A 65,061-nucleotide genomic window follows, 5' to 3' on the forward strand; every position below is an offset into this window, starting at 1 on the left:
ATTTCAATCTTAAAGAACACGTTTCAAATTCCTCATGAGCTCAGTTCAGCTGTTGTGTCCCGTTTTGTAAACAAAAACATGGTTAAAAATGTTGATATCCTGGATGGTCAGTCCTTGCATCCATAAGCTCTGTCTGAATGAGTGGCTACATTTTTTTTTTCAGGCCCGTCCCTCAGCTGGGATTCTAGTTTAAGAGACAAATGAGTGACCGTAACTGTGTCAGGATGAGCGATCTACCACCTCATGGCTGTTGGTCCCATACTGAACCTTTTGCATTTCCTTAACACAGTGAAAAGTACAAAGGGGAGAATTCCATTTACATCAATGACTGAAGTGAACATTTAACTTTAGTGGAAGTTGGGATTCTACACTGAACAAAAATGCAAACGGAACCATGTGAAGTGTTGGTTTCGTGAGCTGAAATAAAAGATTCCAGAAATGTTTCATACGCACGAAAAGCTTATTTCTCTAAAATTGTGAACAAATGTTCACATGCCTGTTTGTGAGCATTTTTCCTTTGCCAAGATAATCCATCGACGTGACAGGTGTGGAATATCAAGAAGCTGATTAAACAGCATGATCATTACATAGGTGTACCTTGTGCTGGGGACAAAATCCCACTCTAAAATGTGCAGTTTTGTCACAACCCAATGCTACAGATGTTTTTAGGGAGCATACAATTCACATACTGACTGCAGGGATGTCAACCAGCGAATGTTTCCCTCCCATAAGCCAACTCCAATGTTGTTTTAGAGAATTTGACAGTAAGTCCAACCGGCCTAACATATGGCAGACCAGGTGTAACCACGCCAGCCCAGGACCTCCACATCTGGCTTCTTTACCTGCGGGATTATCTGAGACCAGCCACCCGGACAGCTGATGAAACTGTGGGTTTGCACAACTGAAGAATTTCTGTACAAACTGTCAGAAGCCGTCCCAGGGCAGCTCACCTACATGCTCGTCATCACCAGGGTATTGACCTGACTGCAGTTTGGTGTCGTAACCGACTTCAGTGGGAAATGCTCACCTTCGATGGCCACTGGCACGCTGGAGAAGTGCTCTTCACGGATGAATCCCAGTTTCAACTGTACCAGGCAGATGGCAGACGGCGTTTATGGCTCCGTGTGGGCAAGTGGTATGATGATGTCAACGTTGTGAACACTGTGGCGGTGGGGTTATGGTATGAGCAGGCATTAGCTACAGACAACGAACACAATTGCATTTTATCAAGGCAATTTTAATGCGGAGATACCATGACCAGATCTTGAGGCCCATTGTCGTTCCATTCATCAGCCGTCATCACGTCATGTTTCAGCACGCCTCCATGTCACAAGGATCTGTACACACTTCCTGGAAGCTCAAAATGTCCTAGTTCTTCCATGGCCTGCATACTCAGACATGTTGAGCATGTTTGGGATGCTCCGGACCGACGTAGTGTTCAGTTCCTGCCAATATCCAGCAACATTGCACAGCCATTGAGGAGTGGGACAACATTCCACAGGCAACAGCCTGATCAACTCGATGTGAAGGAGAGATGTCACGCTGCACGAGGCAAATGGTGGTCACACCAGATACTGACTGGTTTTCTGATCCCTGCTCCTTCCTTTTTTTAAAGGTATCTGTGACCATCAGATGCATATCTGTATTCCCAGTCATGTGAAATCCAAAGATTAGAGCCAAATTAATTTTTCAATTGACTGATTTCCTAATATGAACTGTAACTCAGTAAAATCTTTTACATTGTTGCATGTTGCCTTTATCTTTTTTGTTCAGCCTTAGAGCTGAATCATTTCAGCTAGTATTAGAATTGGTTCTTTAGGTAAGAAAGAGTTTATCAAATGGTTGTGTGTGTTTGGTTCCATTGGGGTCACATCTTGAGACTGGAAAATACTAGCTTATGTTGGTTGATATGGTGCGGCTGGGTCACACAATAACAGTCTTAAGCAACTTTTGACATTCGTATGCGATGAATACAATCTTCTAGTGTGTTGTACATAACTACTGTAGCCAAGCACCTCCCAGCAAGGTATCGCCACCATGTAAACCCTGTTCTCTACTTCTACCTAGACCATGGGTCCATCAGTGACCTTTTACAGACTGGAGGTCATCAGGTTGGAGCTTCTGGACCAGCATGCCCCCTGATGTAACTAATCTGGGGGGAAGAGGATGAGAACGGTGTCGTCAGTACATGGACATGCCAGAATGGACAAAAGAGTTGATGTTGACGGATATTTTTTTATTGCAGAAACTACCATGGCATAGCCCCAAGGAATATCCAGACCATTGGTTGGTTATGTCTACTGTGCACGTGTCCACCACCCTTGGGTCCTAACTCTTCTGCAGTGGAATTTTTTATTACTTTTTTTTATTTAACCTTTATTTAACCAGGTAGGCCAGATCACCTTTATTTAACCAGGTAGGCCAGATCACCTTTATTTAACCAGGTAGGCCAGATCACCTTTATTTAACCAGGTAGGCCAGTTGAGAATGTTCTCATTTACAACTGCGACCTGGCCAAGATAAAGCAAAGCAGTGCGAATGAAACAACAACACAAGGTTACCCATGGAATAAACAAGCGTACAGTCAATAACACAATAGGAAAAAATAAGTATATATTAGAGGTTGACCGATTATGAGTTTTCAACACCGATACCGATTATTGGAGGACCAAAAAAGCCGATACCGATTATTGGAGGACCAAAAAAGCCGATACCGATTAATCGGCTGATTTATTTTAAAAAATGTATTTATTTGTAATAATGACAATTACAACAATACTGAATGAACACTTATTTTAACTTAATATAATACATTAATACAATCAATTTAGCCTCAATAAATAATGCAACGTTCAATTTGGTTTAAATAATGCAAAAACAAAGTGTTGGAGAAGAAAATAAAAGTGCAATATGTGCTATGTAAGAAAGCTAATGTTTCAGTTCCTTGCTCAGAACATGAGAACATATGAAAGCTGGTGGTTCCTTTTAACATGAGTCTTCAATATTCCCAGGTAAGACGTTTTAGGTTGTAGTTATTATAGGAATTATAGGACTATTTCCCTCTATACCATTTGTATTTCATTAACCTTTGACTATTGGACGTTCTTATAGGCACTTTAGTATTGCCAGTGTAACAGTATAGCTTCCGTCCCTCTCCTCGCTCCTCCCTGGGCTCGAACCAGCAACACAACGACAACAGCCACCATCGAAGCAGCATAACCCATGCAGAGCAAGGGGAACAACTACGAGAAGGCTCAGAGCGAGTGACGTTTGAAACGCTATTAGCGCGCGCTAACTAGCCAGCCATTTCACTTCGGTTACACCAGCCTCATCTCAGGAGTTGATAGGCTTGAAGTCATAAACAGTGCAATGCTTGACGCACAACGAAGAGCTGCTGGCAAAACGTCTGAAAGTGCTGTTTGAATGAATGTTTAGCGTCTGCTTCTGCCTACCACCGCTCAGTCAGATTATATGCAACGCAGGACAATCGGTCAACCTCTAGTGTGGAGCCTAGCAACACATTGATGGTGGGGTGTTGCAGGTTAGTATACAGACTGTGTGGAGCCTAGCAACACGTTGATGGTGGGGTGTTGGAGGTTAGTATACAGACTGTGTGGAGCCTAGCAACACGTTGATGGTGGGGTGTTGCAGGTTAGTATACAGACTGTGTGGAGCCTAGCAACACGTTGATGGTGGGGTGTTGCAGGTTAGTATACAGACTGTGTGGAACCTAGCAACACGTTGATGGTGGGGTGTTGCAGGTTAGTATACAGACTGTGTGGAGCCTAGCAACACGTTGATGGTGGGGTGTTGCAGGTTAGTATACAGACTGTGTGGAGCCTAGCAACACGTTGATGGTGGGGTGTTGCAGGTTAGTATACAGACTGTGTGGAGCCTAGCAACACGTTGATGGTGGGGTGTTGCAGGTTATTATACAGACTGTGTGGAGCCTAGCAACACGTTGATGGTGGGGTGTTGCAGGTTAGTATCCAGACTGTGTGGAGCCTAGCAACACGTTGATGGTGGGGTGTTGCAGGTTAGTATACAGACTGTGTGGAGCCTAGCAACACGTTGATGGTGGGGTGTTGCAGGTTAGTATACAGACTGTGTGGAGCCTAGCAACACGTTGATGGTGGGGTGTTGCAGGTTAGTATACAGACTGTGTGGAGCCTAGCAACACGTTGATGGTGGGGTGTTGCAGGTTAGTATACAGACTGTGTGGAGCCTAGCAACACGTTGATGGTGGGGTGTTGCAGGTTAGTATACAGACTGTGTGGAGCCTAGCAACACGTTGATGGTGGGGTGTTGCAGGTTAGTATACAGACTGTGTGGAGCCTAGCAACACGTTGATGGTGGGGTGTTGCAGGTTAGTATACAGACTGTGTGGAGCCTAGCAACACGTTGATGGTGGGGTGTTGCAGGTTAGTATACAGACTGTGTGGAGCCTAGCAACACATTGATGGTGGGGTGTTGCAGGTTAGTATATATTGCATCTGAAAGGATCCCAGACCTTGTGTCTCAGATATATCCAGATGGTGACTGTAAACTTCCTAGATTGAAAAGTAATTTAAAGTAATACAATAAACCAGTATGGTCAGATGTTGATCTTTATGCGGAAGCTGAGTTCACAAACACACACGAGCAATCTCTCTCTCTCTCTCTCTCTCTCTCTCTCAGCTCTCTCCTTGTTCCTGCGTACCATATGGACTGTACCACCTGGACAAACAGATGGGATGTTGGTAAAACAGAATCCTGATAGTTCTGTAGCCTATTCAAAGAAAGTCACACCCAACAATTCAATGGGTAAACTTGTAGTACCTTTTTTTAACCAGATACATGTGTAGCCTATGACTGCAGCGTAGAGAGGGAGGGTTTAACTTGTGTAGCCTATGACAGCAGCGTAGAGAGGGAGGGTTTAACTTGTGTAGCCTATGACAGCAGCGTAGAGAGGGAGGGTTTAACTTGTGTAGCCTATGACAGCAGCGTAGAGAGGGAGGGTTTAACTTGTGTAGCCTATGACAGCAGTGTAGAGAGGGAGGGTTTAACTTGTGTAGCCTATGACAGCAGTGTAGAGAGGGAGGGTTTAACTTGTGTAGCCTATGACAGCAGCATAGAGAGGCAGGGGGAGGGTTTAACTTGTGTAGCCTATGACAGCAGCGTAGAGAGGCAGGGGGAGGGTTTAATTTGTGTAGCCTATGACAGCAGCGTAGAGAGGCAGAGTGGGTTTTTCTTCTTGACCAGTCTCTGGTCTCATACCTTTATAGAATGGGTCAGCTGTTGTGTGACACCTTTATAGAATGGGTCAGCTGCTGTGTGACACCTTTATGGAATGGGTCAGCTGTTGTGTGACACCTTTATAGAATGGGTCAGCTGCTGTGTGACACCTTTATGGAATGGGTCAGCTGTTGTGTGACACCTTTATAGAATGGGTCAGCTGCTGTGTGACACCTTTATAGAATGGTCCAGCTGTTGTGTGACACCTTTATAGAATGGGTCAGCTGTTGTGTGACACCTTTATAGAATGGGTCAGCTGTTGTGTGACACCTTTATAGAATGGGTCAGCTGCTGTGTGACACCTTTATAGAATGGGTCAGCTGCTGTCTGACACCTTTATAGAATGGGTCAGCTGTTGTGTGACACCTTTATAGAATGGGTCAGCTGCTGTGTGACACCTTTATAGAATGGGTCAGCTGCTGTGTGACACCTTTATAGAATGGGTCAGCTGCTGTGTGACACCTTTATAGAATGGGTCAGCTGCTGTCTGACACCTTTATAGAATGGTTCAGCTGCTGTCTGACACCTTTATAGAATGGGTCAGCTGCTGTGTGACACCTTTATAGAATGGGTCAGCTGTTGTGTGACACCTTTATAGAATGGGTCAGCTGCTGTGTGACACCTTTATAGAATGGGTCAGCTGTTGTGTGACACCTTTATAGAATGGGTCAGCTGCTGTGTGACGCCTTTATAGAATGGGTCAGCTGCTGTGTGACACCTTTATAGAATGGGTCAGCTGCTGTGTGACACCTTTATAGAATGGGTCAGCTGTTGTGTGACACCTTTATAGAATGTGTCAGCTGCTGTGTGACACCTTTATAGAATGGGTCAGCTGCTGTGTGACACCTTTATAGAATGGGTCAGCTGCTGTGTGACACCTTTATAGAATGGGTCAGCTGCTGTGTGACTAGCCTACAGTGAGAGTAGTAGCCTGACAATTACAGATGATCATAAACAGACAAATATTTCATCATGACCTTGAAACGAGGACCAGCATAGAATACTCTCGCGCATAGGTTAGTGTTAACGCTTTGACTTTGCAAACAGTTTCTGCACCCTCAATAACCTTCTAATTTCCCCACAAAACAAAATACAACACATTTACAGTATGTATGTCAACATTTTTTAAATAACTGACCTTGTGAATTCCTATGAGAAACCAGACGATATTGCAATAGAAAGACACGGCTTCTCATGTTCTAGTGTTCTGCTCAGTGTGGCCAATTTAGCGACATTAGGTGATGACGTCATTTAGCGACTTCTAGTGACTTTTAGGACAGCCAATAGCTACTTTCCTTACTGAGGAGTTGGCAACACTGGCTTTGCTCTCTAAAACTAGCTGAGTTGTGGCCAGGCAAAACGCGACAGGAAAAAAAGCAGCGTGCCTACTAGTTCATTTGTTTTGTGTAGTGCTGCCCCCTCAAGTCTTTTCCAAGAACAAGAGGTGCACAGGCCTCTGAAACACCATGTCAGGTGACACGTTCATTCATTGATTCTTTAGGCTAATTATTAATGTCTTGGGGAACGCCTGTACATGAACCGTTTGTGAACGCTAAAAAAACGCAGAAAAACTGCTTAATAACCTTTAGCCTCCCACTCAGTAGCCACACTGGCAATGTTTTTTTTAAACACTTTTAATTGAGCTAATTTTGTATCAGTATGCTAATAGGCCTAGCCTGGTACAGTAACCACCTCCCCGTACAGCATTGAACAGGTGTAAAGCTCACATCCAATCCATAAAAAGAGGGCTGGTGACGTAGGGGCTAATCCCCACAGGCTCCAGAAGGGAGGAGTTGTACCCGTTCAGCTCGGAGGTCAGCGAGCGTTCTGGAGGAACAACGACAGATATGCGCCCTTTCAGTTGTCAGACACGCTGTGCGAGGTGAAACTATTTTACTAACTTTTATTTACTAAAAACGATCCCCCCCAAAATCCTCAAAGTGGTGAGTTAGTGTTGGTTTTCGTTTTTTTCCGGTGCATGACGCGCTGTTCTAATTTAGTATTGAGTCAGACTATTCTGACAGTCGCTAGACTGTACCTGTACATTATCTGCCAGGTGTTTGTTTAGGATTTCTGAGTCAGTTTCAACTGTATATTTGTCATTTATCGTTTGCCCTCTCTATACACTAAATATATTGATTATAAATACATCGTTTATTCTAAATGTTTGATGGGCTTTGAATGGAGAGGCTACAGTATTTCTGCGGAAGGGACATTCGGAAGTAAGGGGTATTTCCCTCCTGTGGAACATATTCCGTCACTTGTCGCTTGGCAGGTGACTCTGCACAGCCCCGGTGACAGTGGCAACCTGGGATATGTTTATACAGTTTAAGCGTCATAGCCTATTTGGGACTGCCTTGCCCTTTCAATAACTGTAAGTAGTGTTTTCATAAACTATTTATACCCCTTTACTTATTCCACATTTGTTGTGTTACAGCCTGAATTCAAAATGGATTAAATCATTATTTTTTCTCACCCATCTACACACGATACTCCATAATGACAAAGTGAAAACATGTTTTTAGACATTTTAGTAAATGTATTGATAATTAAATATGGAAAAACTCCATTTACATAAGTAACACACCCCCTGTGGTTCTGGATAACTCTCTGAGAGCTTTGCACACCTGGATTGTACAAAAAAAAATCACATTGGTTGTTTTTCATTGCCAGACAGCTATTTTCAAGTCTTGCCATAGATTTTCAAGCCGATTTAAATCATAACTAGGCCAATGTTATTTCGGTAAGTAACTCCAATGTATATTTGTCCTTGTGTTTTAGGTTATTGTCCTGCTAAATGATGAATGTGTCTCCCAGCGTCTGGTGGAAAGCAGACTGAACCAAGTTTTCTGCTGGGATTTTTCTTGCGCTATATTCTGTTTTATTTTTATCAACAAACAAACAACCTCCCTAGTCCTTGCCGCTGACAGGCATGATGCAGCCACCACCATGCTTGAAATATGAATTGGTACTCAGTGGTGTGTTGAATAACATAACGCTTTGTATTCAAGGCATAAAGTTCATTTCTTTGCAATTTTTTTTTGCAGTTTAACTTTTTTAGTTCCTTATTGTAAACAGGATGCATGTTTTGGAATATGTGTATTCTGTACAGGCTTCCTTCTTTTCACTCTGTCATTTAGGTTAGTATTGTGGAGTAACTACAATGTTGTTGATCCATCCTCAGTTTTCTCCTATCACAGCCATTAATCGAAATCTCATTTTATTGGTCACATACACGTGATTTGCAGATGTTATTGCGGGTGTAGCTAAATGCTTGTGCTTCTAGCTCTGACAGAGCAGTAAAATCTAACAAGTAATATCTAACAAATTACCCAATATATACCCAATACACACAAATCTAAGTAGGAATGAATCAAGATGTCAGAGCGTAATGGACTAAGATACAGAAAAATAGTATAGGAAACCGTATATACATATGAGATGAGTAATGCAAGATATGTTTGCATTATTAAGTGAATGAGATACTATAGAATAGTATAGGAAACCGTATATACATATGAGATGAGTAATGCAAGATATGTTTGCATTATTAAGTGAATGAGATACTATAGAATAGTATAGGAAACCGTATATACATATGAGACTGAATTGGTACACTCACACAGACAGCATCGTGAAGAAGGCACAGCAGCGCCTCTTCAACCTCAGGAGGCTGAAGAAATTTGGCTTGTCACCAAAAGCACTCACAAACTTCTACAGATGCACAATCGAGAGCATCCTGGCGGGCTGTATCACCGCCTGGTACGGCAACTGCTCCACCCTCAACCGTAAGGCTCTCCAGAGGGTAGTGAGGTCTGCACAACGCATCACCGGGGGCAAACTACCTGCCCTCCAGGACACCTACAGCACCCAATGTTACAGGAAGGCCATAAAGATCATCAAGGACAACAACCACCCGAGCCACTGCCTGTTCACCCCGCTATCATCCAGAAGGCGAGGTCAGTACAGGTGCATCAAACCTGGGACCGAGAGACTGAAAAACAGCTTCTATCTCAAGGCCATCAGACTGTTAAACAGCCATCACTAACATTGAGTGGCTGCTGCCAACACACTGACACTGACACTGACTCAACTCCAGCCACTTCAATAATGGGAATTGATGGGAAATGATGTAAATATATCACTAGCCACTTTAAACAATGCTACCTTATATAATGTTACTTACCCTACATTATTAATCTCATATGCATACGTATATACTGTACTCTATATCATTGACTGCATCCTTATGTAATACATGTATCACTAGCCACTTTAACTATGCCACTTTGTTTACATACTCATCTCATATGTATATACTGTACTCGATACCATCTACTGTATCTTGCCTATGCTGCTCTGTACCATCACTCATTCATATATCCTTATGTACATATTCTTTATCCCCTTACACTGTGTATAAGACAGTCATTTTGGAATTGTTAGTTAGATTACTTGTTGGTTATTACTGCATTGTCGGAACTAGAAGCACAAGCATTTCGCTACACTCGCATTAACATCTGCTAACCATGTGTATGTGACAAATAAATAAAAAAATATTTTGATTTTTGATTTGAGATGAGTAACGAAAGATATGTTTGCATTATTAAGTGAATGATATACTATAGAATAGTATAGGAAACCGTATACAGTGGGGCAAAAAAGTATTTAGTCAGCCACCAATTGTGCAAGTTCTCCAACTTAAAAAGATGAGGCCTGTAATTTTCATCATTAGGTACACTCCAACTAAGACAGACAAAATGAGAAGAAAAAAATCCAGAAAATCACATTGTAGGATTTTACATTTATTTATTTGAAAATTATGGTGGAAAATAAGTATTTGGTCACCTACAAACAAGCAAGATTTCTGGCTCTCACAGACCTGTAACTTCTTCTTTACGAGGCTCCTCTGTCCTCCAATCGTTACCTGTATTAATGGCACCTGTTTTAACTTGTTTTCAGTATAAAAGACACCTGTCCACAACCTCAAACAGTCACACTCCAAACTCCACTATGGCCAAGACCAAAGAGCTGTCAAAGGACACCAGAAACAAAATTGTAGACCTGCACCCGGCTGGGAAGACTGAATCTGCAATAGGTAAGCAGCTTGGTTTGAAGAAATCAACTGTGGGATCAATTATTAGGAAATGGAAGACATACAAGACCACTGATAATCTCCCTCGATCTGGGGCTCCACGCAAGATCTCACCCCGTGGGGTCAAAATGATCACAAGAACGGTGGGCAAAAATCCCAGAACCACACGGGGGGGGGGATCTAGTGAATGACCTGCAGAGAGCTGGGACCAAAGTAACAAAGCCTACCATCAGTAACACACTACGCCACCAGGGACTCAAATCCTGCAGTGCCAGACGTGTCCCCCTGCTTAAGCAAGTACATGTCCAGGCCCGTCTGAAGTTTGCTAGAGAGCATTTGGATGATCCAGAAGAACGATTGGGAGAATGTCATATGGTCAGATGAAACCAAAATATAACTTTTTGGTAAAAAATTATTGAGATAAACTTTTGTTATTGACCAAATACTTATTTTCCACCATAATTTGAAAATAAATTCATTAAAAATCCTACAATGTGATTTTCTGGATTTTTGGGGCAAAAAAGTTTTTAGTCAGCCACCAATTGTGCACGTTCTCCCACTTAAAAAGATGAGAGAGGCCTGTAATTTCCATCATAGGTACACTTCAACTATGACAGACAAAATTAGATATATCGTATATACAGTATCTTATGCATTCTAAATTACCGCCTATTTGGAAAAGGAAAATGCAATAAATATTTACTCTGAGCTGCGCTTCGGTAGGTTGGTGGTAGATGGAAGGCCATGTTGCCAAACCGAGTCCTTTATCCTTTTAAGAAAGTCTCTGGTGGTCAATTGCATACGTTGTAGTAACGTAGTTGTGTGATAGACGGGATATTCTGTCTGTTCCTTCCTAACCCTCGTTTGTAGCTGCTGTTGCTAACTCAATGGCTAGGAGGTATCACTTCTGTAGTGAATAAGAGTTCAAAGTTCATACCATTCGCAACCAAAGCTCACGCTGAAGTTGGCTTCGTTCTGTAGGACCGTCGTCCTCACATCCTTTGAACAGGAGGTTATATTGTCGTCAAGGCTTTATATAGGAAGGGAGAAGAGGGCGTGTTTGAAAAGTTTTATAGCCCATGTCCCTTCACAGGGGCGGCCACTGATTGAGCAGAGCCCGAACCTTATGAAACCCCAAATCTCACATTTTAGAAGCTAAAATCACATTTCATCCCATCACGAATGATTTCATATTCAAACATTTCAATTGAACAACAATTCCATGTGAATCCGATAACTCTGATGTGTAGACTTTCCACTGCAGAGTTTGTCATCTTATCATTGATGAGAATGTCTCAGATGACAACCGAACTGACATATTCATTAAGTACTACTGCATATGTTCCTTTAGTCGGATTACCAGAATATAGTTCATTTCCCCCCCACCTTCTGATGTTCCCAGAATCCCTATGTTAACCAAGGGGGTTTGCAAATGTAACATCAGTAGGGTAGAGAGAGGAAAAAGGGGGGAAGAGGTATTTATGACTGTCATAAACCTATCCCCAGGCCAACTTCATGACACCTGTATATACATTTGAAGTCGGAAGTTTACATACACCTTAGCCAAATACATTTAAACTCAGTTTTTTCACAATTCCTGACATTTAATCAGAGTAAAAATTCCCTGTTTTAGGTTAGTTAGAATCCCCACTTTATTTTAAGATTGTGAAATGTCAGAATAATAGCAGAGAGAATGACTTAGTTTTGCTTTAATTTGTTTCATCACATTCCCAGTGGGTCAGAAATGTACATACACACAATTAGTATTTGGTAGCATTGCCTTTAAATTGTTTGACTTGGGTCAAAGGTTTCAGGTAGCCTTACACAAGCTTCCCACAATACATTTGGTGAATTTTGGCCCATTCCTCCTGACAGAGCTGGTGTAACTGAGTCAGGTTTGTAGGCCTCCTTGCTTGCACACGCTTTTTCAGTTCTGCCCACAAATTTTCTATGTGACTGAAGTCAGGGCATTGTGATGGCCATTTCAATACCTTGACTTTGTTGTCCTTAAGCCACTTTGCCATAACTTTGGATGTATGCTTGGGGTCATTGTCCATTTGGAAGACCCATTTGTGACCAAGCTTTAACTTCCTGACTTCAATATATCCTCATAATTTTCAACATCATGTTGCCATCTATTTTGTGAAGTGCACCAGTCCCTCTGGCAGCAAAGCACCCCCACAACATGATGCTGCCACCCCCGTGCTTCACGGTTGGGATGGTGTTCTTCGGCTTTCAAGCATCCCCCTTTTTACTCCGAACATAATGATGGTCATTATGGCCAAACAGTTCTGTTTTTGTTTCATCAGACCAGAGGACATTTCTTCAAAAAGTACGATCTTTGTCCCCATGTGCAGTTGAAAATGGTAGTCTGGCTTTTTTATGGCTGTTTTGGAGCAGTGGCTTCTTCCTTGCTGAGCGGCCTTTAAGGTCATGTCGATATAGGACTTGTTTTACTGTGGATATAGATACTTTTGTACCTGTTTCCTCCAGCACCTTCACAAGGTCCTTTGCTGTTGTTCTGGGATTGATTTGCACTTTTCGCACTAAAGTATGTTCATCTCTAGAAGACAGAACCCATCTCCTTCCTGAGTGGTATGACGGCTGTGTGGTTCCATGGTGTTTATACTTGCGTACTATTGTTTGTACAGATGAACGTGGTACCTTCAGGCGTTTGGAAATTGCTCCCAAGGATGAACCAGAGTTGTGGAGGTCTACAATTATTTTTTCTGAGGTCTTGGCTGATTTCTTTAGATTTTCCCATGATGTCAAGCAAAGAGGCACTGAGTTTATATAGCTCCACATTGATCTGGTACTGATACTCCTTGTATATAGCTCCACATTGATCTGGTACTGGTACACCCTGTATATAGCTCCACATTGATCTGGTACTGGTACACCCTGTATATAGCTCCACATTGATCTGGTACTGGTACACCCTGTATATAGCTCCACATTGATCTGGTACTGGTACACCCTGTATATAGCTCCACTTTGATCTGGTACTGGTACTCCCTGTATATAACTCCACATTGATCTGGTACTGATACTCCCTGTATATAGTTCCATATCGATCTGGTATTCCCTGTATATAGCTCCACAGTGATCTGGTACTCCCTGTATATAGCTCCACAGTGATCTGGTACTCCCTGTATATAGCTCCACAGTGATCTGGTACTGGTACTCCCTGTATATAGCTCCACATTGATCTGGTACTGGTACTCCCTGTATATAGCTCCACATTGATCTGGTACTGATACTCCCTGTATATAGTTCCATATCGATCTGATACTCCCTGTATATAGCTCCACAGTGATCTGGTACTCCCTGTATATAGTTCCATATCGATCTGGTATTCCCTGTATATAGCTCCACAGTGATCTGGTACTCCCTGTATATAGCTCCACAGTGATCTGGTACTCCCTGTATATAGCTCCACAGTGATCTGGTACTGGTACTCCCTGTATATAGCTCCACAGTGATCTGGTACTCCCTGTATATAGCTCTACATTGATCTGGTACTGATACTCCCTGTATATAGCTCCACAGTGATCTGGTACTCCCTGTATATAGCTCCACAGTGATCTGGTACTCCCTGTATATAGCTCCACAGTGATCTGGTACTCCCTGTATATAGCTCCACAGTGATCTGGTACTGGTACTCCCTGTATATAGCTCCACAGTGATCTGGTACTCCCTGTATATAGCTCTACATTGATCTGGTACTGATACTCCCTGTATATAGCTCCACAGTGATCTGGTACTCCCTGTATATAGCTCCACAGTGATCTGGTACTCCCTGTATATAGCTCCACAGTGATCTGGTACTGGTACTCCCTGTATATAGCTCTACATTGATCTGGTGCTGGTACTTCCTGTATATAGCTCCACATTGATCTGGTGCTGGTACTCCCTGTATATAGCTCCACAGTGATCTGGTACTCCCTGTATATAGCTCCACATTGATCTGGTACTCCCTGTATATAGCTCCACATTGATCTGGTACTCCCTGTATATAGCTCCACATTGATCTGGTACTCCCTGTATATAGTTCCATATCGATCTGGTATTCCCTGTATATAGCTCCACATTGATCTGGTACTGATACTCCCTGTATATAGCTCCACAGTGATCTGGTATTCCCTGTATATAGCTCCACAGTGATCTGGTATTCCCTGTATATAGTTCCATATCGATCTGGTACTCCCTGTATATAGCTCCACAGTGATCTGGTATTCCCTGTATATAGCTCCACAGTGATCTGGTACTCCCTGTATATAGCTCCACAGTGATCTGGTACTCCCTGTATATAGCTCCACAGTGATCTGGTACTCCCTGTATATAGCTCCACAGTGATCTGGTATTCCCTGTATATAGCTCCACAGTGATCTGGTACTCCCTGTATATAGCTCCACAGTGATCTGGTATTCCCTGTATATAGCTCCACTTTGATCTGGTGCAAATAAAATTTGATTTGATCTTTATCTTTGTAGTGACTGGGTGTATTGATACACCATCCAAAGTGTAATTAATAACTTCACCATGCACAAAGCCATATTCAATGTTTTGATTTATTTCGACCCATCTACCAATAGGTGCCCATCTTTGTGAGGCATTGGAAAAACCTCCCTGGTCTTTGTGGTTGAATCTGTGTTGTAAATTCACTGCTCAACAGAGGGCCCTTGCAGATACATGTGTTGGGTACAGAGATGAGGTAGTCATTCAAAAACCATGTTACACTATTATAGAGTCCATGCAACTTATTATGTGACTTGTTCAGCATATTTAGGCCATAACAAATGGGTTCAATACTTATTGATTCAAAGACATTTCAGATTTACATGTTTAATACATTTTTTAAAAGTTTCTAAAAACATAATTCTGCTTTGACATGTTGGGGTATATTGTGTAGTCCAGTGACACACAGGCTCAAATTGATCCATTTTCATTTCAGGCTGTAACACAACAAGATGTGGAAAACAATCAAGGGGTGTGAATACTTTCTGAATGCCCTGTATACGTCTCCCTACATTTAGAAAGGTATAACGTTTTAATAGCAAAACTTCTAATCCTATGTTCTTTATATATCCTAGTCTCTGTCCTACTGTCAGACCAACGATGCCTCAAGTCCCTGATATATCAATGGCTTTGCTGCCATTCATTAACAACTATACACATCTGCAGTGCAAGGTTCAGAAGGAAACACATTTAAGTTCATTCATTTCTATATTGTGTATTCTGTATGGCTTTGCTGGCCAACGAATGGCTTTGCTGGCGTCGTTTAACAGTCGACAACAATAGATGTCCTCAGAGAAAGCTTGTCCAGCTGTGGTCCTCTGAAGTCAACAATAGCAGGAAGATGAAACCAGAGATCCCTTGGCCCCATTGGCTTAGTTCTAATGAATATCACATTGGACATCCAGCTGAACAAAGCAAGGAAACACACTCTCTAAACAGCACTAGCACGTCTCTTGAGTTCTCTTGGCAGCAAAACAGTATTACTAAATGAAAGAGGTTGGGTATAGGGGAGTAATGATTACATCTCCTCAGTTTACATGTAATCCGATTACAAAAACACTGTCACTGTAATCAGAATCAAAATAAAGAAAAACCTTTGAATGAGTAGGTGTGTCCAAGCTGGTACTATATACAGTACTATACAGTTGAAGTCAGAAGTTTACATACACTTAGGTTGGAGTCATTAAAACTTGTTTTTCAACCACTCCACAAATTTCTTGTTCACAAACTATAGTTTTGGTATGTCGGTTAGGACATCTACTTTGTGCATGACACAAGTAATATTTCCAACAATTGTTTACAGACAGATTATTTCACATATAATTCACTCTATCACAATTCCAGTGGGTCAGAAGTTTACATACACTATGTTGACTGTGCCTTTTAAACAGCTTGGAAAATTCCAGAAAATTATGTCATGGGTTTAGAAGCTTCTGATAGGCTAATTGACATCATTTGAGTCAATTGGAGGTGTACCTGTGGATGTATTTCAAGGCCTACCTTCAAACTCAGTGCCTCTTTGCTTGACATCATGGGAAAATCAAAAGAAATCAGCCAAGACCTCAGCTAAAAAACAAGTCTGGTTCATCCTTGGGAGGAATTTCCAAGTGCCTGAAGGTACCACGTTCATCTGTACAAACAATAGTACGCAAGTATAAACACCATGGGACCACGCAGCCGTCACACCGCTCAGGAAGGAGACGCGTTCTGTCTCCTAGAGATGAACGTACTTTGGTGCGAAAAGTGCAAATCAATCCCAGAACAGCAGCAAAGGACCTTGCTGGAGGAAACATGTATAAAAGTATCTATATCCACAGTAAAACGAGTCCTATATCGACATAACCTGAAAGGCCGCTCCGCAAGGAAGAAGCAACTGCTCCAAAACCGCCATAAAAAAGCCAGACTACGGTTTGCAACTGCACATGGGGACAAAGATCGTAGTTTTTGGAGAAATGTCCTCTGGTCCGATGAAACAAAACTAGAACTGTTTGGCCATAATGACCATTGTTATGTTTGAAGGAAAAAGGGGGAGGCTTGCAAGCTGAAGAACACCATCCCAGCCGTGAAGCACGGGGGTGGTAGCATCATGTTGTGTGGGTGCTTTGCTGCAGGAGGGGACTGGTGCACGTCACAAAATAGATGGCAACATGAGGAAGGAAAATGATGTGGATATATTGAAGCAACATCTCAAGACATCAGTCAGGAAGGTAAAGCTTGGTCGGAAATGGGTCTTCCAAATGGACAATAACCCCAAGCATACTTCCAAAGTTGTGGCAAAATGGCTTAAGGACAACAAAGTCAAGGTATTGAAATGGCCATCACAAAGCCCTGACCTCAATCTTATAGAAAGTCTGTTGGCAGAACTGAAAAGGCGTGTGTAAGTGGAACAGTATAACTTTAGACCGTCCCCTCGCCGGGCTCAAATCAGGGACCATCTGCACACATTATCAACAGTCACCCTCGAAGCAACGTTACCCATAGCTCCACAAAAGCCGCGGCTCTTGCAGAGCAAGGGGAACCACTACTTCAAGGTCTCAGAGCGAGTGACGATTTGAAACGCTATTTAGCGTGAACACCACTAACTAGCTAGCCATTTCACATCGGTTACACAAGGAGGCCTACAAACCTGACTCGGTTTCACCAGCTCTGTCAGGAGGAATGGGCCAAAATTCACCCAACTTATTGTGGAAGGCTACCAAATACTAATTGAGTGTATGTAAACTTCTGACCCACTGGGAATGTGATGAAACAAATAAAAGCTGAAATAAATAATTCTCTCTACAATTATTCTGACATTTCACAATCTCTCACAAGTAAAGTGGGGATCCTAACTGACCTAAGACAGAATTTCTACTAGGATTAAATGTCAGTAATTCTGAAAAACTGAGTTTAAATGTATTTGGCTAAGGTGTATGTAAACTTCTGACTTCAACTGTGTACAGTACCAGTCAACAGTTTGGACACACCTACTCATTCCAGGGTTTTCACCCAACTACCTGAATGAAGGTTTGAAAGATAAATATTGGAACCCAGCGTTCTGCCCTATATTTTTCTCTCCTCTCTGCATGTCCTCTCCTAACCCATCTCGCCCTTTTAGATGCGTTTCCTGCTCCTCTTCAGTCGCCAGGGCAAGCTCCGTCTCCAGAAGTGGTTCACGCCCATCCCCGAGCGAGAGAAGAAGAAGATCACCAGGGACATGACCACCATGGTGTTGGCACGGAAACCACGCTCCTGCAACTTCCTGCACTGGAAAGACCTAAAGATTGTCTACAAGAGGTGAGGAGGGGAGGAAAGGGAGGAAGGACCTGAAAATCGTCTACAAGAAGTGGGGAGGGGAGGAAGTGAAGAGGAGAACTATATTTGCTTACTGTTTATCTCAGGTTGCATGTCAAAATCTAAGTATTCAAGTGGTTTCCTCTTCTTCATATTAAATTACCTCAGCCCTATTACCCCCCACCACCACTCTCTGACTGTAATGTTGTATTGCCCTGTTACCCCCCACCACCACTCTCTAACTGTAATGTTGTATTGCCCTGTTACCCCCCACCACCACTCTCTAACTGTAATGTTGTATTGCCCTATTACCCCCTTACCCCCCCCACTCTCTAACTGTAATGTTGTATTGCCCTATTACCCCCTTCCCCCACTCTCTAACTGTAATGTTGTATTGCCCTATTACCCCCTTCCCCCCACTCTCTAACTGTAATGTTGTATTGCCCTGTTACCCCCCCACCACCACTCTCTAACTGTAATGTTGTATTGCCCTGTTACCCCCCCCCCCACCACCACTCACTCTCTGACTGTAATGTTGTATTGCCCTGTTACCCCCCCCCCCCACCACCACTCTCTAACTGTAATGTTGTATTGTCCTGTTACCCCCCCACCACCACTCTCTAACTGTAATGTTGTATTGCCCTGTTACCCCCCACCACCACTCTCTGACTGTAATGTTGTATTGCCCTGTTACCCCCCACCACCACTCTCTGACTGTAATGTTGTATTGCCCTGTTACCCCCCCACCACCACTCTCTGACTGTAATGTTGTATTGCCCTGTTACCCCCCACCACCACTCTCTAACTGTAATGTTGTATTGCCCTGTTACCCCCCACCACCACCACTCTCTAACTGTAATGTTGTATTGCCCTGTTACCCCCTTCCCCCCACTCTCTAACTGTAATGTTGTATTGCCCTGTAATTATTGCCCTATTACCCCCCCCCCCACTCTCTAACTGTAATGTTGTATTGCCCTATTACCCCCCCCACCACCACTCTCTAACTGTAATGTTGTATTGCCCTATTACCCCCTTCCCCCCACTCTCTAACTGTAATGTTGTATTGCCCTGTTACCCCCACCACCACTCTCTAACTGTAATGTTGTATTGCCCTGTTACCCCCCCCCACTCTCTAACTGTAATGTTGTATTGCCCTGTTACCCCCCCACCACCACTCTCTAACTGTAATGTTGTATTGCCCTGTTATTGCCCTGTTACCCCCCCCCCCACTCTCTAACCCCCCACTCTCTAACTGTAATGCTGTATTGCCCTGTTACCCCCCCACTCTCTAACCCCCCACCACCACTCTCTAACTGTAATGTTGTATTGCCCTGTTACTGTAATGCTGTATTGCCCCCACTCTCTAACTGTAATGTTGTATTGCCCTGTTACCCCCACCACTCCCCCCACCACCACTCTCTAACTGTAATGTTGTATTGCCCTGTTACCCCCCCACCCCCCACCCCCCACTCTCTAACTGTAATGTTGTTTGCCCTGTTACCCCCCCCCCCCCCACTCTCTAACTGTAATGTTGTATTGCCCTATTACCCCCCCCCCACCACCACTCTCTAACTGTAATGTTGTATTGCCCTGTTACCCCCCCCCCCCCCACTCTCTAACTGTAATGTTGTATTGCCCTGTTACCCCCCCCCCCCACTCTCTAACTGTAATGTTGTATTGCCCTATTACCCCCCACCACCACTCTCTAACTGTAATGTTGTATTGCCCTGTTACCCCCCACCACCACTCTCTAACTGTAATGTTGTATTGCCCTGTTACCCCCACCACCACTCTCTGACTGTAATGCTGTATTGCCCTGTTACCCCCCACCACTCCTAACTGTAATGTTGTATTGCCCCCCCCCCACCACCACTCTCTAACTGTAATGTTGTATTGCCCTGTTACTCTCTAACTGTAATGTTGTATTGCCCCCCCCACCACCACTCTCTGACTGTAATGCTGTATTGCCCTGTTACCCCCCACCACCACTCTCTAACTGTAATGTTGTATTGCCCTGTTACCCCCCCCCCCACCACCACTCTCTGACTGTAATGCTGTATTGCCCTGTTACCCCCCCCCCCACCACCACTCTCTGACTGTAATGCTGTATTGCCCTGTTACCCCCCCCCCCCACTCTCTGACTGTAATGTTGTATTGCCCTATTACCCCCCCCCCCCACCACCACTCTCTAACTGTAATGCTGTATTGCCCTGTTACCCCCCACCACCACTCTCTGACTGTAATGCTGTATTGCCCTGTTACCCCCCCCCACCACCACTCTCTAACTGTAATGTTGTATTGCCCTGTTACCCCCCCACCACCACTCTCTGACTGTAATGTTGTATTGCCCTGTTACCCCCCTCCACTCTCTGACTGTAATGTTGTATTGCCCTGTTACCCCCCCACCACCACTCTCTGACTGTAATGTTGTATTGCCCTATTACCCCCCCCCCCCACCACCACTCTCTGACTGTAATGTTGTATTGCCCTATTACCCCCCCACCCCCCCCACCACCACTCTCTAACTGTAATGCTGTATTGCCCTATTACCCCCCCCCCCACTCCCCCCACCACCACTCTCTGACTGTAATGTTGTATTGCCCTGTTACCCCCCCACCACCACTCTCTAACTGTAATGCTGTATTGCCCTGTTACCCCCCACCACCACTCTCTAACTGTAATGCTGTATTGCCCCCCCCCCACCACCACTCTCTAACTGTAATGCTGTATTGCCCTGTTACCCCCCCCCCCACTCCCCCCACCACCACTCTCTAACTGTAATGTTGTATTGTCCTGTTATTGCCCTGTTACCCCCCCCCCCCCCCACTCTCTGACTGTAATGTTGTATTGCCCTGTTACCCCCCCCACCACCACTCTCTAACTGTAATGTTGTATTGCCCTGTTACCCCCCCCCCTCCACTCTCTGACTGTAATGTTGTATTGCCCTGTTACCCCCCCCCACCACCACTCTCTAACTGTAATGTTGTATTGCCCTGTTACCCACCACCACTCTAACTGTAATGTTGTATTGCCCTGTTACCCCCACCACCACTCTCTGACTGTAATGTTGTATTGCCCCCCCCACCACCACTCTCTGACTGTAATGTTGTATTGCCCTGTTACCCCCCCCCCCACTCTCTACTGTAATGTTGTATTGCCCTGTTACCCCCACCACTCCCTGTAATGTTGTACCCCCCCCCCACCACCACTCTCTAACTGTAATGTTGTATTGCCCTGTTACCCCCCCCCACCACTCTCTGACTGTAATGTTGTATTGCCCTGTTACCCCCCCCCCCCCCACCACTCTCTGACTGTAATGTTGTATTGCCCTGTTACCCCCCACCCCACCACTCTCTGACTGTAATGTTGTATTGCCCTGTTACCCCCCCCCACACCACTACCCCCCACCACCACTCTCTGACTGTAATGTTGTATTGCCCTGTTACCCCCCCCCCCCACCACTCTCTGACTGTAATGTTGTATTGCCCTGTTACCCCCCCCCCCCCACCACTCTCTGACTGTAATGTTGTATTGCCCTGTTACCCCCCCCCCCCCCCCCCACCACTCTCTGACTGCCCTGTTACCCCCCCCCCCACTCTCTAACTGTAATGTTGTATTGCCCTGTTACCCCCCCACCACCACTCTCTAACTGTAATGTTGTATTGCCCTAATGTTTATTGCCCCCCCCACCACCACCACTCTCTGACTGTAATGTTGTATTGCCCTGTTACCCCCCCCCACCACCACTCTCTAACTGTAATGTTGTATTGCCCTGTTACCCCCCCCCCCCCACCACTCCACCACCACTCTCTGACTGTAATGTTGTATTGCCCTGTTACCCCCCCCCCCCCACCACTCTCTAACTGTAATGTTGTATTGTCCTGTTACATCCCCCCACCACTCTCTGACTGTAATGTTGTATTGCCCTGTTACCCCCCCACCACCACTCTCTAACTGTAATGTTGTATTGTCCTGTTACCCCCCCCACCACTCTCTGACTGTAATGTTGTATTGCCCTGTTATTGCCCCCCCACCACCACTCTCTGACTGTAATGCTGTATTGTCCTGTTACCCCCCACTACTCTCTCATTGTAGGTATGCCAGTCTGTATTTCTGCTGTGGTCTGGATGCTGAGGAGAATGAACTTCTGGCCTTGGAGATGCTGCATCGCTATGTGGAGCTGTTGGACAAGTACTTTGGCAACGTACGTGAGGGACGACCTTTCTTCTCTTTCATCCAGCACTGTCTTTATTTCACTCCATCTCTCATTCTCTCTCAATATGTCTTTCTTTCTTTCTCTCACATATTTCCTTCCCTTTTCTTTCATCCAGCACTGTCTTTATTTCACTCCATCTCTCATTCTCTCTCACTATGTCTTTCTGTCTTTCTCTCACATATTTCCTTTCTTCTCTTTCAGCCTATTTCTTCCCAAACTTAGACTGAAACTGCACTGCCTGTGTAGTAGATATGATTTAACACAGTAAAATGATTCCTGCTAGACTGGACAGTACCTCGTGAACATTGGGTGATTTCCTCTTCCTTTACCCATGCAGGTGTGTGAGCTGGACATCATCTTTAACTTTGAAAAGGCCTGCTTCATCCTGGATGAGTTTCTATTAGGGGGAGAGGTGCAGGAGACTTCCAAACTAGTGGTGGCCCGCTCCGTCGAGGCCTCGGACATGCTACAGGAGGTGAGAGAAACGCCACGCTCAGGATAGAACCTGCCCAGTAGGGACTGATCTAGGATCAGAATTCTGTCTCCGATCTGATCTAGGATCAGAATTCTGTCTCCGATCTGATCTAGGATCAGAATTCTGTCTCCGATCTGATCTAGGATCAGAATTCTGTCTCCGATCTGATCTAGGATCAGTAATTCTGTCTCCGATCTGATCTAGGATCAGAATTTCTGTCTCCGATCTGATCTAGGATCAGAATTCTGTCTCCGATCTGATCTAGGATCAGAATTCTGTCTCCGATCTGATCTAGGATCAGAATTCTGTCTCCGATCTGATCTAGGATCAGTATTTCTGCCTCCGATCTTAGCTGAGACTATGTTGCGGTCTGATATTTATCTTGTATTTACATATGTAATTACATAATAATTAGCTATAATTAACCTCTTGTTTATTGGAGATTGAACACACGCATAGCTATACCATTTTGTAACAGTAGTTACCAATTTGAATGAATTATTTATAGTAGATACTCTAAAGTAGCCATTTTACCCTATAATTCCTTAGTAATACAAGGTGAAAGTGGACTGTTGAAAAAGTGTTACTGTTTCAGCATGGGTTGATAATGTGTAGTGCAGCAGCTAACTGACTTCCTGGTGAGCTCTCCTGTCAATCTCCGCTAACAGGCTTCCCTTCATGAACCATATTAACTGGTGCCAATACTCATGGGTCTATTCTCTCTCTCCTCTCTCCTCTCCTCTCTTCTCTGCTCTCTTCTTTTCTCTCTCCTCTCCTCTCTTCTCTCCTCTCCTCTCTTCTCTCCTCTCTTCTTTTCTCTCTCCTCTCTCTTCTTTTCTCTCTCCTCTCTTCTTTTCTCTCTCCTCTCTCTTCTTTTTTCTCTCCTCTCTCTTCTTTTCTCTCTCCTCTCTCTTCTTTTCTCTCTCCTCTCTCTTCTTTTCTCTCCTCTTTTCTCTCTCCTCTTTTCTCTCTCCTCTCTTCTTTTCTCTCTCCTCTCTCCTCTCTTCTTTTCTCTCTCCCCTCTCTTCTTTTCTCTCTCCTCTTTTCTCTCTCCTCTTTTCTCTCTCCTCTCTCCTCTCTTCTCTCTCCTCTCTCTTCTTTTCTCTCTCCTCTCTCTTCTTTTCTCTCTCCTCTCTCTTCTTTTCTCTCTCCTCTCCCATCTTTTCTCTCTCCTCCCATCTTTTCTCTCTCCTCTCTCCTCTCTTCTCTCTCCTCTCTCTTCTTTTCTCTCTCCTCTCTCTTCTTTTCTCTCTCCTCTCTCTTCTTTTCTCTCTCCTCTGTCTTCTTTTCTCTCCTCTCTTCTTTTCTCTCTCCTCTCTCTTCTTTTCTCTCTCTCTCTTCTTTTCTCTCCTCTCTTCTTTCTCTCTCTCTCTCTCTCTTTCTCTCGCTCTTCTTTTCTCTCTTCTTTTTCTCTCTCTCTCTCTTCTTTTCTCTCTCCTCTCTCTTCTTTTTCTCTCCTCTCTCTTCTTTTCTCTCTCCTCTCTTCTTTTCTCTCTCCCATCTTTTTCTCTCTCTTCTTTCTCTCTCTCTCTCTCTTCTTTTTCTCTTTCTCTCTTCTTTTCTCTCTCCTCTCCCATCTTTTCTCTCTCCTCTCTCTTCTTTTCTCTCTCCTCTCTCATCTTTTCTATCTCCTCTCTCTTCTTTTCTCTCTCCTCTCTCTTCTTTTCTCTCTCCTCTCTCTTCTTTTCTCTCCTCTCTCTTCTTTTCTCTCTCCTCTCTCTTCTTTTCTCTCTCCTCTCTTCTTTTCTCTCTCCTCTCTCTTCTTTTCTCTCTCCTCTCTCTTCTTTTCTCTCTCCTCTCCCATCTTTTCTCTCTCCTCTCTCTTCTTTTCTCTCTCCTCTCTCATCTTTTCTCTCTCCTCTCTCTTCTTTTCTCTCTCCTCTCTCTTCTTTTCTCTCCTCTCTCTTCTTTTCTCTCTCCTCTCTCTTCTTTTCTCTCTCCTCTCCCATCTTTTCTCTCTCCTCTCTCTTCTTTTCTCTCTCCTCTCTCTTCTTTTCTCTCTCCTCTCTCTTCTTTTCTCTCTCCTCTCTTCTTTTCTCTCTCCTCTCTCTTCTTTTCTCTCCTCTCTCTTCTTTTCTCTCTCCTCTCTCTTCTTTTCTCTCTCCTCTCTTCTTTTGTCTCTCCTCTCTCTTCTTTTCTCTCTCCTCTCTCTTCTTTTCTCTCTCCTCTCTCTTCTTTTCTCTCTCCTCTCTCTTCTTTTCTTTCTCCTCTCTCCTCTCTCTTCTTTTCTCTCTCCTCTCTCTTCTTTTCTCTCTCTCTCTCTCTCTTTCTTCTCTCTCTCTCTCTCTCTTCTTTTCTCTCTCCTCTCTCCTCTTTTCTCTCTCCTCTCTCCTCTTTTCTCTCTCCTCTCTCCTCTCTTCTCTCTCCTCTCTTCTCTCTCCTCTCTCTTCTTTTCTCTCTCCTCTCTCTTCTTTTCTCTCTCCTCTCTCTTCTTTTCTCTCTCCTCTCTCTTCTTTTCTCTCTCCTCTCTCTTCTTTTCTCTCTCCTCTCTCTTCTTTTCTCTCTCCTCTCTCTTCTTTTCTCTCTCCTCTCTCTTCTTTTCTCTCTCCTCTCTCTTCTTTTCTCTCTCCTCTCTTCTCTCTCCTCTCTCTTCTTTTCTCTCTCCTCTCTTCTTTTCTCTCTCCTCTCTTATTTTCTCTCTCCTCTCTTCTCTCTCCTCTCTTCTTTTCTCTCTCTTCTTTTCTCTCTCCTCTTTTATCTCTCCTCTTCTCTCTCCTCTCTCTTCTTTTCTCTCTCCTCTCTTCTCTCTCCTCCCTCTTCTTTTCTCTCTCCTCTCTCCTCTTTTCTCTCTCCTCTCTTATTTTCTCTCTCCTCTCTCCCCTCTTCTCTCTCCTCTCTTCTTTTCTCTCTTCTCTTTTCTCTCTCCTCTCTCTTCTTTTCTCTCTCCTCTTCTCTCTCCTCTCTCTTCTTTTCTCTTTTCTCTCTCCTCTCCTCTTTTCTTTCTCCTCTCTCTTCTTTTCTCTCTCCTCTCTCCTCTTTTCTCTCTCCTCTCTCCTCTCTTCTCTCTCCTCTCTCTTCTTTTCTCTCTCCTCTCTCTTCTTTTCTCTCTCCTCTTTTCTCTCTCCTCTCTCTTCTTTTCTCTCTCCTCTTTTCTCTCTCCTCTCTTCTTTTCTCTCTCCTCTCTCCTCTTTTCTCTCTCCTCTCTCCTCTTTTCTCTCTCCTCTCTCTTCTTTTCTCTCTCCTCTCTCCTCTTTTCTCTCTCCTCTCTCCTCTCTTCTTTTCTCTCTCCTCTCTTCTTTTCTCTCTCCTCTCTCCTCTTTTCTCTCTCCTCTCTCCTCTTTTCTCTCTCCTCTCTCCTCTCTTCTCTCTCCTCTCTTCTCTCTCCTCTCTCTTCTTTTCTCTCTCCTCTCTCTTCTTTTCTCTCTCCTCTCTCTTCTTTTCTCTCTCCTCTCTCCTCTTTTCTCTCTCCTCTCTTCTCTCTCCTCTCTCTTCTTTTCTCTCTCCTCTCTCTTCTTTTCTCTCTCCTCTCTCTTCTTTTTCTCTCTCCTCTCTCTTCTTTTCTCTCTCCTCTCTCTTCTTTTCTCTCTCCTCTCTTCTTTTCTCTCTCCTCTCTCTTCTTTTCTCTCTCCTCTCTTCTCTCTCCTCTCTCTTCTTTTCTCTCTCCTCTCTCCTCTTTTCTCTCTCCTCTCTTCTTTTCTCTCTCCTCTCTTATTTTCTCTCTCCTCTCTCCTCTCTTCTCTCTCCTCTCTTCTTTTCTCTCTTCTCTTTTCTCTCTCCTCTCTCTTCTTTTCTCTCTCCTCTTTTCTCTCTCCTCTTCTCTCTCCTCTCTCTTCTTTTCTCTCTCCTCTCTTCTCTCTCCTCCCTCTTCTTTTCTCTCTCCTCTCTCCTCTTTTCTCTCTCCTCTCTTCTTTTCTCTCTCCTCTCTTTTCTCTCTCCTCTCTCCTCTCTTCTCTCTCCTCTCTTCTTTTCTCTCTTCTCTTTTCTCTCTCCTCTCTCTTCTTTTCTCTCTCTCTTTTCTCTCTCTCTCTCTCTCTCTCTTCTTCTCTTTTCTCTCTCTTTTCTCTCTCTTTTCTTTCTCCTCTCTCTTCTTTTCTCTCTCCTCTCTCTCTTTTCTCTCTCCTCTCTCTCTCTTCTCTCTCCTCTCTTCTCTCTCCTCTCTCTTCTTTTCTCTCTCCTCTCTCTTCTTTTCTCTCTCCTCTTTTCTCTCTCCTCTCTCTTCTTTTCTCTCTCCTCTTTTCTCTCTCCTCTCTTCTTTTCTCTCTCCTCTCTCCTCTTTTCTCTCCTCTCTCCTCTTTTCTCTCTCCTCTCTCTTCTTTTCTCTCTCCTCTTTTCTCTCTCCTCTTTTCTCTCTCCTCTTTTCTCTCTCCTCTCTCTTCTTTTCTCTCTCCTCTCTCCTCTTTTCTCTCTCCTCTCTTCTTTTCTCTCTCCTCTCTCCTCTTTTCTCTCCTCTCTCTTCTTTCCTCTCTCTCCTCTCTCCTCTTTTCTCTCTCCTCTCTCCTCTCTTCTCTCCTTTTCTCTCTCCTCTCTCTTCTTTTCTCTCTCCTCTCTCCTCTTTTCTCTCTCCTCTCCTCTCTCCTCTCTCTTCTTTTCTCTCTCCTCTCTCTTCTTTTCTCTCTCCTCTTTTCTCTCTCCTCCTTCTTCTTTTCTCTCCTCTCTCTTATTTTCTCTCTCCTCTCTCCTCTTTTCTCTCTCCTCTTTTCTCTCTCCTCTTTTCTCTCTCCTCTCTTCTTTTCTCTCTCCTCTCTCCTCTCTTCTTTTCTCTCTCCCCTCTCTTCTTTTCTCTCCTCTTTTCTCTCTCCTCTTTTCTCTCTCCTCTCTCCTCTCTTCTCTCTCCTCTCTCTTATTTTCTCTCTCCTCTCTCTTCTTTTCTCTCTCCTCTCTCTTCTTTTGTCTCTCCTCTCTCTTCTTTTCTCTCTCCTCTCTCTTCTTTTCTCTCTCCTCTCTCTTCTTTTCTCTCTCCTCTCTCTTCTTTTCTCTCTCCTCTCTCTTCTTTTCTCTCTCCTCTCTCCTCTTTTCTCTCTCCTCTCTTCTTTTCTCTCTCCTCTCTTATTTTCTCTCTCCTCTCTTCTCTCTCCTCTCTTCTTTTCTCTCTTCTCTTTTCTCTCTCCTCTCTCTTCTTTTCTCTCTCCTCTTTTCTCTCTCCTCTTCTCTCTCCTCTCTCTTCTTTTCTCTCTCCTCTCTTCTCTCTCCTCCCTCTTCTTTTCTCTCTCCTCCCTCTTCTTTTCTCTCTCCTCTCTCCTCTTTTCTCTCTCCTCTCTTCTTTTCTCTCTCCTCTCTTATTTTCTCTCTCCTCTCTCCTCTCTTCTCTCTCCTCTCTTCTTTTCTCTCTTCTCTTTTCTCTCTCCTCTCTCTTCTTTTCTCTCTCCTCCTTTCTCTCTCCTCTTCTCTCTCCTCTCTCTTCTTTTCTCTTTTCTCTCTCCTCTCCTCTTTTCTCTCTCCTCTCTCTTCTTTTCTCTCTCCTCTCTCCTCTTTTCTCTCTCCTCTCTTCTCTCTCCTCTCTCTTCTTTTCTCTCTCCTCTCTCTTCTTTTCTCTCTCCTCTTTTCTCTCTCCTCTCTCTTCTTTTCTCTCTCCTCTTTTCTCTCTCCTCTCTTCTTTTCTCTCTCCTCTCTCCTCTTTTCTCTCCTCTCTCTTCTTTTCTCTCTCCTCTCTCTTCTTTTCTCTCTCCTCTTTTCTCTCTCCTCTCTCTTCTTTTCTCCCTCCTCTCTCCTCTTTTCTCTCTCCTCTCTTCTTTTCTCTCTCCTCTCTCCTCTTTTCTCTCCTCTCTCTTCTTTCCTCTCTCTCCTCTCTCCTCTTTTCTCTCTCCTCTCTCCTCTCTTCTCTCACCTCTCTCTTCTTTTCTCTCTCCTCTCTCTTCTTTTCTCTCTCCTCTCTCTTCTTTTCTCCCTCCTCTCTCCTCTTTTCTCTCTCCTCTCTTATTTTCTCTCTCCTCTCTCCTCTCTTCTCTCTCCTCTCTTCTTTTCTCTCTTCTCTTTTCTCTCTCTTCTTTTCTCTCTCCTCTTTTCTCTCTCTTCTCTCTCTCTCTCTTTTTCTCTCTCCTCTCTTCTCTCTCCTCTTTTCTCTCTCCTCTTCTCTCTCCTCTCTCTTCTTTTCTCTCTCCTCTCTTCTCTCTCCTCCCTCTTCTTTTCTCTCTCCTCCCTCTTCTTTTCTCTCTCCTCTCTCCTCTTTTCTCTCTCCTCTCTTCTTTTCTCTCTCCTCTCTTATTTTCTCTCTCCTCTCTCCTCTCTTCTCTCTCCTCTCTTCTTTTCTCTCTTCTCTTTTCTCTCTCCTCTCTCTTCTTTTCTCTCTCCTCCTTTCTCTCTCCTCTTCTCTCTCCTCTCTCCTCTTCTCTCTCCTCTCTCTTCTTTTCTCTTTTCTCTCTCCTCTCCTCTTTTCTCTCTCCTCTCTCTTCTTTTCTCTCTCCTCTCTCCTCTTTTCTCTCTCCTCTCTCTTCTTTTCTCTCTCCTCTCTCTTCTTTTCTCTCCTCTTTTCTCTCTCCTCTCTCTTCTTTTCTCTCTCCTCTTTTCTCTCCTCTCTTCTTTTCTCTCTCCTCTCTCCTCTTTTCTCTCCTCTCTCTTCTTTCCTCTCTCTCCTCTCTCCTCTCTTCTCTCACCTCTCTCTTCTTTTCTCTCTCCTCCTTCTTCTTTTCTCTCCTCTCTCTTATTTTCTCTCTCCTCTCTCCTCTTCTCTCTCCTCTTTTCTCTCTCTCTTATTTTCTCTCTCCTCTTTTCTCTCTCCTCTCTTCTTTTCTCTCTCCTCTCTCCTCTTTTCTCTCTCCTCTCTCCTCTTTTCTCTCTCCTCTCTCCTCTCTTCTCTCTCCTCTCTCTTCTTTTCTCTCTCCTCCTTTCTTTCTCCTCTCTCTTCTTTTCTCTCTCCTCTTTTCTCTCTCCTCTCCTCTTTTCTCTCTCCTCTCTTCTTTTCTCTCTCCTCTCTCCTCTTTTCTCTCCTCTCTCTTCTTTTCTCTCTCCTCTCCTTTTCTCTTTCCTCTCTCTTCTCTCTCTTCTCTCTCCTCTCTTCTCTCTCCTCTCTTCTCTCTCCTCTCTTCTTTTCTCTCTCCTCTCTTCTTTTCTCTCTCCTCTCTTCTTTTCTCTCTCCTCTCTTCTTTTCTCTCTCCTCTCTTCTTTTCTCTTCTCTTCTTTTCTCTCTCCTCTCTTCTTTTCTCTCTCCTCTCTTCTTTTCTCTCTCCTCTCTCCTCTTTTCTCTCTCCTCTCTTCTCTCTCCTCTCTTCTTTTCTCTCTCCTCTCTTCTCTCTCCTCTCTTCTCTCTCCTCTCTCCTCTCTTCTTTTCTCTCTCCTCTCTCTTCTTTTCTCTCTCCTCTCTCTTCTTTTCTCTCTCCTCTCTCCTCTTTTCTCTCCTCTCTCTTCTTTCCTCTCTCTCCTCTCTCTTCTTTTCTCTCTCCTCTTTTCTCTCTCCTCTCTCCTCTTTTCTCTCTCCTCTCTCCTCTCTTTTTTCTCTCCTCTCTTCTTTTCTCTCTCCTCTCTTCTCTTCTCTCTCCTCTCTCTTCTCTTCTCTCTCCTCTCTCCTCTCTTCTCTCTCCTCTCTTCTTTTCTCTTTCCTCTCTCTTCTTTTCTCTCTCCTCTCTCTTCTTTTCTCTCTCCTCTCTCTTCTTTTCTCTCTCCTCTCTCTTCTTTTCTCTCTCCTCTCTCTTCTTTTCTCTCTCCTCTCTCTTCTTTTCTCTCTCCTCTCTCTTCTTTTCTCTCTCCTCTCTCTTCTTTTCTCTCTCCTCTCTCTTCTTTTCTCTCTCCTCTCTCTTTTCTTTCTCTCTCTCTTCTTTTCTCTCCTCTCTCTTCTTTTCTCTCTCCTCTCTCTTCTTTTCTCTCTCCTCTCTCTTCTTTTCTCTCTCTCTCTCTTCTTTTCTCTCTCCTCTCTCCTTTTCTCTCTCCTCTCTCCTCTTTTCTCTCTCCTCTCTTCTTTTCTCTCTCCTCTCTCCTCTTTTCTCTCCTCTCTCTTCTTTTCTCTCTCCTCTCTCTTCTCTTCTCTCTCCTCTCTCTTCTCTTCTCTCTCCTCTCTCTTCTCCTCTCTCTTCTTTTCTCTCTTCTCTCTCCTCTCCTCTTTTATCTCCTCTTTTTTTCTCCTCTCTTTTCTCTTTTCTCTCCTCTCTTCTCTCTCCTCTTTTCTCTCCTCTTTTCTCTCTCCTCTTTTCTCTCTCCTCTTTTCTCTCCTCTTTTTTTCTCCTCTTTTCTCTCCTCTTTTCTCTTTTCTCTCCTCTTTTCTCTCTCCTCTTTTCTCTCTCCTCTTTGCTCTCCTCTTTTCTCCCCTCTCTCCTCTTTTCTCCTCTTTTCTCTCATATTTTCTCTCCTCTTTTCTCTCCTCTTTTCTCTCTCCTCTTTTCTCTCTCCTCTTTTCTCTCCTCTTTTCTATTTTTTCTCCTCTTTTCTCTCCTCTTTTTTCTCCTATCTCAGAAACAGAGACTGATGGAGATTATACTTCTATTTCCTTTATTCTTCAGTTGCTGTAAGTCTGAGCGTTGGCAGTATGTCTGTTTTCTGTATTGTCCGTCTATCCTCAGCTCTCGGTGGCGCTGTAGACGCACCAAACCAGAGTCCCACTCTGCGTGGCCCTGGTTTCACACCATCTTCTTGCTTCGGGGGAATAAAACAAACTCGTTTGATCTAGTCTGATGCACGTGCATGCTATCTGACGTTGTTGCATCATCACACTCGTTTTAATCTTCATCACCACCCTTCATCATCATTGCTATAGGCTGAGATTGACAACAGTGATTTTGGTCTGGAGCTTGGATGGCCTTGAATGTGGACCGAAAGGTTAGAAGTGAATGATTGTGATTGTGTTCGTAGCAGAGTATTCTACATTGTCTTGGCGGTTTACGCTCCTATGTCTCCACGGATGTAAGATGCAGAATGACAATCATTCTACCTCTATGGTTAGATGTTATGTAGGTGTGGCTATGAATATTCATCACATTAGGACAAGGCTTGTTGATCTGGAGATCTCACGTTTCATCTGTCTCTCCACTCCAGACCATGGAGGAATACATGAGCAAGCCTGCATTCTAACACTGGGGGAAATGGATCTACACACACCGGAAGGAATCTGAACGATTACAGACCTGGAAGTCTTACTACTGTACAGAACCATGGAGTTATGAGTTCTAGAATGATGTGTCTGAATCTGTGTCCTGAGGCAGGCAGGAAGTGTTTTTAAGTAGGGAAGTGCATCCTGTTTCTGCAAATAGGACAATAACATGATGACCAATAAATTGGTAGGAGACACTCATTGATTGAGCTATTATCAAATGTATATTGATACTGTATGATCACCCATCCCTCTTGCTCGTCGATGTACATTGAGGTTACTGAAAACTGTGGTTATGACAATCATTAAAATCAATACTCACATTTTTTTTCTCCAAAATATGTACTCTGTATTGACATTTTAAGAAGTGCCTTTTTAGAAATATGTATTTGAAGTTGTGTTTTAAATGCATCTTGTAGACTAGCCTTTTTCTGTGTGACTTGTTGTATGATTATATCTTGGAAAGGGAGTGATTATTTATCTGGGTGAATGTCACAGTTTTTTTTTATATAACTAATTATGGATCTTGAATGGTGAAGACTTTTGGAATTAAAATGTGTATTTTGATACAGACGTCTCTGATGATTTGTTTTTCTGTTGTAGAATATACTATTTGATGTTCATTGTGTGACATTTTATTTGCGGGAGCTGTCCATGGTGCTGAAGTTTGAAAAACACACTAGATGATAAACATTAAAACAAGAACAATCAGTAGAATTGTGAATTTATAGACCGACACTTTTATTGTCTTTATAATCTTACCTGGAGTCTGTTGATTCTGCCTCGGGAATTGTCTACATGTTCAAGCTTGCTCAAGAGGGACGTGAAAAAGGAACTTCCCACACTTTCATTGTGGAATCAAGCTTCATTCAGAAGGCCTTTCTGATCATCAATATCTAATCATCACTGTCAGTCAATGTATGATCATTCAGAAGGCATTTCTGATCATCAATATCTAATCATCACTGTCAGTCAATGTACGATCATTCAGAAGGCATTTCTGATCATCAATATCTAATCATCACTGTCAGTCAATGTACGATCATTCAGAAGGCCTTTCTGATCACTGTTGTAGTGATCAGTGTTTATTAAAAAACACACAGTGCAGCAAGAAGAAAAATGGCGCTAACGCTTTATTCATCTCCAACTCGTCACACATTATTAAACACGTACAAAATGGTTTCAAAATGAGCATATATATTACCACATCAATAGAGAGAGTTGAGCGATTACAGAGCAGCGTTACAGGGTTGAAAGGCAGGACGGTGACGGTCTTACTCTCTATCAGTGAATTACATTTTCACAATGTTACAAGATTGGAAAAGTCACAAACCCAGATGTTTACACAACACACTTTGCCTCCATGCCCAGCACGCTGAGATGATTCATATAGGTTACTTCATGTATATACACATTTTATGTAAACCAGAGTCCAGCAGACATTTTGAGATAGTATAAACATGACTTATTAATATTTCAGTAGAGGATGTCGTGCGTGACCTCCGATCTTAGCTTTACATTCCAGCAAACGGTTTTCCGCGATGCTCCTTTTCCTCCTCTTTCTCGGACTCTGGAGCCGCGGTCTCTGGCGTTACCTCATCTTTCACCTGCGTCTCAGTGGACTCCACTACCTCCTCGTTAGCTACTGAATCTCTCTTTGTCAGCATACCTGCTTTCTCACTGTCCGCTTGGTCAAAGTAATCTTTCATGGCTTGTTCGTATAGCTCATAAGGAAACTGTCCGTTCGCCTGAGATTGGGTGTCGCGTTTGCTGATCGTGCTAGGGTACTCCGTTAATATTTTGGCCGCCAGAAAGGTTGTTATCTCGTCTTCGTCCGCCTCGTCATCGTCATCGGCTTCTCTCCTAAAAGGCATCTTGTTGAGCTCCGACATAAATAAGTTTTCCCTTCGGCCGGACTGAGCTGGGATTTTTGGAGGAGGTGCTGGTGCTGAAACTCTCACCGGGGCGGGTGGTGCTGAAACCCTGGCCGGGACAGAGACACTTTTGAGCGGCCTCCGACTCACAGGATAGTCGTTGCTGATGGTTTCCATTTCAATGATTTTCAAGAAGTCTTCCTCGTCCATGTCCTCAGGAGCGTTTTTGACTGGCAGTCTCCGGCTGTAGTATCTGATTTTCGGTTTGGTCCTGTAGCGGGAAGAGGCTTGCGGGTGACGTTCTAGTTTTCTGATCTCCTCGGTGATCAGCATATCGATGAGGTCCTCCGGGGGGATGTGGAGCTTGAGGGAGATCTCTAACAGCTCGTTCAGAGCCTGGGGGTCGACCAGGGGGTGGCGAATCACTCTATGTTTTTGCTCTCCAGCTTGCCTCTTGGCTGTCTCATGTTCACTCATCTCCAGTATCTTCAACAGGTAATAATCCACTAGTTTAGTATCGTCCTCTGGGTCCTCTTTGTCCTGGCTGGCTCTGCGCTGCACCTGCATTCCATTGCCTTCCTCCTCTTCATCCTCGTCATAGTTCTGCTCCAGTGCCCTGTCGAACTCCTCGTGGCTCCCGTTTACCACTTCCTCCGTCTCGACCTGCTCCTCTAAAGGAATCCACTCCTCCCCGCCCGCCACATCCTCGTAGGCCAGGTTCCTCAGACTGAATTCATCATCATCATCATCATCATCAAAGATTCCGCGCTTCTGGCCGGTGGATGTGGATAGTTTCTCCAGCTCTTCGAAGATGGAGCGCAGGTTGGCAAGGCTCCGAGGAGTGTATTGTTCGTCCAGGTCCTCCGTAGCGCGCTTGGCGCTGTCCCTATTCTCCTCGTCCTCGAACATCAGCGGGTACTTCTTGTGTGGCCTCGGGAAGCCACCGTAGGCAGGTGCGTTTACGGGGCTGCCTGTGTTCACCGATTGGTACCTGTGCGTGTGACGTTCGTTCCCCGGCACCACGGGAACGGGTCTGAGGGGACTAGCGGGCTGCTCCTGGAGGGTCCTGAGCAAGGCTCTCACCAGCTGCTCAGTCGGGATGTCTTGCTCTCTCTGGGTCGGCGAGGGAGACTGCCTTTCGGGTGCACCTTTGTCCTGGAGAGAGGCGAGTTGGAGGAGAATGTGGAACTTTTCGACCTCATCATAGTCTCTTGTTGGCTCCTCTCTCTCTCTGCCCCCATCTGTCCGCTGCTTCAGGCTCTCGATGTACTCCAGGGCTTTGATCATGTCTGAGCTGGGCGGGTATGCAGCGGGTTGCCGGTCCTCGGACTCCCCGCCTCTGAGCCTGTGATGGCGGGGGAGGGACGCGCACGCATGGAGGAGGCAGGCGAGAACAACAGTTTTCCCGGTGGATAGCTTGGGGAGTGACAGCATCTTCATATGAGAGAGAGAGAGAGAGAGAGAGAGAGAGAGAGAGAGAGAGAGAGAGAGAGAGAGAGAGAGAGAGAGAGAGAGAGAGAGAGAGAGAGAGAGAGAGAGAGAGAGAGAGAGAGAGAGAGAGAGAGAGAGAGAGAGAGAGAGAGAGAGAGAGAGAGAGAGATGAGTTTAACAATAATATGCCTGCACATTTTTTACATTTTGATCTGAGATTCTATCTTCCAAATTCTTAGAATCTTCTAACTCTTTAAGGAGGTTACCACCACACTCCAATGCAAATTATTATTTTAATGAAAAATCTGCGTTTCAATTCATGCCGAGTTCATTGACAACCCTTATAAGTGATGAATGCTATGACTCAATGCACAAAGGATAAAAAGTAGGTTATAGCTAGAGCAGTTTAAAATCACCCACCAAGGAGAAGTGGGCTATATTTGTGAATCACTGTTTTTAAATGACTAGACTACATCACAGGATGAGTCACTGCCCGTTGTCAGGGCAACCTTTTTTGCTTGTGGCTGCCTTTCTCCAAACCATCTCGATTAAACACTTTTATGAAGGATATAATAATAATTCATTCATCTCAATGTTGCCCAATATCAAAATGCATCAGACTACTTGACATGCATCACAACAACATGCACACAGCTATCAGGCTATCAGTTATTCAACTCAATTCCAAGCCATTGCCGAGATCAGATAAGAGATGAGAACTTGAGAGAGAAAATCTAAACACGGAATGCTGGAAAGCCCACAAATAACTTACAAACATCGTAATCTTTGTTTGAGAAATAAAAGACATGCATGAGTTTGTACCTTTCGGTAAGTAGCTCAGACGACAGTAGTAAACGTGTATAGCATCTCCTCCCAGTCGTAGCGCGAGCGATTCTGTTTTCAGCACCAGGACAGCTCCGGGTGATATATGGCAACACCTGACTCGCGCGTCATCACAGCAGTACGCACGCAATACCCAGCCTTTGGAAATCCATAATACATGATTTAGGCTCATGATATAGCATGCTAAGAAAAGGCAGTGTGCTTAAAATAGAGATGGATATTGTCTGTTTCTAGCTGTATCAATTATTATTCAAGCGCTATTCATAACTCCCTTTGGAAAAGTGGTGGGTTATTTTTGGGCTTGTCCCAATTAGCTTTGTGAAGGCCAATAGTTATCACTGTGACATCAATTCTTACACCATTTAATTGTATAGCTTCATTTACCACCCTATTCAGATTGCAGTTCGTGTAAATATTAACTTGCTAATGAGGCACACATTTACTCAAGCAGTAAGCAATAGCTTAACCATAAAAACTACACCCATAGAAATCACCTATGTCTGTTGACATCCATTGCAGTGATTTGCATTAGCCTAATGGAATTATCAGAACAATAAGGTGTAACAGGGAGTTATCCTACTACATCCGTCTCTCGCGGAAGATAAGAGGTTAAAACCACCGGTGATGACTCACGCCCTGAACCCACCACTGAGGAGCTGCAGAATCTTAGTAGCAGTCGCAGTTCTCTGTCTCGCTTATGGTCCGCAGAGAAGAGACGCAGCCGGTGGTAAATGCATCGACTGGCATGGCTCGCGCTCCTCCTGGCATAATGATTTTTAAAATCGGGCCATTGATCAGGACGCCCATCACAACACGTCACGAGCAGGTCAGGGACCTGGTGGCACGCAATGTCAACGCCAAAGCAGTGGCAGGCGTTAAATAATAACGCTGCGTATCAACAACATGTCAACAGGCCTACCCAGTTACAGACATGTAATAATATGTATTGGTGGGATTTTATACAGGGAATTTAATACCGCTATTTCAGATACACTGTATATACATTAGTATGTGGACACCCCTTTAAATTAGTGGATTATATTTCAGCCACACCCATTGCTGACAGGTGTATAAAATCGAGTAAACAGCCATGCAATCCCCATAGACAAACATTGGCAGCAGAATGGCCTTACTGAAGAGCTCAATGACTTTCAATGTAGCACCATCCAACAAGTCAGTTCATCACATTTCTTCCCTGCTAGAGCTGCCCTGGTCAACTCTAAGTGCTGTTATTGTGAAGTGGAAAAGTCTAGGAGCAACAACTGCTCAGCTGCAAAGTGGTAGTCCACACAAGCTGACAGAACGGGACCACCGAGTGCTGAAGCGCTTAGCGCGTGACAATCGTCTGTCCTCGGTTGCAACACTCACTACCGAGTTCCAAACAGCCTCTGGAAGCAATGTTAGCACAAGAACTGTTCATCGGGAGCTTCATGAAATGGGTTTCCATGGCCGAGCTGCCGTACACAAGCCTAAGATCACCATTGCAATGCCAAACGTTGTGTAAAGCTCGCCGCTATTGGACTCTATTGGACTCTGGAGCAGGTTAAAGCTTTCTCTGGAGTGATGAATCACGCTTCACCATTTGAAAGTCCAACAGACAAATCTGGGTTTGACGTAGGCCAGGAAAACGCTACCTACCCAAATGCATAGTGCCAACTGTAAAGTTTGGTGGAGAAAGAATAATGGTCTTGGGCTGTTTTTCATGGTTCAGGCTTGGCCCCTTAGTACTAGTGTAGGGAAATATTATTGCTACAGCATAGAATGACGATTCTGTGTTTACAGCTTATGGCAACAGTTTAGGGAAGGCCCTTTCCTGTCTCAGCATGGGAATTCCCCCGTGCACAAAGCGAGGTCCATACAGAAATGGTTTGAAAGAATTTGATTGACCTGCACAGAGCCTTGACATCAAACCCGTCTAACAACTTTGGGATGAATTGGAACACCAACTGCGAGCCGGGCCTAATCGCCCAACATCAGTGCCCAACCTCACTAATGCTCTTGTGGCTGAATGGAAGCAAGTCTCTTCAGCAATGTTCTAACATCTAGTGGAAAGCCTTCGCAGAAGAGTGGAGGCTGTTATAGCAGCAAAGGGGGAACCAACTCCATGTTAACGCCCATGATTTTGTAATGAGATGTTCGAGCACATGTCCACATACTTTTGGTCATGTAGTGTATGATTTAATAGGATTCACAGTTTTATTAATTGAAACCTTAAGGATCCTCATTAAACTCAGCAAATTGAGTCATTTCAATTATATAACCTACATTGATGCCCAAACTACAGTACTTCTCGTTGTCCTTCTACCTTCTAAAGTGCTTCAAACTATTCCCCCAGAGCTCAATAAACTCACAGCATTCACTCAGAAGTGCTCTTACAATTCACCCTTGAAATGCCCTCCACACTTCACATAACCATCACATCACATGACTTGCTGTCATCGTGTACAATAACTTGAGCTTTTTACATACCCACCAAGGTTGTAGCCATTGGAGTACACACTAATTCCTCCCTCCAAACGTCCTGAGGTGCTCCACGTTTCACTTGGCTGCTATTGGAGGTGTTTTGCTTTAACATTCCGTCAGCTGACTGTTCTCGAGGGAGAAGAAGAGCCTCTCTGACGTGAGCACACTGATTCATTCGCAAGAGTCTCACATGAAGATATGCTTGTGTGTGTGTGTGTGTGTGTGTGTGTGTGTGTGTGTGTGTGTGTGTGTGTGTGTGTGTGTGTGTGTGTGTGTGTGTGTGTGTGTGTGTGTGTGTGTGTGTGTGTGTGTGTGTGTGTGTGTGTGTGTGTGATGTGTGTGATGGGCTGTGTTAGTATAATCCTTCTGCATCATCATCACAACCTCTATTGAATAAATATAAATTTTAGCCGGAGGAACATAGATCAGGGTCATGTGGATGAGGAACATAGATCAGGGTCATGTGGATGAGGAACATAGATCAGGGTCATGTGGATGAGGAACATAGATCAGGGTCATGTGGATGTGGTAACAGAGATCAGGGTTATGAGGATGAGGACCAGAGATCATGAGGATGAGGTAACAGAGATCAGGGTCCTTTGGATGAGGACCAGTGTTCAGGGTTATGTGGATGAGGTAACAGAGATCAGGGTTATGAGGATGAGGTAACAGAGATCAGGGTCATGTGGATGAGGACCAGTGATCAGGGTTATGTGGATGAGGTAACAGAGATCAGGGTTATGAGAATGAGGTAACAGAGATCAGGATTATGAGGATGAGGTAACAGAGATCAGGGTTATGAGGATGAGGTAACAGATCAGGGTAAATAGGATGAGGTAACAGAGATCAGGGTCATGAGGATGAGGTAACAGAGATCGGGGTCCTTTGGATGTGGTAACAGATCAGGGCTATGAGGATGAGGTTACAGAGATCAGGGTTATGAGGATGAGGTAACAGAGATCAGGATTGTGAGGATGAGGTAACAGAGATCAGGGTTATGAGGATGAGGTAACAGAGATCAGGGTTATGAGGATGAGGTAACAGAGATCAGGGTCATGTGGATGAGGACCAGTGATCAGGGTTATGAGGATGAGGTAACAGAGATCAGGATTATGAGGATGAGGTAACAGAGATCAGGGTTATGAGGATGAGGTAACAGATCAGGGTAAATAGGATGAGGTAACAGAGATCAGGGTCATGAGGATGAGGTAACAGAGATCGGGGTCCTTTGGATGTGGTAACAGATCAGGGCTATGAGGATGAGGTTACAGAGATCAGGGTTATGAGGATGAGGTAACAGAGATCGGGGTCATGAGGATGAGGTAACAGAGAGATCAGGGTTATGAGGATGTGGTAACAGAGAACACGGTTATGTGGATGAGGTAACAGATCAGGGTTATGAGGATGAGGTAACAGAGATCGGGGTCCTTTGGATGTGGTAACAGATCAGGGTTATGAGGATGAGGTAACAGAGATCAGGGTTATGAGGATGAGGTAACCGAGATCGGGGTTATGTGGATGAGGTAACAGTTCAGGGTTATGTGGATGAGGTAACAGAGATCAGGGTTATGTGGATGAGGTAACAGAGATCAATGTCATGTGGATGAGGTAACAGAGATCAGGGTTATGTGGATGAGGTAACAGAGATCAGGGTTATGAGGATGAGGTAACAGAGATCAGGGTTATGAGGATGAGGTAACATAGATCAGGGTCATGTGGATGAGGACCAGAGATCAGGGTAATGAGGATGAGGTAACAAAGATCAGGGTTATGTGGATAAGGTAACAGAGATCAGGGTCATGTGGATGAGGTAACAGAGATCAGGGTCATGTTGATGAGGTAACAGATCAGGGTTATGAGGATGAGGTAACAGATCAGGGTTATGAGGATGAGGTAACAGGAATCAGGGTTATGAGGATGTGGTAACAGAGATCAGGGTTATGAGGTTGAGGTAACAGAGAGGTCAGGGTTATGAGGATGAGGTAACAGAGATCAGGGTTATGAGGATGAGGTAACAGAGATCAGCGGTATGAGGATGAGGTAACAGATCAGGGTCCTGTGGATGAGGTAACAGATCAAGGTTATGAGGATGAGGTAACAGATCAGGGTTATGAGGATGAGGTAACCAAGATCAGGGTTATGAGGATGAGGTAACAGAGATCAGGGTTATGAGGATGAGGTAACAGAGATCAGGGTTATGAGGATGAGGTAACAGAGATCGGGGTCCTTTGGATGTGGTAACAGATCAGGGCTATGAGGATGAGGTTACAGAGATCAGGGTTATGAGGATGAGGTAACAGAGATCGGGGTCATGAGGATGAGGTAACAGAGATCAGGGTTATGTGGATGAGGTAACAGAGATCAGGGTTATGAGGATGAGGTAACAGAGATCGGGGTTCTTTGGATGTGGTAACAGATCAGGGCTATGAGGATGAGGTTACAGAGATCAGGGTTATGAGGATGAGGTAACAGAGATCGGGGTCATGAGGATGAGGTAACAGAGATCAGGGTTATGTGGATGAGGTAACAGAGATCAGGGTTATGTGGATGAGGTAACAGAGATCAGGGTTATGTGGATGAGGTAACAGAGATCAGGGTTATGTGGATGAGGTAACAGAGATCAGGGTTATGTGGATGAGGTAACAGTTCAGGGTTATGTGGATGAGGTAACAGAGATCAGGGTTATGAGGATGAGGTAACAGAGATCAGGGTCATGTGGATGAGGACCAGTGATCAGGGTTATGAGAATGAGGTAACAGAGATCAGGATTATGAGGATGAGGTAACAGAGATCAGGGTTATGAGGATGAGGTAACAGATCAGGGTAAATAGGATGAGGTAACAGAGATCAGGGTCATGAGGATGAGGTAACAGAGATCGGGGTCCTTTGGATGTGGTAACAGATCAGGGCTATGAGGATGAGGTTACAGAGATCAGGGTTATGAGGATGAGGTAACAGAGATCGGGGTCATGAGGATGAGGTAACAGAGAGATCAGGGTTATGAGGATGTTGTAACAGAGATCAATGTCATGTGGATGAGGTAACATAGATCAGGGTCATGTGGATGAGGTAACAGATCAGGGTAAATAGGATGAGGTAACAGAGATCAGGGTTATGTGGATGAGGTAACAGAGATCAGGGTTATGAGGATGAGGTAACAGGAATCAGGGTCATGTGGATGAGGACCAGAGATAAGGGTTATGAGGATGAGGTAACAGATCAGGGTTATGAGGATGAGGACCAGAGATCAGGGTCATGTGGATGAGGACCAGAGATCAGGGTCCTGTGGATGAGGTAACAGAGATCAGGGTTATGAGGATGAGGTAACAGAGATCAGGGTTATGTGGATGAGGTAACAGTTCAGGGTTATGTGGATGAGGTAACAGAGATCAGGGTCATGTTGATGAGGTAACAGATCAGGGTTATGAGGATGAGGTAACAGGAATCAGGGTTATGAGGTTGAGGTAACAGAGAGGTCGGGGTTATGAGGATGAGGTAACAGAGTTCAGGGTTATGAGGATGAGGTAACAGAGATCAGGGTTATGAGGATGAGGTAACTGATCAGGGTTATGAGGATGAGGTAATTAGAGAGATCAGGGTCATGTGGATGAGGACCAGAGATCAGGGTCATGTGGATGAGGTAACAGAGATCAGGGTTATGAGGATGAGGTAACAGGAATCAGGGTCATGTGGATGAGGACCAGAGATAAGGGTTATGAGGATGAGGTAACAGATCAGGGTTATGAGGATGAGGACCAGAGATCAGGGTCATGTGGATGAGGACCAGAGATCAGGGTCCTGTGGATGAGGTAACAGAGATCAGGGTTATGAGGATGAGGTAACAGAGATCAGGGTTATGTGGATGAGGTAACAGTTCAGGGTTATGTGGATGAGGTAACAGAGATCAGGGTCATGTTGATGAGGTAACAGATCAGGGTTATGAGGATGAGGTAACAGGAATCAGGGTTATGAGGTTGAGGTAACAGAGAGGTCGGGGTTATGAGGATGAGGTAACAGAGTTCAGGGTTATGAGGATGAGGTAACAGAGATCAGGGTTATGAGGATGAGGTAACTGATCAGGGTTATGAGGATGAGGTAATTAGAGAGATCAGGGTCATGTGGATGAGGACCAGAGATCAGGGTCATGTGGATGAGGACCAGAGATCAGGGTAATGAGGATGAGGTAACAAAGATCAGGGTTATGTGGATAAGGTAACAGAGATCAGGGTTATAAGGATGAGGTAACAGAGATCAGGGTTATAAGGATGAGGTAACAGAGATCAGCGGTATGAGGATGAGGTAACAGATCAGGGTCCTGTGGATGAGGTAACAGATCAAGGTTATGAGGATGAGGTAACAGATCAGGGTTATGAGGATGAGGTAACCAATATCAGGGTTATGAGGATGAGGTAACAGATCAGGGTAAATAGGATGAGGTAACAGAGATCAGGGTTATGTGGATGAGGTAACAGAGATCAGGGTTATGAGGATGAGGTAACAGGAATCAGGGTCATGTGGATGAGGACCAGAGATCAGGGTAATGAGGATGAGGTAACAAAGATCAGGGTTATGTGGATAAGGTAACAGAGATCAGGGTCATGTGGATGAGGTAACAGAGATCAGGGTCATGTTGATGAGGTAACAGATCAGGGTTATGAGGATGAGGTAACAGATCAGGGTTATGAGGATGAGGTAACCAAGATCAGGGTTATGAGGATGAGGTAACAGAGATCAGGGTTATGAGGTTGAGGTAACAGAGAGGTCAGGGTTATGAGGATGAGGTAACAGAGATCAGGGTTATGAGGATGAGGTAACAGAGATCAGCGGTATGAGGATGAGGTAACAGATCAGGGTCCTGTGGATGAGGTAACAGATCAAGGTTATGAGGATGAGGTAACAGATCAGGGTTATGAGGATGAGGTAACCAAGATCAGGGTTATGAGGATGAGGTAACAGAGATCAGGGTTATGAGGATGAGGTAACAGAGATCAGGGTTATGAGGATGAGGTAACAGAGATCGGGGTCCTTTGGATGTGGTAACAGATCAGGGCTATGAGGATGAGGTTACAGAGATCAGGGTTATGAGGATGAGGTAACAGAGATCGGGGTCATGAGGATGAGGTAACAGAGATCAGGGTTATGTGGATGAGGTAACAGAGATCAGGGTTATGAGGATGAGGTAACAGAGATCGGGGTTCTTTGGATGTGGTAACAGATCAGGGCTATGAGGATGAGGTTACAGAGATCAGGGTTATGAGGATGAGGTAACAGAGATCGGGGTCATGAGGATGAGGTAACAGAGATCAGGGTTATGTGGATGAGGTAACAGAGATCAGGGTTATGTGGATGAGGTAACAGAGATCAGGGTTATGTGGATGAGGTAACAGAGATCAGGGTTATGTGGATGAGGTAACAGAGATCAGGGTTATGTGGATGAGGTAACAGTTCAGGGTTATGTGGATGAGGTAACAGAGATCAGGGTTATGAGGATGAGGTAACAGAGATCAGGGTCATGTGGATGAGGACCAGTGATCAGGGTTATGAGAATGAGGTAACAGAGATCAGGATTATGAGGATGAGGTAACAGAGATCAGGGTTATGAGGATGAGGTAACAGATCAGGGTAAATAGGATGAGGTAACAGAGATCAGGGTCATGAGGATGAGGTAACAGAGATCGGGGTCCTTTGGATGTGGTAACAGATCAGGGCTATGAGGATGAGGTTACAGAGATCAGGGTTATGAGGATGAGGTAACAGAGATCGGGGTCATGAGGATGAGGTAACAGAGAGATCAGGGTTATGAGGATGTTGTAACAGAGATCAATGTCATGTGGATGAGGTAACATAGATCAGGGTCATGTGGATGAGGTAACAGATCAGGGTAAATAGGATGAGGTAACAGAGATCAGGGTTATGTGGATGAGGTAACAGAGATCAGGGTTATGAGGATGAGGTAACAGGAATCAGGGTCATGTGGATGAGGACCAGAGATCAGGGTTATGAGGATGAGGTAACAGATCAGGGTTATGAGGATGAGGACCAGAGATCAGGGTCATGTGGATGAGGACCAGAGATCAGGGTCCTGTGGATGCGGTAAGAGATCAGGGTCCTGTGGATGAGGTAACAGAGATCAGGGTTATGAGGATGAGGTAACAGAGATCAGGGTTATGTGGATGAGGTAACAGTTCAGGGTTATGTGGATGAGGTAACAGAGATCAGGGTCATGTTGATGAGGTAACAGATCAGGGTTATGAGGATGAGGTAACAGAGATCAGGGTTATGAGGATGAGGTAACAGAGATCAGGGTTATGTGGATGAGGTAACAGTTCAGGGTTATGTGGATGAGGTAACAGAGATCAGGGTCATGTTGATGAGGTAACAGATCAGGGTTATGAGGATGAGGTAACAGGAATCAGGGTTATGAGGTTGAGGTAACAGAGAGGTCGGGGTTATGAGGATGAGGTAACAGAGTTCAGGGTTATGAGGATGAGGTAACAGAGATCAGGGTTATGAGGATGAGGTAACTGATCAGGGTTATGAGGATGAGGTAATTAGAGAGATCAGGGTCATGTGGATGAGGACCAGAGATCAGGGTCATGTGGATGAGGACCAGAGATCAGGGTAATGAGGATGAGGTAACAAAGATCAGGGTTATGTGGATAAGGTAACAGAGATCAGGGTTATAAGGATGAGTTAACAGAGATCAGGGTTATAAGGATGAGGTAACAGAGATCAGCGGTATGAGGATGAGGTAACAGATCAGGGTCCTGTGGATGAGGTAACAGATCAAGGTTATGAGGATGAGGTAACAGATCAGGGTTATGAGGATGAGGTAACCAATATCAGGGTTATGAGGATGAGGTAACAGACATCAGGGTTATGAGGATGAGGTAACAGAGATCAATGTCATGTGGATGAGGTAACAGAGTTCAGGGTTATGAGGATGAGGTAACAGAGATCAGGGTTATGTGGATGAGGTAACAGAGATCAATGTCATGTGGATGAGGTAACAGAGTTCAGGGTTATGAGGATGAGGTAACAGAGATCAATGTCATGTGGATGAGGTAACAGAGATCAGGGTTATGTGGATGAGGTAACAGAGATCAGGGTTATGAGGATGAGGTAACAGAGATCAGGGTTATGTGGATGAGGTAACAGAGATCAGGGTTATGTGGATGAGGTAACAGAGATCAGGGTTATGTGGATGAGGTAACAGTTCAGGGTTATGTGGATGAGGTAACAGAGATCAGGGTTATGTGGATGAGGTAACAGAGATCAGGGTTATGAGGATGAGGTAACAGAGATCAGGGTTATGAGGATGAGGTAACAGAGATCGGGGTCCTTTGGATGTGGTAACAGATCAGGGCTATGAGGATGAGGTAACAGAGTTCAGGGTTATGAGGATGAGGTAACAGAGATCAGGGTTATGAGGATGAGGTAACTGATCAGGGTTATGAGGATGAGGTAATTAGAGAGATCAGGGTCATGTGGATGAGGACCAGAGATCAGGGTCATGTGGATGAGGTAACAGAGATCAGGGTTATGAGGATGAGGTAACAGGAATCAGGGTCATGTGGATGAGGACCAGAGATAAGGGTTATGAGGATGAGGTAACAGATCAGGGTTATGAGGATGAGGACCAGAGATCAGGGTCATGTGGATGAGGACCAGAGATCAGGGTCCTGTGGATGAGGTAACAGAGATCAGGGTTATGAGGATGAGGTAACAGAGATCAGGGTTATGTGGATGAGGTAACAGTTCAGGGTTATGTGGATGAGGTAACAGAGATCAGGGTCATGTTGATGAGGTAACAGATCAGGGTTATGAGGATGAGGTAACAGGAATCAGGGTTATGAGGTTGAGGTAACAGAGAGGTCGGGGTTATGAGGATGAGGTAACAGAGTTCAGGGTTATGAGGATGAGGTAACAGAGATCAGGGTTATGAGGATGAGGTAACTGATCAGGGTTATGAGGATGAGGTAATTAGAGAGATCAGGGTCATGTGGATGAGGACCAGAGATCAGGGTCATGTGGATGAGGACCAGAGATCAGGGTAATGAGGATGAGGTAACAAAGATCAGGGTTATGTGGATAAGGTAACAGAGATCAGGGTTATAAGGATGAGGTAACAGAGATCAGGGTTATAAGGATGAGGTAACAGAGATCAGCGGTATGAGGATGAGGTAACAGATCAGGGTCCTGTGGATGAGGTAACAGATCAAGGTTATGAGGATGAGGTAACAGATCAGGGTTATGAGGATGAGGTAACCAATATCAGGGTTATGAGGATGAGGTAACAGATCAGGGTAAATAGGATGAGGTAACAGAGATCAGGGTTATGTGGATGAGGTAACAGAGATCAGGGTTATGAGGATGAGGTAACAGGAATCAGGGTCATGTGGATGAGGACCAGAGATCAGGGTAATGAGGATGAGGTAACAAAGATCAGGGTTATGTGGATAAGGTAACAGAGATCAGGGTCATGTGGATGAGGTAACAGAGATCAGGGTCATGTTGATGAGGTAACAGATCAGGGTTATGAGGATGAGGTAACAGATCAGGGTTATGAGGATGAGGTAACCAAGATCAGGGTTATGAGGATGAGGTAACAGAGATCAGGGTTATGAGGTTGAGGTAACAGAGAGGTCAGGGTTATGAGGATGAGGTAACAGAGATCAGGGTTATGAGGATGAGGTAACAGAGATCAGCGGTATGAGGATGAGGTAACAGATCAGGGTCCTGTGGATGAGGTAACAGATCAAGGTTATGAGGATGAGGTAACAGATCAGGGTTATGAGGATGAGGTAACCAAGATCAGGGTTATGAGGATGAGGTAACAGAGATCAGGGTTATGAGGATGAGGTAACAGAGATCAGGGTTATGAGGATGAGGTAACAGAGATCGGGGTCCTTTGGATGTGGTAACAGATCAGGGCTATGAGGATGAGGTTACAGAGATCAGGGTTATGAGGATGAGGTAACAGAGATCGGGGTCATGAGGATGAGGTAACAGAGATCAGGGTTATGTGGATGAGGTAACAGAGATCAGGGTTATGAGGATGAGGTAACAGAGATCGGGGTTCTTTGGATGTGGTAACAGATCAGGGCTATGAGGATGAGGTTACAGAGATCAGGGTTATGAGGATGAGGTAACAGAGATCGGGGTCATGAGGATGAGGTAACAGAGATCAGGGTTATGTGGATGAGGTAACAGAGATCAGGGTTATGTGGATGAGGTAACAGAGATCAGGGTTATGTGGATGAGGTAACAGAGATCAGGGTTATGTGGATGAGGTAACAGAGATCAGGGTTATGTGGATGAGGTAACAGTTCAGGGTTATGTGGATGAGGTAACAGAGATCAGGGTTATGAGGATGAGGTAACAGAGATCAGGGTCATGTGGATGAGGACCAGTGATCAGGGTTATGAGAATGAGGTAACAGAGATCAGGATTATGAGGATGAGGTAACAGAGATCAGGGTTATGAGGATGAGGTAACAGATCAGGGTAAATAGGATGAGGTAACAGAGATCAGGGTCATGAGGATGAGGTAACAGAGATCGGGGTCCTTTGGATGTGGTAACAGATCAGGGCTATGAGGATGAGGTTACAGAGATCAGGGTTATGAGGATGAGGTAACAGAGATCGGGGTCATGAGGATGAGGTAACAGAGAGATCAGGGTTATGAGGATGTTGTAACAGAGATCAATGTCATGTGGATGAGGTAACATAGATCAGGGTCATGTGGATGAGGTAACAGATCAGGGTAAATAGGATGAGGTAACAGAGATCAGGGTTATGTGGATGAGGTAACAGAGATCAGGGTTATGAGGATGAGGTAAAAGGAATCAGGGTCATGTGGATGAGGACCAGAGATCAGGGTTATGAGGATGAGGTAACAGATCAGGGTTATGAGGATGAGGACCAGAGATCAGGGTCATGTGGATGAGGACCAGAGATCAGGGTCCTGTGGATGCGGTAAGAGATCAGGGTCCTGTGGATGAGGTAACAGAGATCAGGGTTATGAGGATGAGGTAACAGAGATCAGGGTTATGTGGATGAGGTAACAGTTCAGGGTTATGTGGATGAGGTAACAGAGATCAGGGTCATGTTGATGAGGTAACAGATCAGGGTTATGAGGATGAGGTAACAGAGATCAGGGTTATGAGGATGAGGTAACAGAGATCAGGGTTATGTGGATGAGGTAACAGTTCAGGGTTATGTGGATGAGGTAACAGAGATCAGGGTCATGTTGATGAGGTAACAGATCAGGGTTATGAGGATGAGGTAACAGGAATCAGGGTTATGAGGTTGAGGTAACAGAGAGGTCGGGGTTATGAGGATGAGGTAACAGAGTTCAGGGTTATGAGGATGAGGTAACAGAGATCAGGGTTATGAGGATGAGGTAACTGATCAGGGTTATGAGGATGAGGTAATTAGAGAGATCAGGGTCATGTGGATGAGGACCAGAGATCAGGGTCATGTGGATGAGGACCAGAGATCAGGGTAATGAGGATGAGGTAACAAAGATCAGGGTTATGTGGATAAGGTAACAGAGATCAGGGTTATAAGGATGAGTTAACAGAGATCAGGGTTATAAGGATGAGGTAACAGAGATCAGCGGTATGAGGATGAGGTAACAGATCAGGGTCCTGTGGATGAGGTAACAGATCAAGGTTATGAGGATGAGGTAACAGATCAGGGTTATGAGGATGAGGTAACCAATATCAGGGTTATGAGGATGAGGTAACAGAGATCAGGGTTATGAGGATGAGGTAACAGAGATCAATGTCATGTGGATGAGGTAACAGAGTTCAGGGTTATGAGGATGAGGTAACAGAGATCAGGGTTATGTGGATGAGGTAACAGAGATCAATGTCATGTGGATGAGGTAACAGAGTTCAGGGTTATGAGGATGAGGTAACAGAGATCAGGGTTATGTGGATGAGGTAACAGAGATCAGGGTTATGTGGATGAGGTAACAGAGATCAGGGTTATGTGGATGAGGTAACAGAGATCAGGGTTATGTGGATGAGGTAACAGAGATCAGGGTTATGTGGATGAGGTAACAGTTCAGGGTTATGTGGATGAGGTAACAGAGATCAGGGTTATGTGGATGAGGTAACAGAGATCAGGGTTATGAGGATGAGGTAACAGAGATCAGGGTTATGAGGATGAGGTAACAGAGATCGGGGTCCTTTGGATGTGGTAACAGATCAGGGCTATGAGGATGAGGTTACAGAGATCAGGGTTATGAGGATGAGGTAACAGAGATTGGGGTCATGAGGATGAGGTAACAGAGAGATCAGGGTTATGTGGATGTGGTAACAGAGAACACGGTTATGTGGATGAGGTAACAGAGATCACGGTTATGTGGATGAGGTAACAGTTCAGGGTTATGTGGATGAGGTAACAGAGATCAGGGTTATGTGGATGAGGTAACAGAGATCAGGGTTATGTGGATGAGGTAACAGAGATCAGGGTTATGTGGATGAGGTAACAGAGATCAGGGTTATGTGGATGAGGTAACAGTTCAGGGTTATGTGGATGAGGTAACAGAGAACAGGGTTATGAGGATGAGGTAACAGAGATCAGGGTTATGAGGATGAGGTAACAGAGATCGGGGTTATGAGGATGAGGTAACAGAGATCAGGGTTATGAGGATGAGGTAACAGAGATCAGGGTTATGAGGATGAGGTAACAGAGATCAGGGTTATGAGGATGAGGTAACAGAGATCAGGGTCATGTTGATGAGGTAACAGATCAGGGTTATGTGGATGAGGTAACAGAGATCAGGGTTATGAGGATGAGGTAACAGAGATCAGGGTTATGAGGATGAGGTAACAGAGATCAGGGTTATGAGGATGAGGTAACAGAGATCAGGGTTATGTGGATGAGGTAACAGAGATCAGGGTTATGTGGATGAGGTAACAAGGAGGAATGGGAAAAAATGTCAGTCTCTCGATGTGCAAAACTGATAGAGACATACCCCAAGCGACTTACAGCTGTAATCGCAGCAAAAGGCGGCGCTACAAAGTATTAACTTAAGGGGGCTGAATAATTTTGCACGCCCAATTTTCAGTTTTTGATTTGTTAAAAAAGTTTGAAATATCCAATAAATGTCATTCCACTTCATGATTGTGTCCCACTTGTTGTTGATTCTTCACAAAAAATACAGTTTTATATCTTTATGTTTGAAGCCTGAAATGTGGCAAAATGTGGCAAAGTTCAAGGGGGCCGAATACTTTCGCATGGCACTGTATGTGTCGAATTGCTATGCTTTATCTTGGCCAGGTTACAGTTGTAAATGGGAACTTGTTCTCAACTAGCCTACCTGGTTAAATAAAGGTGAAATGCAAATAAACTAAATGTATACTGTCTTGTGTTGGGAAGTCTAGTTCTCCAAACATCCTCTAGGTCAAACTGATTAATGATTAATGATGTCCCTTAGCACTCCCACTGACCCAGAATGAGGCTGTCTTCTGTCTTTAGTAAAAATCCATTGTACAGTTCCAGTCCCCACCGACCACCAGAGTCTTCTCAGGCACTACCTGTGAGAGTTCCTGTCTAAGACACCCAAACAGATGCCCCCCCTCTCTCCCTGTGTTAGGTGCATACACATTTATAAGGACAAAACCCATGTTGTTAATTTCTGCTTTTACAACAAGCAGACTACCCCTAAAAATCAAATCAAATTTTATTTGTCACATACACATGGTTAGCAGATGTTAATGCGAGTGTAGCGAAACGCTTGTGCTTCTAGTTCCAACAATGCAGTAATAACCAACAAGTAATCTAACTAACAATTCCAAAACTACTGTCTTATACACAGTGTAAGGGGATAAAGAATATGTACATAAAGATATATGAATGAGTGATGGTACAGAGCAGCATAGGCAAGATACAGTAGATGGTATCGAGTACAGTATATACATATGAGATGAGTATGTAAACAAAGTGGCATAGTTAAAGTGGCTAGTGATACATGTATTACATAAGGATGCAGTAGATGATATAGAGTACAGTATATACGTATACATATGAGATTAATAATATAGGGTATGTAACATTATATTAGGTAGCATTGTTTAAAGTGGCTAGTGATATATTTTACATCATTTCCCATCAATTCCCATTATTAAAGTGGCTGGAGTTGAGTCAGTGTCAGTGTGTTGGCAGCAGCCACTCAATGTTAGTGGTGGCTGTTTAACAGTCTGATGGCCTTGAGATAGAACCTGTTTTTCAGTCTCTCGGTCCCAGCTTTGATGCACCCTGTACTGACCTCGCCTTCTGGATGATAGCGGGGTGAACAGACAGTGGCTCGGGTGGTTGTTGTCCTTGATGATCTTTATGGCCTTCCTGTAACATCGGGTGGTGTAGGTGTCCTGGAGGGCAGGTAGTTTGCCCCCGGTGATGCGTTGTGCAGACCTCACTACCCTCTGGAGAGCCTTACGGTTGTGGGCGGAGCAGTTGCCGTACCAGGCGGTGATACAGCCCGCCAGGATGCTCTCGATTGTGCATCTGTAGAAGTTTGTGAGTGCTTTTGGTGACAAGCCAAATTTCTTCAGCCTACTGAGGGAGGCTTGTTTGTCTGTGATGTGTATGCCGAGGAACTTAAAACTTACTACCCTCTCCACTACTGTTCCATCGATGTGGATAGGGGATGGGTGTTCCCTCTGCTGTTTCCTGAAGTCCACAATCATCTCCTTAGTTTTGTTGACGTTGAGTGTGAGGTTATTTTCCTGACACCACACTCCGAGGGCCCTCACCTCCTCCCTGTAGGCCGTCTCGTCGTTGTTGGTAATCAAGCCTACCACTGTTGTGTCGTCCGCAAACTTGATGATTGAGTTGGAGGTGTGCGTGGCCACGCAGTCGTGGGTGAACAGGGAGTACAGGAGAGGACTCAGAACGCACCCTTGTGGGGCCCCAGTGTTGATGGTCAGCGGGGTGGAGATGTTGTTGCCTACCCTCACCACCTGGGGGCGGCCCGTCAGGAACTCCAGTACCCAATTGCACAGGGCGGGGTCGAGACCCAGGGTCTCGAGCTTGATGACGAGCTTGGAGGGTACTATGGTGTTGAATGCCAAGCTGTAGTCGATGAACAGCATTCTCACATAGGTATTCCTCTTGTCCAGATGGGTTAGGGCAGTGTGCAGTGTGGTTGAGATTGCATCGTCTGTGGACCTATTTGGGCGGTAAGCAAATTGGAGTGGGTCTAGGGTGTCAGGTAGGGTGGAGGTGATATGGTCCTTGACTAGTCTCTCAAAGCACTTCATGATGACGGAAGTGAGTGCTACGGGGCGGTAGTCGTTTAGCTCAGTTACCTTAGCTTTCTTGGGAACAGGAACAATGGTGGCCCTCTTGAAGCATGTGGGAACAGCAGACTGGTATAGGGATTGATTGAATATGTCCGTAAACACACCGGCCAGCTGGTCTGCACATGCTCTGAGGGTGCGGCTGGGGATGTCGTCTGGGCCTGCAGCCTTGCGAGGGTTAACACGTTTAAATGTCTTACTCACCTCGGCTGCAGTGAAGGAGAGTCCGCATGTTTTCGTTGCAGGCTGTGTCAGTGGCACTGTATTGTCCTCAAATTGAGATTCTACTTTGTCTCTATACATTACGCTTAGCTTGTTTGTTTGTTTGATAGCCTTGCGGAGGGAATAGCTGCACTGTTTGTATTCGGTCATGTTACCAGTCACCTTGCCCTGATTAAAAGCAGTGGTTCGCGCTTTCAGTTTCACGCGAATGCTGCCATCAATCCACGGTTTCTGGTTAGGGAATGTTTTAATCGTTGCTATGGGAACGACATATTCAACGCACGTTCTAATGAACTCGCACATCGAATCAGCGTATTCGTCAATGTTGTTATCTGACGCAATACGAAACATATCCCAGTCCATGTGATGGAAGCAGTCTTGGAGTGTGGAGTCAGCTTGGTCGGACCAGCGTTGGACAGACCTCAGCGCGGGAGCTTCTTGTTTTAGTTTCTGTCTGTAGGCAGGGATCAACAAAATGGAGTCGTGGTCAGCTTTTCTAAAAGGAGGGCGGGGCAGGGCCTTATATGCGTCGCGGAAGTTAGAGTAACAATGATCCAAGGTTTTTCCACCCCTGGTTGCGCAATCGATATGCTGATAAAATTTAGGGAGTCTTGTTTTCAGATTAGCCTTGTTAAAATCCCCAGCTACAATGAATGCAGCCTCCGGATAAATTGATTCCAGTTTGCAAAGAGTCAATTAAAGTTCGTTCAGAGCCATCGATGTGTCTGCTTGGGGGGGAATATATACGGCTGTGATTATAATAGAAGAGAATTCTCTTGGTAGATAATGCGGTCGACATTTGATAGTGAGGAATTCTAAATCAGGTGAACAGAAGGATTTGAGTTCCTGTATGTTTCTTTGATCACACCATGTCTCGTTAGCCATAAGGCATATGCCCCCGCCCCTCTTCTTACCAGAAAGATGTTTGTTTCTGTCGGCGCGATGCGTGGAGAAACCCGCTGGCTGCACCGCCTCCGATAGCGTCTCTCCAGTGAGCCATGTTTCCGTGAAGCAAAGAACGTTACAGTCTCTGATGTCCCTCTGGAATGCTACCATTGCTCGGATTTCATCAACCTTGTTGTCAAGAGACTGGACATTGGCGAGAAGAATGCTAGGGAGTGGTGCATGATGTGCCCGTCTCCCGGAGTCTGACCAGAAGAACGCCTTGTTTCCCTCTTTTACGGAGTCGCTTTTTTGGGTCGCCGCATGGGATCCATTCCGTTGTCCTGTTTGAAAAGCAGAACACAGGATCCGCGTCGCGAAAATCATATTCTTGGTCGTACTGAAGGTGAGTTGACGGTGATCTTAATTTCAGTAGTTCTTCTCGACTGTATGTAATGAAACCTAAGATGACCTGGGGTACTAATGTAAGAAATAACACGTGAAAAAAACAAAAAACTGCAGTTTCCTAGGAACGCGAAGCGATGGCTTCTACACACCTATTTTGAGGAGCAAATTTTTACAGACATTTTTAACATGACTAGACCAGGCCTCATCTACACCACCATCTATAACAAGATTAGACCCAGCCTCATCTACACCACCACCCATAACATGACTAGACCAGGCCTCATCGATACCACCATCCATAGCATGACTAGACCCAGCCCCATCTACACCACCATCACTGGCATGACCATGCCCAGCCTCTGCTACCTGTGTCTCATTGTCCCCTACATGTTGACCTTGATCCCCCCCACCTTGTTTACGCCCTTTATGTGGGCACACAAAGCTCTGTCCCAAATACCCACACTCAAAACACCATAGACTATCTGTGCTGGCAAACCCTGCGTAGAGCCCCTCTCCAAGTCTCACTTTAAAATGCACATTTAGCTGTGGCTCATTGTTAATCAGAAACATGAACATTTGCCTCCGCAATGAAACAACGTGCTTAACGCCATCTGCCTGAAAACCTGCCAACACGAAACCCACTAGCAAACCCACTAGCAAACCCACTAGCAAACCCACTAGCAAACCCACTAGCAAACCCACTAGCAAACTCACTAGCAAACCCACTAGCAAACCCACTAGCAAACTTACCAAAACAACTCAGCACTTTCCTGATTTGATCATCTGTAATAAACGCAGGCAAATTTGTAACTACCACCCTTGTCGAAGGGGTTGTAAGAGGTGAAATTGGCACCAACACACCCCTTACAAATATTACACTAACAATCAGCTTACCAACCAAATTTGCTCTTTTCATGAACACGACAACAGCTTTGTTCATTCTAGAAGCAGAATGTATAAAGTCAGCTCCTATCTGTTCACCGACCACGAGCAGAACCTCCTCCACCTCAACACCTGAATACTCTGTCCCCTACCTGTTCACCGACCGCGAGCAGAACCTCCTCCACCTCAACACCTGAATACTCTGTCCCCTACCTGTTCAACGACCGCGAGCAGAACCTCCTCCACCTCAACTCCTGAATACTCGGTCCCCTACCTGTTCACCGACCGCGAGCAGAACCTCCTCCACCTCAATACCTGAATACTCTGTCCCCTACCTGTTCACCGACCGCGAGCAGAACCTCCTCCACCTCAATACCTGAATACTCTGTCCCCTACCTGTTCACCGACCGCGAGCAGAACCTCCTCCACCTCAATACCTGAATACTCTGTCCCCTACCTGTTCAACGACCGCGAGCAGAACCTCCTCCACCTCAATACCTGAATACTCTGTCCCCTACCTGTTCAACGACCGCGAGCAGAACCTCCTCCACCTTAACTCAATTCTCAGGAACACACCTGAATCCGTGCCGTATCGACAGCGTCTCCTCCGCGCTAGGCTGAGAAGCCATCGCGCACACCACATCTTCCAAACCCCAGGAAACTTACTCTGTCCTCTTCCACACTAACTTTGAAAAAATTTGGATACCGCTAAAACAAATTTTTCATTAACCCCCCACCATAGAAAAATAAAATTGAATGAAAAGATCAAGGACAGAATCAAGAAAATAAGTTGATTCACACCAAACATACCGAACACATTCCAAAAAATCCCAGCATGCACTGCAAGAGAGAGACAGAGAGAGACAGAGAGAGAGAGGGGCAGAGAGAGAGACACACAGAGAGACACAGAGAGAGACAGAGAGAGACAGAGAGAGAGAGGGACAGAGAGAGAGAGACACACAGAGACACAGAGAGAGAGAGAGAGAGAGAGAGAGAGAGAGAGAGAGAGAGAGAGAGAGAGAGAGAGAGAGAGAGAGAGAGAGAGAGAGAGAGAGAGAGAGAGAGAGAGAGAGAGAGAGAGAGAGAGATGCCAGCGAGGTGTGGGGTCCACACAAAACAAGGTTTCATCAAATTGGACAAACACCCCATTGAAACCCTGCATGCAGAGTTCTGTAAGATTCTACTACATGTCCAGAGGAAAACGACAAACAATGCATGCAGGGCAGAATTAGGCCAATATCCACTAATAATAAAAACTCAAAAAAGAGGCATTCAGTTTAGGAAACATCTAAAATACAGTGACCCCCTCTCATATCATTACCAAGCCCTGCAATGCCAAGAGCTGAGCAAAGAAAAGAGTCCCCTCATCCAGCTGGTCCTGAGTTTACAAACCTGTTCTACTAACATACTGAAGCCTCAGGACCAGAACATCCAATCAATCAGAATAAACCAAATTGCAACACAGTCAAAACAAAACTACATCGCTTAAGGGGAAACACAAACACAAGCACAAAGCAAAATGCAGTGACATCTGGCCCAAAATCGACTGTACACCGTGGCTAAGTATTTGACTAAGGTTACTGATCAAAACCTTAGAAAAACCTTGACAAAGCACAGGCCCACTATGACTGTCTCTGACATGGTTAGCTTGTCATCAGTGGACCACTAAATATAAAACAGTCAGACGGTTGCTGTGATGTGTTGTGTATGTTTGTGCATCGTGACAGATGCAGCTGACTGAGTGTGTGTGGGAGGGAATGCTCTGTTTGGGGATTTTCTGGACACAGTCATTGTGTCTTATAAAAGGCGTTAAAATCTTGAAAAGGGGAGCTGAATGATAATGTGTTCAAGAGCAGGGGAAATCTGTCTAGCACTCTGTTGTTATTGTAGGGGAGCAGTCTAATACAAGGAAAGTTGTCCAACTGAAATGGGTCTTGTGCATTTAACCCAACCCCTCTGAATCAGAGAGGTGTGGGGGGCTGCCTTATTCAACATCGTCTGGGGAACAGTGGGTTAACTTTCTCAGGGGCAGAACAACATATTTTTACCTTGTCGGCTCAGGGATTCGAGCCAGCAACCTTCTGGTATACTAGCCTAACGCTCTAACCACTAGGCTACCTGCCACTCCAGGACTCTGGGAGGACTCTGGGATGACAGGGTCTCTCCTAGCTGGGTCTCAGTTTGGTCAGGATTCTGAATTAACTCCTAGCTGGGTCTCAGTTTGGCAAGGATTCTGATTTAACTCCTAGCTAGTTCTCAGTTTGGTCAGGATTCTGATTTAACTCCTAGCTGGGTCTCAGTTTGGTCAGGATTCTGAATTAACTCCTAGCTCTGTGTTTGTCCACGATTTTAATTAGCAACATAAATGTTTTGTGTGTGATATGCTGTGTCCCCAGTGCAACATAGAGCTGCCATCTCAGTTCCCCTTAAAGCCTCTTGATGACAGAAGATCCAATGACTGAGTCTGAGATGCCTCTCTAGAGCCACCCAAGCCTGTGCTGTGTGAAAAGTTGCCACCATTTTGCAACATTTCTGGTGGCTTGCAGATTAGGTTGACATTGACTCACTGAAAGAGTGTGTGTGTCTGTGTGTGTGTGTGTGTGTGTGTGTGTGTGTGTGTGTGTGTGTGTGTGTGTGTGTGTGTGTGTGTGTGTGTGTGTGTGTGTGTGTGTGTGTGTGTGTGTGTGTGTGTGTGTGTGTGTGTGTGTGTGTGTGTGTGTGTGTGTGTGTGTGTGTGTGTGTGTGTGTGTGTGTGTGTGGCTGGACAGGGGGAAGATGGGCTGTTGCATCCCTGGCAGCGGAGTGAGCACAAATGAGTGTCATTATGAAAAGTGCTTGTTGTGTCATGTTCACAGTTACCTCATCCACCTCCTCACATCTCTCTGTCTCTCTCCCTCTCTTCTTGTCATCTCTCCATCTCTCTCTCTCTCTCTCTCTCTCTCTCTCTCTCTCTCTCTCTCTCTCTCTCTCTCTCTCTCTCTCTCTCTCTCTCTCTCTCTCTCTCTCTCTCTCTCTCTCTCTCTCTCTCTCTCTCTCTCTCTCTCTCTGTCTCTCTCTCTCTCTCTCTCTCTCTCTCTCTCTCTCTCTCTCTGTCTCTCTCTCCCTCTCTTCTTGTCATCTCTCCATCTCTCTCTCTCTCTCTCCCTCTCTTCTTGTCATCTCTCCATCTCTCTCGCTGTCTCCCTCACTATGTTTTTCTCTCCATCCTCTCCCACTCTCACTCTCCCCGTCATCTCTCTCTCTCTCTCTCTCTCTCTCTCTCTCTCTCTCTCCCTCTACTCCTCATTCTCTACCAAAGCCTCTGCAGCAAATTGGTTCACCAGTAGTGTTTACTGGGATGTCAATCACAGCCTGCAGAGTATTAGTTATCTCAACGTCGGCACACACACACACACACACACACACACACACACACACACACACACACACACACACACACACACACACACACACACACACACACACACACACACACACACACACACACACACACACACACACACACACACACACACACACACACACATACACACAAATGATAAGCTTTCTGGCTAGGAGGTAGGAGGATAAGCTTTCTGACTAGGAGGTAGGAGGATAAGCTTTCTGACTAGGATGTAGGAGGATAATCTTTCTGACTAGGAGGTAGGAGGATAATCTTTCTGACTAGGAGGTAGGAGGATAAGCTTTCTGACTAGGAGGTAGGAGGATAAGCTTTCTGACTAGGAGGTAAGAGGATAAGCTTTCTGACTAGGAGGTAGGAGGATAAGCTTTCTGACTAGGAGGTAGGAGGATAAGCTCTTTGTCGAGCAAAATCGTCATGAATGGTTACGACCTTGGTTTCCCATCTTCCATTTCACTATGTTTTATCAAGTTATCCTGCCTTTATTGGTATCAAATTGAATGTGTATGAAATTGAGAAAGAGAGAGAAAGATAATTGACATTTAAGATTTCAGTATCTTTTATTGTATCAAACTGAATACCTGTATGAGAGAGAGAGAGAGAGAGAGAGAGAGAGAGAGAGAGAGAGAGTCATTTGTTAGTAAATGAACTCAAAGGTTCTAAAACCACCAATTAAACGTTTCTACAATGTTATACACCTTCTATTTTACAGTGTTACATACAGTGTCTAGAGGAGATGGAGATATCCACTAGGGTACAGGGAGATGGAGTAGATGAGATGGGGATGTCCACTAGGGTACAGGGAGATGATTGGGTAGAGGAGATGGGGATGTCCACTAGGGTACAGGGAGATGATTGGGTAGAGGAGATGGGGATGTCCACTAGGGTACAGGGAGATGATGGAGTAGAGGAGATGGGGATGTCCACTAGGGTACAGGAGACATGGAGTAGAGGAGATGGAGATGTCCACTAGGGTACAGGGAGATGATTGGGTAGAGGAGATGGGGATGTCCACTAGGGTACAGGAGACATGGAGTAGAGGAGATGGGGATGTCCACTAGGGTACAGGGAGATGATTGGGTAGAGGAGATGGGGATGTCCACTAGGGTACAGGGAGATGATTGGGTAGAGGAGATGGGGATGTCCACTAGGGTACAGGGAAATGATTGGGTAGAGGAGATGGGGATGTCCACTAGGGTACAGGAGACATGGAGTAGAGGAGATGGGGATGTCCACTAGGGTACAGGGAGATGATTGGGTAGAGGAGATGGGGATGTCCACTAGGGTACAGGGAGATGATGGAGTAGAGGAGATGGGGATGTCCACTAGGGTACAGGGAGATGATGGAGTAGAGGAGATGGAGATGTCCACTAGGGTACAGGGAGATGATGGAGTAGAGGAGATGGAGATGTCCACTAGGGTACAGGGGGATGATGGAGTAGAGGAGATGGAGATATCCACTAGGGTACAGGGAGATGATGGGGTAGAGGAAATGGGGATGTCCACTAGGGTACAGGGAGATGATGGAGTAGAGGAGATGGAGATGTCCACTAGGGTACAGGGAGATGATGGAGTAGAGGAGATGGAGATGTCCACTAGGGTACAGGGAGATGATGGAGTAGAGGAGATGGAGATGTCCACTAGGGTACAGGGAGATGATGGAGTAGAGGAGATGGGGATGTCCACTAGGGTACAGGAGACACGGAGTAGAGGAGATGGAGATGTCCACTAGGGTACAGGGAGATGATGGGGTAGAGGAAATGGGGATGTCCACTAGGGTACAGGGAGATGATGGAGTAGAGGAGATGGAGATGCCCACTAGGATACAGGGAGATGATGGAGTAGAGGAGATGGAGATGTCCACTAGGGTACAGGGAGATGATGGAGTAGAGGAGATGGAGATGTCCACTAGGGTACAGGGAGATGATGGAGTAGAGGAGATGGAGATGTCCACTAGGGTACAGGGAGATGATGGAGTAGAGGAGATGGAGATGTCCACTAGGGTACAGGGAGATGATGGAGTAGAGGGGATGGGGATGTCCACTAGGGTACAGGGAGATGATGGAGTAGAGGAGATGGAGATGTCCACTAGGGTACAGGGAGATGATGGAGTAGAGGAGATGGAGATGTCCACTAGGGTACAGGGAGATGATGGAGTAGAGGAGATGGAGATGTCCACTAGGGTACAGGGAGATGATGGAGTAGAGGAGATGGAGATGTCCACTAGGGTACAGGGAGATGATGGAGTAGAGGAGATGGAGATGTCCACTAGGGTACAGGGAGATGATGGAGTAGAGGAGATGGGGATGTCCACTAGGGTACAGGGAGATGATGGAGTAGAGGAGATGGAGATGTCCACTAGGGTACAGGGAGATGATGGAGTAGAGGAGATGGAGATGTCCACTAGGGTACAGGGAGATGATGGAGTAGAGGAGATGGAGATGTCCACTAGGGTACAGGGAGATGATGGAGTAGAGGAGATGGAGATGTCCACTAGGGTACAGGGAGATGATGGAGTAGAGGAGATGGAGATGTCCACTAGGGTACAGGGAGATGATGGAGTAGAGGAGATGGGGATGTCCACTAGGGTACAGGGAGATGATGGAGTAGAGGAGATGGAGATGTCCACTAGGGTACAGGGAGATGATGGAGTAGAGGAGATGGAGATGTCCACTAGGGTACAGGGAGATGATGGAGTAGAGGAGATGGGGATGTCCACTAGGGTACAGGGAGATGAAGGAGTAGAGGAGATGGGGATGTCCACTAGGGTACAGGGAGATGATGGAGTAGAGGAGATGGGGATGTCCACTAGGGTACAGGGAGATGATGGAGTAGAGGAGATGGGGATGTCCACTAGGGTACAGGGAGATGATGGAGTAGAGGAGATGGAGATGTCCACTAGGCTACAGGGAGATGGAGTAGAGGAGATGGAGATGTCCACTAGGGTACAGGGAGATGATGGGGTAGAGGAGATGGGGATGTCCACTAGAATACAGGGAGATGATGGAGTAGAGGAGATGGAGATGTCCACTAGGGTACAGGGAGATGATGGAGTAGAGGAGATGGGGATGTCCACTAGGGTACAGGGAGATGATGGAGTAGAGGAGATGGGGATGTCCACTAGGGTACAAGGAGATGATGGAGTAAAGGAGATGGGGATGTCCACTAGGGTACAGGGAGATGATGGAGTAGAGGAGATGGGGATGTCCACTAGGGTACAGGGAGATGATGGGGTAGAGGGGATGGGGATGTCCACTAGAATACATGGAGATGATGGAGTAGAGGAGATGGGGATGTCCACTAGGGTACAGGGAGATGATGGAGTAGAGGAGATGGGGATGTCCACTAGGGTACAGGAGACATGGAGTAGAGGAGATGGGGATGTCCACTAAGGTACAGGGAGATGATGGGGTAGAGGAGATGGGGATGTCCACTAGGGTACAGGGAGATGATGGAGTAGAGGAGATGGGGATGTCCACTAGGGTACAGGGAGATGATGGAGTAGAGGAGATGGGGATGTCCACTAGGGTACAGGGAGATGATGGAGTAGAGGAGATGGGGATGTCCACTAGAATACATGGAGATGATGGAGTAGAGGAGATGGGGATGTCCACTAGGGTACAGGGAGATGATGGAGTAGAGGAGATGGGGATGTCCACTAGGGTACAGGAGACATGGAGTAGAGGAGATGGGGATGTCCACTAAGGTACAGGGAGATGATGGGGTAGAGGAGATGGGGATGTCCACTAGGGTACAGGGAGATGATGGAATAGAGGAGATGGGGATGTCCACTAGGGTACAGGAGACATGGAGTAGAGGAGATGGAGATGTCCACAAGGGTACAGGGAGATGATGGAGTAGAGGAGATGGGGATGTCCACTAGGGTACAGGGAGATGATGGAGTAGAGGAGATGGGGATGTCCACTAGGGTACAGGAGTCTGGGTCTGTACATAGTCCGTGGAAGGCTACGAGGGGACTGGAACACTGGGTCTGTACATAGTCCGTGGAAGGATACGAGGGGACTGGAACACTGGGTCTGTACATAGTCAGTGGAAGGATAGGAGGGGACTGGAACACTGGGTCTGTACATAGTCAGTGGAAGGCTACGAGGGGACTGGAACACTGGGTCTGTACATAGTCCGTGGAAGGATACGAGGGGACTGGAACACTGGGTCTGTACATAGTCCGTGGAAGGATACGAGGGGACTGGAACACTGGGTCTGTACATAGTCCGTGGAAGGATAGGAGGGGACTGGAACACTGGGTCTTTACATAGTCCGTGGAAGGATAGGAGGGGACTGGAACACTGGGTCTTTACATAGTCCGTGGAAGGATACGAGGGGACTGGAACACTGGGTCTGTACATAGTCCGTGGAAGGCTACGAGGGGACTGGAACACTGGGTCTGTACATAGTCAGTGGAAGGATAGGAGGGGACTGGAACACTGGGTCTGTACATAGTCCGTGGAAGGATACGAGGGGACTGGAACACTGGGTCTGTACATAGTCCGTGGAAGGCTACGAGGGGACTGGAACACTGGGTCTGTACATAGTCCGTGGAAGGATACGAGGGGACTGGAACACTGGGTCTGTACATAGTCCGTGGAAGGCTACGAGGGGACTAGAACACTGGGTCTGTACATAGTCCGTGGAAGGCTACGAGGGGACTGGAACACTGGGTCTGTACATAGTCCGTGGAAGGATACGAGGGGACTGGAACACTGGGTCTGTACATAGTCAGTGGAAGGCTACGAGGGGACTGGAACACTGGGTCTGTACATAGTCCGTGGAAGGATACGAGGGGACTGGAACACTGGGTCTGTACATAGTCCGTGGAAGGATACGAGGGGACTGGAACACTGGGTCTGTACATAGTCCGTGGAAGGCTACGAGGGGACTGGAACACTGGGTCTGTACATAGTCCGTGGAAGGATACGAGGGGACTGGAACACTGGGTCTGTACATAGTCAGTGGAAGGATAGGAGGGGACTGGAACACTGGGTCTGTACATAGTCAGTGGAAGGCTACGAGGGGACTGGAACACTGGGTCTGTACATAGTCAGTGGAAGGCTACGAGGGGACTGGAACACTGGGTATGTCCATAGTCCGTGGAAGGCTACGAGGGGTCTATTTTGGGAGGTACACATGCAGCCAACCTCTTTGCAGTAATACTGTAGATGTCATCACAGACTTAGATCCAGTGTCTTTCAGAGCATTCACAGTCAGCCTATTAAAAACACAAGGGAACAGAGCCTAGTAAAACCACAAGGGAGCAGAGCCCACTAAAACCACAAGGGAGGAGAGTCCACTAAAACCACAACGGAGCAGAGCCCACTACAACCACAAGGGAGGAGAGCCTAGTAAAACCACAAGGGAGCAGAGCCTAGTAAAAACACAAGGGAGAAGAGCCCACTAAAACCACAAGGGAGCAGAGCCCATTAAAACCACAAGGGAGCAGAGCCTAGTAAAACCACAAGGGAGCAGAGCCCACTAAAACCACAAGGGAGAAGAGTCCACTAAAACCACAAGGGAGCAGAGCCCACTACAACCACAAGGGAGCAGAGCCCACTAAAACAACAAGGGAGCAGAGCCTATTTTTCTGAAATAGATTGTGGAAAAACATGATGTCATCAAATCATTTTTTTCTTTTGGAAAAGTTTTATTTACACAATTCCTTTTAAAACAGCTCTTACATTCATTTAATCATTTATACACATAAAAACGGCAACAAGGCATAAAAACACAGCATTTGAAATTTACATTTAAATTTGTTAAAAGTACGTGTTGTTAAAACCAATGACAACAACTATGAAAAAAAGTACTTTCTTTGTAAAAACATCAAATCTGTAAAAGCCATTTAAAATGTGTACGAAATGATTCAACAAAGATACAACATTTTTAAGACGTTAGAAACATGTTAAAAAGTCACTTTGTTAAAAGGCTGTCTTCAATCGCTTGTACAGGAGCGGGGTGAGTCCTTATCAATCTCGCCTCATCCTGCTCTCCCGAATAGACCATCGTCCCGTCCTTCGGGGCCCAGAGGAGATCCCTCCCCTAGGCGCATCGCCCTAGGCGCCGCAGCGCTGTCAGGCCGTGGCCGCCGGGACCTAGGGTGTTGTGGGGGACCCTTCGCCTGGGGTCGAGGCCCCCTTCCGTTCGTACCACCCCAGGGCTTCCGTGGCTACCATGGCCACTGCCTGGGGGGTGGTCTCTATGCTTTTTGCTACCAGAAGAGTCCACTAAAACCACAACGGAGCAGAGCCCACTACAACCACAAGGGAGGAGAGCCTAGTAAAACCACAAGGGAGCAGAGCCTAGTAAAACCACAAGGGAGAAGAGCCCACTAAAACAGAGAGAGAGAGAGAGAGGGAGAGGGAGACAGAGAGAGAGAGGGAGAGAGGGAGACAGAGAGAGAGAGAGAGAGAGAGAGAGAGAGAGAGAGAGAGAGAGAGAGAGAGAGAGAGAGAGAGAGAGAGAGAGAGAGAGAGAGAGAGAGAGAGGGAGAGAGAGAGAGAGAGAGAGAGAGAGAGAGAGAGAG

General features: G+C 45.4%; 2 protein-coding genes across 6 annotated transcripts; one reads left to right on the forward strand and one right to left on the reverse strand.

Annotated features, from left to right (window-relative positions):
* Window positions 1-7,030: 7,030 nt before the first annotated feature.
* On the forward strand, window positions 7,031-32,373 carry LOC124009653 (AP-1 complex subunit sigma-3-like). Of its 5 annotated transcripts, none has more exons than XM_046321670.1 (7): window positions 7,057-7,217; window positions 15,324-15,409; window positions 17,985-18,163; window positions 22,256-22,364; window positions 22,714-22,851; window positions 31,171-31,222; window positions 31,750-32,373. In XM_046321670.1, the coding sequence occupies exons 2-7, from the start codon at window positions 15,377-15,379 to the stop codon at window positions 31,824-31,826; spliced, it is 588 nt and encodes a 195-aa protein (XP_046177626.1). In that variant the 5' UTR covers window positions 7,057-7,217; window positions 15,324-15,376; the 3' UTR covers window positions 31,827-32,373. The 5 variants fall into 5 exon arrangements, with proteins under 5 accessions (XP_046177629.1, XP_046177626.1, XP_046177628.1 ...); XM_046321671.1 differs by having other exon boundaries at window positions 7,103-7,156; XM_046321673.1 differs by lacking the exon at window positions 15,324-15,409 and having other exon boundaries at window positions 7,031-7,156.
* Window positions 32,374-32,911: 538 nt separating this feature from the next.
* Window positions 32,912-36,059, reverse strand: LOC124009826 (secretogranin-2-like). Its single transcript, XM_046322017.1, has 2 exons — window positions 35,932-36,059; window positions 32,912-35,112 (listed from the first exon to the last, which is right to left on the reverse strand). The coding sequence occupies exon 2, from the start codon at window positions 35,110-35,112 to the stop codon at window positions 33,319-33,321; it is 1,794 nt and encodes a 597-aa protein (XP_046177973.1). The 5' UTR covers window positions 35,932-36,059; the 3' UTR covers window positions 32,912-33,318.
* Window positions 36,060-65,061: the final 29,002 nt, after the last annotated feature.

The sequence above is a fragment of the Oncorhynchus gorbuscha genome, linkage group LG22 (genome assembly GCF_021184085.1).
Source record: "Oncorhynchus gorbuscha isolate QuinsamMale2020 ecotype Even-year linkage group LG22, OgorEven_v1.0, whole genome shotgun sequence".
NCBI classification, from domain to species: Eukaryota; Metazoa; Chordata; class Actinopteri; order Salmoniformes; family Salmonidae; genus Oncorhynchus; species Oncorhynchus gorbuscha.

Bases quoted from the DNA above. Each gene is read 5' to 3' on its own strand.
- LOC124009653 (XM_046321670.1), top strand. From the start codon at position 15,377: ATGCCCTGTATACGTCTCCCTACATTTAGAAAG. The intron at 22,365-22,713 runs GTACGTGAGGGA...TTACCCATGCAG, and splicing joins TGGACAAGTACTTTGGCAAC to GTGTGTGAGCTGGACATCAT. The intron at 31,223-31,749 runs GTAAGTCTGAGC...TCTCCACTCCAG, and splicing joins TCCTTTATTCTTCAGTTGCT to ACCATGGAGGAATACATGAG.
- LOC124009826 (XM_046322017.1), bottom strand. From the start codon at position 35,112: ATGCTGTCACTCCCCAAGCTATCCACCGGGAAAACTGTTGTTCTCGCC.